Here is a 69,137-nt window from a genome sequence, read left to right on the forward strand (position 1 = left end):
AACAGTTAGAGTGGGGCCCCAGCCCTGGCACCCCACCGGAGAGCCAAAGGGCGCGTCAGCAGAGGAGTTGTGGCCAAGCCAGCTGGCAACCAGCGCTCAGGCATCCACGAGCGTCAGCCCATCGTGCAGGGCACGCTTCCACATGTAGTAGGTGGAACGGGCCGTGAGCGGGAAGCGGGCACTGAACTCCTTGTAGGTGGGGAAGGTCTTCGACTCAAAGCGCTGCTGCAGGAACAGCTTGGCCTGTGCCTTGAACTGGGCAGTGGCGATCACATCCATCACGAACATCCGGCTGTTGGCTCTCTCCGACATGGCATAGCTAGAAATGGTGGTGTTGTATGGCATGGCTGGCACTGGTTTATCTAGGCGCTTGGTGGCTACCTCCATGTGGCACTGGGGCTTGAGGCCTGGCTCTGCTCTCGGAGGCGCCAGGGAAGCCACCCGGTTCAATGGTCGGCCAGAGCCAGTCCAGGGCAGGCGATGCTGCCCGAGGGCCCGGCCACTGCCCTTCCAAAACCAGTAGGCTGTGGAGGAGAGAGATGGGTAGCGCAGGCGGTACTTGCAGAAAGGCAGCTGCCATCGCTGGACTTGCCTCCTGGCCACATCTCGCAGCTGCTTTCTCCAGCACAGAGAGGGCTTGAGCTGCAGGAGACTCCTGGGTGCTGGCCGGTCTCCGTTCAGCCTCTTCCTAACAGGCACACTGCTTGGCTTCAACTGCAGGAACGGCTTTCCTATCACTAGAGGTTTCTGGTTACCCAAGGGAGACTGGGGGGGTTTGAAGTTGGGGTTATCCTTGATTGCCTTTCTTCGCCAGTTGTAGTAAGTGGACCTGGAGATGCCAGGGAAGCTGCGCTTGAAGCACCTGTAAGGCACCAGAGTGTTCATGGAAATGCATTTCTCCAGGTAGGATTTGGCTCCTTGCATGAAGATTCCTGCTTGGATGGGGTCTAGGGAAGGACTTGGGGATCTTAAGCTCCCCCCTGAATTTGCTGGCTCATCCACATCAGCCTTTTTTGGGACATCCCTGTGAAGCTCCTGCAACCCATGGGCCTCAGCCAGAGTAGAGGCATCACCATTGACCATGCTCTGCATCTCATGCTTCCAGGCATAGTATGTGGATCGGGAAATTTCTGGAAACATTTGTCGGAAGTGCTGGAGGGGGATTATATTGCCCTCCTGAAAGCAGGACTGGAGGAAGTGTTTAGCTGCAAACCTGGCAGCTGCTTTCTGCCGGTGTTCACGAGACTGGCGCTTCCAGCGGTAGAAGGTACTCTTGGTAATGCTGTACCGGTCACGCAGGTTGGAGTAGGTCAGCTGCGGGTCACTGTTCAGCAGCTCAAGGGTCTTCATGGGCTGGACAGGAGGCTCTGGTGAAGGCATTGTGGGTTCTAGCTCCTCCAGGCCAACCACGGCCACAAAGTACTGTGCTTTGAAGACTTGCCGGGAGAGCTGCTGCCCTGACCACATGATGTGGAGCGTGGAGGTTCGCGGGCCGCACTTCCTAGGCCGGATGAGCCGGTTGAAATAGGGCCGGATCTTCAAGTTGCTCATGGGGTAGATGGAGTAGATATTACACTGCAGTACTGAGGCAAGAGCATAGACGTGCCACATGTTGGCAAAGGTGCCAGGAAAACAGGTAGCTTTGATATCAGCATCAAAGATGGCCTCCAGGATAGCCATGGGGAGGCTGGTCATCTCCGGGGTCTCCTCAGTGCAGAGGGAGTAGCGGGCAGCCTGAAGCATCACCTTGGAGTCGATCATGCCATTCAAGTAGTATTGCTTGTGCAGCAGCATCTCCACCACCGTACGTACCTGCAGCTCCAGGCTGAGGCTGGGGTTGCCCCAGAGCAGCACGCTGGCGGCCTCAAAGAGGCGGTTCCCCTCACCTTTGCAAACCAGAGGCAGCATGTTACTTGGGGCATCCTCAGGATAGAGGCTCCTGGCTACCCGGTCAACCTCCAGCTCCTCTTGGAACTGCCTCCCACAATAGCCAGGCAGGGAGAAAGATGACAGGGTCCTCTCTGCCTCCAGCGCGGCACTGGTGAGGCCCTCCAGACCAAAGCATTCGGTGGCTTCCTGCAGCTCCTGCAGCACAGACTGCACCAGCTGGTGCCGCTGGATCATCCTGAAGGATGGCAAAAAGAAAAAAAGTCACCAGAGATGAAGGTAGCACACGCTCCAGACTGCCAGGGACCTGGCCTCCAGGTCCAGCTCTTCCCCAAAGGACAAGACAGGGGAAGAGGGTAGAGGAAAGGCCACTGCTCACCCCTCCACCCACACTCCCAAGGACAAAGGAGGAAGCCTGTGTCCCCACAGGCAGACCTGGGACAGGGACATGGGCTCGGCTTGCTCTCCAGTGACCTCCTGTGGGCAGCACACATGGCACACAGCCTCCAGAGACGCTTGTCTAGGCAAAACTAAGGAGTGACTGCATCCATCGGGGTGGGAAGCCAGGTCACCTCCGACCCCTGCATGCCTGGCTTTGCACCCAGCCTCACCCCTACACCCGTTTTTCCCACCAGCAGCTCCATTCCTTTCATTTTACTACCCCGCTACCAGTGCTCAGAGAGAAGAGAGCATCAAAGGGGAAACGTTTGTCACCTCTGCAGGAAGGGACCTGTGACAGAGCAACACCACGTGGGGGTGTGGAGGGACCTAGCTCAAGGTGTTCAAGTCCAACAGAAGAAGGGACAAGGAGCTTGCCCACTCCTTCAGAGCAGGGCACTGCAGCCGCACCCATTGCATGCACCAAGAACTGCTGTCACAGAACCTGGGATGGGAGGAAGAGCCGGGGCCAGCCCAAGCCACGGTTACTGCTGCCTGAGCTGACGCTAGGTGTCACTTGCTGCTCAGCAGATACACACCACCAGCCAGGGACAAGCTGCAAAAGGAGGGCTTCTCCTAGACCAGCTACCAGGCAGGATGCAACCCAGAAGCGCAGACAGAGCATGAGCGCTGGGTGGGTAGTTCAGAGGCTGTATGGAGCACCCTTCCCTGCCTGAGCCTGTCCAGTCCTGTCCTCCCTCCCTCCACATGCCAGTTCCACTCAGGCAATCCAAACGGTCAAACCTGCATTCCCCTCTGTCAGCTTTTTGACACCTACGTGGCTCTGCCCCCACCACTCCAGGAGCTTTCACGATGACTGCACAGTCCTTAGCCCGTGATCCAGCTCCATCAGTGCAATCCTCTTCAACACCTTTTCCCACCAGCCAGCCCAGTCTCTCCCCCTTGAACCATTTTTTCCCCAGGGACCACACTACTTCACTCAACTAGGGAACCCGATCTCCTCCATTTTCTCCCAAGGCTCATTCACATGCAACCCCCAACATGTAGGGCATCACTCTGTAGTCTGCTTGGTTCACATCCCAGCCAGACACACTTCTCACAACACTTCACAAGTATCACTACACGCTTGCAGAGCCAGGCAGGAAAAGCAGCAGCTCTGCAGTAAAGCAGATGTCCTGCCTGACCTCTCCCAATTCTAAGCCCTGCGCCCTGCTGCAGATAAGGTTATTATTGCCGTAGCATCTACAGCCCCTGGCCATGACCAAACAGCAAACGAAATGAGGTGCCACAGAATCACACGGCCGCATCCTGGCTACTGCACCACAGGGAGCCTCCACATTGCTGCTGCCCCTTGCCTTTAATCAGGCCACAGCTAGTCAGCAGGCCCTTCCCCTGCTCCAAGCTCCTCCAGGGTCTCCTACATGTTGGAGGCCAGGGCCCTCTTACAGCTGTTCCCACAGCTGTGGGGCATCAGGTATCACAGACAATGCAGGAAAACACTCACAGCTGTGAAGCAGGGGAGATGAACTTGTACTAAAACCCTGGTCTGAACAAGCATGGGGTTGTCACTTCAGGTCAGGTCTGTATTTTTGTTCTCCTGGAGGTTCATAGAAAGTTATTCTGCAGAGCAGTGTTTTGACTAAGCCTGTGGTGAACAACATGTGCTCAAGGAGCTGAAGCAGAGGTGTCCCTCAGGAGAGTCCCAGGGCTGGCAGAGCCCAAGTTCTTCTTCTCCATGGCCTGCCAAACCCTTTCAGGGCCTGCCACCTCCCCCTGCAGCAGCCACCGCCTGCCCTCTCAGCCCCTGCAGCCTGGCTGAGCACTCACCTGCCAGCAGAGCCAGGAAAGGCAAGACAAGCTTTGCCCCTGGAGGGGTGAGGAGCTGACACAGGCTAGGGAGCATCAGCAACAACCCTGGTCTTTATGGCCTGGTGGGCATTTCCCACCCCCTTATAGCTTGGGGGGGGGGGGAGGGGGGATAGAAGGAGAGCTGGAGGCACAGGAGTTAATCCTTTTCTTCAGCGATAACCCCACAACCTCAATGTCACTGCCAGCTCCTGCTGCCCAGAGCAACAAGGCCTTGAAAGCAATCCTAAAGCAAAATCCGCTGCCGAAACAGCAGAGATGAGCTCCTGGGGCAGGGTGGAAAGGGGCCAGGTAAGCCAGAAACAGAAGTCAGCCATGCTGGGGGCTTGGGTTCATCACTGGATAAAACCCAGGAGCTCTCAACGCAGAGGAGCTGCTGCAAAGGGAACATTTTTCCCCACGCAGCCCCAGCAAAGCCAGCTGAACACGACAGACAAGTGCTCCCTAAACCGCCTCAGCACCAAGAGGTAACCAAGGGAGCTTTTCGCCGCTGATAAAGGAGGTTTTACCTAACCTGGCCGCTTTTGCATTGTAACAGATAAGCAAGCACTTGCAGATCACGTTCCCTCACCTAAACTGATGGGCTGATGGCATCCAGTAGTGCAAGTTCCCCCAGCCAGCCCCAAAAATGCTCCCGCCAGCAGGAATCCAGGAGACCTCAGCCCCTGCCGCCCTGGCTGCCCAGGACCGGCAGTGCCTTGCAGGGGTGTCCATGCACCCCAGCCCCAGCTGCAGGCTCAGGCCACCCCAGCAGTAAAGGCACTCATTTGAGAGGAGGTTTGAACCACCGTAACCACACGACGGAAGCAGTAGTCTCCAGAAGCTGCCTAGGCTAGAAATATCACCATCCCAGGGGATTCTGGTGGGTAAGCAGCACTGGCAGCCCAGGCAGCAGGAGAAGCCTGCTCCATCTGCCGGCACCCGCATCTCCACCGACACCCCGAAACGGGGCGACACTTTCCCGGAGAGAGAAAAGCCACGGACCCGCCTTAACCTAGGCCAAGCGCCGCAGCTGAGCCCGGTTTCAGCCGTCTCTCGGGCGGGGGCACCGACTGCTCGAGTGCAGCTGGCGCCTGACAGCCGCCGCCAGCCCCGGCCCCGCCAGCGCGCACCCGCGCAGCCCCCGCGGCCGCTCACGCCTCTCCCGAAGGCGGCGGAGGCGGCTCCGTGCGGCCGCCCCCGGGACGGGGACGGCCCCGCGCCCCCGGTGGGAGCACGGGCGGCCGCTCCCCTCGCCCGGGAGACAAAGGGACGAACAGCCCCGGGGCGGGGGAGAGGTCGCCGGTGCCCGGGCAGCCGCCGAGCAGGGACCGAGGGCAGGGCGGGACGGGGCGCCCGCCCGCCGGGGGAAGGTGCCCGCCGCGGCGGGGCAGCCCGCGGGGTCAGGGTGAGGGAGGGACGGACGGCGGGGAGCCGCGGCCCCGACGGCGCCCGGCCCGGCTCCGCACTCACCTGGCTCCACGGGTCGGGTCGCGCCCCGCCCGGCCCCTCGGCCGCCCCGCACCTTTAAGGGCGGCGGCAGGAAGCGGCGCGGACCCGCCGCCGCCGCCGCCCCGGTGCCAGCCCCGCGGGGACCCTCGGGAGCGGGCGGCCGCGTGCGGCGCCGGGCCGGGCCGAGCCGAGCCGAGCCGGGCCGGGCCGGGCCGCCCCTCCCCGCCTGCCCCCTCCCTCCCCTCCCCCGCCAGGAAGCGGGCCATCCCCGCGGCCCCGGCCCAGATGAAAGCGGAGCGGGCCGGGGGTCACTTCCAAAGCTAAAGTGATAATGGCCATTGTCCCGCCGCCGCCGCGCTTAAAGGGCCCGCCGCCTCCCGCCGCCCTGCCCCGCTGCGCCCCGCTGCTCGCCGGCACCCCGCCGCCCCACGGCATCCTCCTGCCCCATAGCCCTCCCGGGACTGCAGCCCCGTGGCGGGCGACGGAGCCCGCTGGGGCTGCGGGGTGGGAGCTGGGTGCCAGCATGGGGCACCCCTCTTGTCCCACGGGGCGCAGACAGGCCCCGAGTGGGTGTCACTGCAGCCGCGGGACCGTGGGGCTGGCACAGCCCATGTGCGTGGCTGCCCCCTCTTCCCGCTCGCTCCTGCCGAGGCCGTGGTCCTTCCTCCGGGCTGCTAGCTAGAGGGTAGTTACCCTGTCCTCTCCCCTCCCTACGTGGTGCCTGTCCTCCCCCCGGCAAGGCAACGCTGGTGGGACCCCCGGGCTCGTAGGGCTGATGAAGCTCAGCTGCGCTGCCCTTCAAAACCTTCTCGTGTGTCTGCGGGAGGCACTCAATGACAGCAGCCTTTTCCCTGCCCTCGGATCTGGGCAGCCTCCTGCACGGGCTTGTGTCCACCCGCCCGTGCCTGGGCCCTCGGCGGAGCAGCCTTCCTCCCCGCTATCTCTGCCCCGCTGCCTCCCCAGCCTAATCTCGGGGCTGAGGTCCCCCTCCTTAACTCCCGCTCGCACAATGGGTTCATCTCGTCCATCGGCATCACGTGAGGCTGTGCAAACAGCCCGCGCGCCAGGCACCTCGCTCCGGCATCGCTGTGCCGCCAACGCCAGCTCCACCCCACGTCCTCTGCACAAGCCCAGAACCCCTAGAGCTTCCTCCAGGACCTGCCTCATCCCAAGCTACACCACCCCAGAAGGGGTCCACGAGGAGACCGTCTGCTCTTGGGTGTGAGGGCTGGGTGCGTTTTAACGAGGGGGGGCACAGCTTGGACAACAGGGAAGAGTCGGGCTCTTCACCAGCTGGTCCTGGTGCTTCATGTCCTGTGGTTTGCGTAGCTCCAGTTGCAGGCAGCATCTGGTTTGCACTCCCCAGCCTACCCCCAGGGACCACCCTGGGCGCCACCACAACCCCCTCACACAGTGAGGGACACGAAATAACTCCCGATGCCAGACATGGCAAGGGCTTCCTTCCCTGCGTGACACCACCTGCAGGGAACCTCGTGGTGGTCACTCATTTCTGCTGCAGCGTTTGGCAATGAGAGGGCAGGAGGGCTCGTGGAGACACCACATATGGGATTCTTGTGCAATTTGGGCAGAAAATTAAACATGGACCTTTCCAACAGGGGAAATGTGCCCAGCTCCCTCTCCTGCTGCCTTCCCTTCCATGGTAGTCCGGGAGCAAGCATCACAGCACACATCAAAGGCACACCTTCACTGCCCTGCATCCTACTGCCCCCAGAAGCGCATACCCCAGAGCATTTTTTCCCACTTGTCTCACATCTGAGCCCAGGAGCACAGGGGGAGGCTGGGCGTGGAGGGTTTGACAGGCGGAACAGGCTCCCTGGAAGCTGTGGACTAGCTGCTTGTGAGTCCTCCCAGCCTCAGCTAGGAGCCACCACCCCAGCTGGCACCGGACCCCAGCCTTCAGTGCTCACAAGGGTCACTCTCACTGGACAGAGAAGAGCTACAGCGCAAGGAAGAGAGACCTAAACCATCCCCTGGTGAGCTTTTTTCCCCCTCAGGCAATCTTCGTATCTCCAAAGCCAGCTCCACTCTCGCTTATCAACCTGGCCAGTCCCGGATCTTTTCCCCCAGCAGGCTGGTGTTCATATCCACAGCTGCTGAGCTCCCCTTCTCATCCTTCATCCTTTCAAGTTCTTTGGTTGCAAATGCAAAGCAGTGCTCACAGGGCGGTGAGACACTGGTAAATGCCTGAGTCAGCAGGATCAGTGATTAACATAGGAGCTGGAAAACACACAAAGAGACAGCCTGGGCAGTTCTGTTATGCAGATGACTGCACACACTGGCTTCCAGCATATAAACAAGTAGTTAGCATTTTTCTGTTCCTTGGAGGAGTTCAGTGGGGGACCAGTGTACTCCCTGATTTGGTGCAGGATGCTTCAGCATGACAGTAGGCCGTGGGGACTTTTGCAGTTTAGCTCCGGCTGCCAGAAGCTTTTCTGCCTGTTGTGCTTTAACCTGCCTGCTGCAGCCCATCCTCTCTCAGACAAGTCCCAGAGCAAAGGTGCAGAGATGTCCAGCTGTGTGTGGGTCTCAGGGCACCATGTTTCCAGCTGCACTGGAAGGCAGGTTTTGCTGCTCCAAGTTTGGGCACGGAGTCTTCTCCCAGGTCAAGAGCAACCTCCATGTTCACTAGATAAAATTCTCATTGGTTTGAACCTGATGAGGAAGGGTGACCCACTGGGTTGGTGCCGGGTTCTTGTGCAAGGTGGGGCTTCCTCTGGGTCTGTCACTGGAATGTGACAATCCCGACATGGGGACAAGATTCAAACACTCAGTCATCCCCCACAGCAGGAAAGCTCCCCAGTCCCACCTCCACTCCCACCTAGGGGACCTCCAGGAGTGGAGGGAGTCAGAGCACCCTACCCGCTGCAGTACTGTCCATGGCTGGACCAGAGGAGACCATTCAGATACAATGGGATATGGCTGAAACAGCTGGGACAGCCCAATGCCATTCAGGGCAAGTTAGACTGTGGACCGGTTGCCAAAACCACCTCTGGAATTGGAAGTGTTTGACCTAAATGGGCTAAATTGACATGTCCATCCCCTCAAAGCCATTGCTGGTGCCCCGTCTTCTGGTTTTTCCATCTTTCTCCCTCCAGAGAACTGCAGAGTCAGAATCTTCCTTCTGGGCAGCTGGGGGAGCTGGGACTGCCGGCAGGACTGAGAGCATGGGGGCTTCCCGGAGGGTCCTAAGTGTCCGCTGTCTTGGCTGGGTTTCTCCCCTGTGCCTGGCATTGCTCCATGAGGAAAGAGCAATGAGCAGAGCTTGCAGCCTGAGATGGCAACAGAAACAGACTTGTTGCAGCTGCAGTCTGCCCACCAGTTTTAGGGGGAAGGAAGGTCAAGTGGTTCTGGTGTAACTATGCCCAACAGGGCCCTGGGAAACATGGAGTTCACCCCAATCTTAGTAGTAACTTGTTTGAACCGAATGACAGAAGTCCTGTTTTGGGGTTCACATTGTCTGGTATTTCTCATTCCCAGCCCTGAAACCATCTCTGAACCCCCTGCCTTGTGCCTGTGCTGGAGCCCTTAAAGGGATGCTCAGATAGACAGGCTGCTGGGTTCTGCGGAGAGGTCTCCTGAGGCACCTTCGTGTCTGTGTGTGCCCCGGGACGATGCTGCGCACTAGCAGACAGATGATTTTGTTCAGTTCTGCTCACATCACACCGAGAGGGAGAGTGACAAACTACAGGGAGTTCTCAGCCAGGAGCAACGGGGCTGGAGTGATTGAATTATAGGAGACGATGCAAGAAGCAAAATCTATTTAGTGGTGCTGAAGTGAGAACTGGCGGGCAGGGACAGCTGAGTGCATCAACCTCGGCAAGCAAGAGCAGTTAACAGGGGTGACTTTGGCTGTGCGACTGAGGACAGAGGGATGGGACAGAGGGACAGAATGTGGCCTGAATTTTAGGACAGCTTGGTGGCAAGGCCCAGCCAGGAGTTTCAGCTCCCCAAGGGAAGTGGGGAGCTGGCCTGGGCACTAGGTCCCACCTTAGACAAGAGACCGGAGGCCTCTGAGGCTCTCCCATACCCTGTCACCCTCTTCCTCTGCAGCGACTCAGAGCTCGGGGTCGTTTCCCTCCCTCTAGCACCCCTCAGTGCCGCCTCCTTCCCATCCTGTAGAAAACACCTGGGGCCCCCATTGCTGTTCTCCTCTCTCTGACTTAAGATCCCTCCTTGTGGGACCAGGGGACCTGAGTGCTGTCCCCTGAGAGTCACCCAGAGCACCCTGTCCCTCTGCTAATGGTGGCTGCCTCCCAGTTCATCTTCTGGGTGATGTTCAGGACTGACCAGTCTAACGCACCAGGAGCGTACAAGAGAGCCAGGTCTGCCTGTCCCTTGCCCTGGGGTAGTGGTGCCCTGACAGTAGGTCCCATCTCTAATTCTCCTTTGCTTGGCTCAGGGCTGTTTTCCCTTCTGCTTCTGTCCAGCTGGGCTCCCTCTTCCTTCCCGCTCCGTGAGATGGGAGGGAAGGTTTGAACTTGGTGCCGGTGCGGTGCCCTTGCTCCCCGAGGCTCCCAGCCAGACGGGAGGGAATTAAGCGTGAAGCACCAAGCGCAGCACCACAGCGCCGGGCGAGGACTGGGAGCCTTGGCCACATCCTGGGGTCCTGGCCATAGGTGGGAGGGGTGGGGGAGAGCCAGGGAACTGCAGGAGATTCAAAGTCAAGATCAAAGCGTTTCCCTCTGAAGCCCTAACACTCTCCTTCCCTCCCACTTGCACATAAAAGCACTCTGCCCTCAGCAGGCTCTCCACTGCGGAGGGTGAGTGGAGGAGGGGGTCGCTTTCCCCCTTGCTTTTCCTGTGTTACTAATAACTCTTCCCAGAGGTGAAATGGTGAAAATCCCTCCACCCCTCCTCCCCCATGCCTGCTTCTTGCCCAGATCCAAAGGGACTGAAGCCATTTCAATGACCGTGAGTTCATGGCAGACCTGCCCTGCTTTGGGGTGTTACCAGCTGCTGCTGGCACAGGAGAGATGCAGCCAGCAAAGCCTTTGAAGTGTACAGTAGAAAGACACTGTTAGAGGCAAAGCACAAGGAAGGAGGATTGAAAAGAAAGCAGAGCAGTTTGGCCCACAGGAGGGGGAAAGGCTAATTAAGGCACAGCGCGTGGAGGAGGAAAAGGCAGAATCATTAAGATATCACAGCAGGAGCCGGTGGTGGGGCTCCATGGAGGTTTAAGCCACACTGAGCCTGGCCTCTGCTGTTTGCTGCCCCTCAGTTCTCCATTCCAACCCATTCTGCTTTGGGGTGGCACAGGAGTGTGGGGGACTCTGTCAGTCAGTTCAGGTTGCTGATCCAGCTGAAAATGAGTTGGTTTAGTTCATACCCCAATACAGACAGAGCTGAAATTCAGGATGGGAGTGTCCATTAGTGTTTCCTTACTAATGATCAGAGAGAGGGCTAAAGCTCTGAAAAAGCTGTAAGCTCCGGTGAGGATAGGCACATCCAAAGAGGCTGGAGACTGGAAACATGGGCAGGAAACGGCAGATTCAATTTTGGAAAGTCCGGGAAGGCGATATTCTTCTGGCAGTGCTTCATTACGCAACATCGCACAAACCCGGCAGCATTAAGAAAGACCTGGGATGGGAAACGCAAGGGAAAGCAAGCTGCAGAGTCAAGGCTGCAGTTTTGCATTTCTTTCGGTGGTCACAGCAGCTGCTGCTTGCTTCAGAGAGCGCCCGGGGCCACTTACCCTCCAAAGGCACTGAAAGCTGGGTTTGTCAGGCTGCTCCCTACACCCCAGCTACAGGCCAGCCGGCAGAGAGGGACCAGAGGGAAGCGGCAGCGCAGGGGGCAGCAGGGACCGTGGGGAGGCAGGGGCTGGGAGGCCGGGGGTGCCGGAGGATGTGGATGGGGGCTTCCCCCACCGGTCCCGGGCAGGGGGAAGATGCATCGGACAGAAGGCAGGGGAGGACGGGGGATGGGATGTTTCACACCTAGCAAGCAGAAGCAGATGGGGCTGGGGTTAAACACCACAAGGACTTAACTTGCACTGCCGCAAGGAGCCCGGGACTTAGCAAGCCGTGCCCGGCTCTCCCTTCCCTGGGTCCACGGCAGACTGTTTAGTGACGGGTTAGCAATGCGGAGGGGGTTTCTCTTGGGTCTGTAGCTAGTCAGGGAGCTGAGATATGGCCCTGCAGTGTAAACACAGCCATACAACCCTGCTCAAGTTGTGAGCCCCCAGTCCTTTCCCAAGCCCTGCCCCCAGGCATGCTCTGAAATAGCCATGCTGTTTGCTGGGGGAGAAACGTGAGAAGTAGAGCCGGAGTGCTGTAAAAGATGTAAATGTTTCTGTGCTGAGAGCCGCTCTGAGTGTCTAGGGCAGAGCCTCGGCAGGGGGATGGAGAGGCACCGAGAAGGCACTTCTCTGTTGTTCTTGATCTTGGCTGCCTTAGGAGGGGTCCCAGGAAAAATCCTGGAGCTGATTCACTAAAGGGAGCTCACGGCATGTGCTTTATCAGGTGGTGGTCGTGGGGTGACAGGGACAGGACAAAGGGCAGGGAGGAGGAGGAGGTAGGAGGAAGGGTTTGGGATAGACAGTTGTGGCCATCTCATCTCTGTGTCAGATCCCCTGGCTCCCTTGGTGCTGGGAAGCCATTTCATCAGCAGGGGAGGGAAGGGGAGGAATATCCCCTTGCCATAAGGTGGGCGAGGGAGCAAAGGAGTCAGTTCAGTCCCAGTAACCACTGACACAGTGACACACGCAATTGCCACAGCTGCAATACTGCACCGTGAGAGGATGTGACTGCCTAGGAGCAACCATCAGCCAGGTCTGATGCAACAGCTGAGAAAAAAAACCCGATCCTTTTAACATAAAAATTAGTCACCGCTGAGGTCAGGTTTTCAGAGAACTGATCTCTGCCCTCTGGAGCTTAACCTTTAGGTATGACTGATAGCATTGTGAATTCCAGCAGTAAAAGAGTTGAGAGAAGGGAGATGAGGGCAAGGAGAAAGGGACACCACTGAGGAAACAGGCTGATGTGCCTTCTTTGCTCCCTGAGTGTATATACTCCGATTTTGTGTTCTGAAGTGCCTGGACCCATGAGCAGATAGCAGCAGAGCAAAGATGAGGGAGACAAGGCTGAGGGAGAAGAAAGAGAGGGCTGGGAGGTGGGGAGCTGCCAGAAGAACGATGCTACTTGGCGTACGGGAAGAGGGACCTAGGGGGTATGTGCAGAAGCCCAAAGCCTCTGCAGGAGCAGCAGCATAAACAGGATGGTAGGTGTGAGAGGTTCTTGAGGAAGCAAAGGACTCCAGCTCGTAGGATCCCTCATCTCTTATCATCAGACTTGTCCAGAAATTGACTTGTGCAGAAACATTTCATAACCCAGAGTTCAGGTGACTATCCAAACCTGGAAAAAGAAAATAGTTGGTTTCTGTATTAAACCCGGCATCGCTGAGAAGCCAGAGAGGGTCAATTCACTGCCACAGCCCACTGCTGCTTTCTTCAAGTCCCCCTCCACCCTCCGGCCAGGTTTTCGCTCTGCCCTGCTCCCTTTCGGGCCGGCGAGCGGGGCGCGCACACGGCCCCTGCCTCACGCTGGGGACCGCTGCCGCGCCCCGAGGTCCCCGCCTGAGAAATCCCCCGCAGGCAGCGCCCACCGCAAGCTTCCACCTCCTTTCGAAGCCACCCGAAACTTCACCGCCTGCCCCAAATCGGCCCCGCTCCTCCCTTCCCGTGTCCCCCGGGGCAAGGGGGCAGGGCCCGCTCCCCACGGGGGCCGCCCCTCAGCCTCTGCGGCCCCCGGAGGGAGCAGCTCCCGCTTGCCCGGCTCCGTCCTCAGGAGCAGAGGCGGCAGCGCCCTGTTTCTCCCGTCCCGCTGCCGGTGGCGGCCAGGACGCGGCTCGACCCCGGAGCCTGCCCGGCAGCCGTGGCCCGGCCGAGCCACGGCCTCCGGGCCTCTGTCCCTGCGCAGGCGGCCGGGACAGCGCAGCTCCGCCGGCGGCCGGCCGTGTGAGCAGGCAGGCGGTGAGGAGGCGACGAGGGACGCGGGCGAACTCCGCGGCCCCGGGGGCGACCGCCGGCTCCGACCGCTCCCCCTCCCTCCCGGCGCCGCCAGGGGGCGCTGTGTCCCGCGGGCAGAGCGGCGCCGCGCCAGGGGGCGCTCCCGCTCGGTCGCCTGCGGGGAGAGGCGGTGCCGGCGGGCGGGGTCTCGATGGTGACGCCGCACCCGGAAGCGCTGGGCGGCGGCGGGCGGCGCGGGGCTCATGCGGGGCGAGGAGCGGTGATGAATATTCATGTCGTAGCGCCCGGGGGGGCGGGGCTTCGCCCGGGCGGGTCCGGCCGCGCGCTGATGGCGGGAGGCAGCGCCGGAGCGGGGGGCGGCGGGGCCGGCGGCCGGTGAGGAGCGGCCGGGCCGGGCCGGGCCGGGCCGGGGCTGCGCGAGGGGCGGGCCCGGGGGTGCCCCCGCGGCCGGGGTCCCGGCGGGGCGGGGGGGAGGTGGGCACCCCCGGGAGCTCACTGGCGGCCCCCGCGTCTTCCTCCGTTGCAGGCCTGCCCCCCGGCTGGACGGGCTGTTCCTGCGGCGCTTCCTGCGGCTGCAGGCTGTCCTCTTCCCCGGCTGGCCCTCCCCGGGCGCCCTGATGTTCCTGACGCTGCTCTGCGTCGCCTTGCTGGGTGAGCCTGGGCGGTGGGGATGGGGGGCTGCTCCCCGTTCCCCCCTGCCCCCCCCGCCCCTCGCCGTGCCGCCGCTGTCCCTCATGGCCTTCCCGTGCTCGCCTCTCCTCCAGAGCAGCTGGTTATCTACCAGGTCGGCGTCATCCCCAGCCACTACTACGAGGTCCTAGGGAACAAGGACTTCTCCGGGTTCCAAACGCTGACCGCCGTTGCCCTGACTCTGATCGTGGTGAACTCCACGGTAAGACAGGCCCCAGGCTCCCCTGTCTGGGGAGGGGAGGGGAAGGCTGCCCGTGGCTCCTGGCGTGATCCTGGTGACGAAGGATCTAGGTCTGCCCTTGCCCTGGTCGGTCGCTACGCGTGGGGCGGATCACTGGACCAGACTGTTAGCTTTTATTTTGTTTTGGGAAATGCTTGTTCGTTTCACTCATCTCTTCCTGTCTGTCTCCTTGCCCTCATTCCAGCTAAAAAGCTTCGACCAGTTTATCTGCAACATGATGTACGTGAGCTGGAGGAAATCTCTCACCGAATACCTCCACAGCTGCTATTTCCACGGCCAGGTCTACTACAGCCTGCATGTGCTGCGCGAGGACATCGATAACCCGTAGGCTGCCTGCGACTTCTCTCAGCCTCTTGCTTGGCTTCTCGTGGGCTGCTCCCTGCCTTTTCCTGACTTCTCTGTGTCTCTGGGTAGGGACTTGAGCCCTGGAAGCTTTTGCCATCTAGGCACAAATACCCTCGCCTGCCCTGGGTGGGAGGTGGTACCTGTTTCTGGGAACTCCTGTGACTGCTGGTCGTGATGGTTTTAGGGCAGGATGTTTCTGTTGCGAGGAAAATGGAGGCCTAGAACAGGGATCTAGTGCTGCTATAAAACATGCTGTCTGCAAACTCAACCCTTGATACGCAGTGTGATGTTGTAAATGGCCTGGCTGGATTCAGAGAGCACTGCCACTCCTTGGCCTTCAGGCAGCCAGTGCGTTAGGACGGTCCCTGTTGTTCTGTTTGAACTTCAGCCCGCAGAGTCTCCAGCGGAACACAGTTTTGTTTAGTTGGGTTTTTAGTGTTTTTGATAACCCACGGGAGCCATGTCCAGGCAGGGCTTTGTTTTGCACTGTATGAGGGCTGCATTTCCTCTTTCCTGTTCCTAGGAAGGAAATGTCAGGGGTGACTTGAAATATGAGAGCAGGAGGAGCATTATCCCAGCCCTCCTTGAGATCCCCTTCCAGTTTGCTTCATGCACTGTCCTGTTTACTGCAGAGCTGCTGATCTACCTGGGCTGTGCAGCAAAGGTTGAATGCCTCCCTTCCTCAAAACTGCCTGCTGACCCTGGCCTTCCAGCCTGTTCTTGCACACAGGACACTGCTGTCATAGTTATGTACTTCGAAGAGCTAAAGATCCTACATTAGATATCATGTGAGAGGTAGAGGCTTTTTTTCCCCTCCAGAGTTTAAAGAAGTTATTAAATACTTGCTGAAAAACTAGACACCATGGGATAACTTTTTCCAAATTTTGTGGCTTTATACAGTTGTTTTGAGACTGCAAGCTCTCCTCCGCTGGAAGGGGCACCCCTGGTCTAGTCATTGCACTGGTGCCATCTGCCACGTTGGTGGCACCAGAGGAGCCCAAGCCTGGGGTTCCCGTGGGAAGTGGCTGTCTTGCAGGGACTCCTAACTGTTGCTAATAGTGGTGACCTCAAGGAGCTGAAGCAGGCTCTGTGCTTCTGCTGCCCGGTGCTCCTGGCTGCCTGTCCTTGCCTCTGTTGCACAGTGCGGTGGTCTGTGTGGCTGCACAGTGAAATCATGCTGGGTATCTCAGATGTTTTTTGTCTGTATCGTTTTTCAGCCAGACCTGTTCCCTGGCTGCTAGGAGACAGCTCGAGTAATAGCAACCGGCTGTGCGCAGGGGGAGCAGCAAGCAAGGAGAGGGCTTAGCTTGGGTCAAACAGCCCTACTGCCACACATGAAATCACAGCTTCATGATGCTGATGCACTTTCTGGCCGCTGTCGGGTTTACTCCCACCCTTGTTAAATGTTCATTTCTGATAGTGTTTTGCAGTGGTATGGAGTTGCAAGGAGAGGTTAAAAAGCCATGCCTGTCACCAAGGCATGCAGCGCTTCCCAGGCAGTGTAGCACATTGGCCATGGCCAGAAGCCCCTGCATACCTGTCTTTTCCTTTGATGGGGAGGGGGGGAAGCAGAGGACAGAGGCCCCTCATCACGTGACTATCCTGCTCAGGTTTATTTTTAACCAGGGAACGTGTTCACATTGTGCAGTGAAATGCAAGAGATAACTGGGTCGGTCTGCTCCGCAGCAATACAGCCAGCTCTCCTGACCTCAGGAGACCAAACATGTGGGATGGCTCCAGAGTATTTTTCATTACCACCTTGCTTCTGCTCAAACATCCAACCTTATTGTTTAGTGGCTTTTTTGGTGCTGCTACAAAAATTCTCTTTATCTTGCAATTCCTTGATGAAAATTTTTTCCCTGCACCAAGTACTTAGCGAATGAACTAGAGCGACGAAGTGACCTCCTGCTATGCAGTGCAAACCAAACTGAGTGTTAGATGCACAGTGTCATCCACCTAGAAGAAATGAAGAGTGAGTTCTGAGCGGCATACAAACACCTGCGGCTCCTAGCAGGGCATTTGAGTTGATGTTTATGTGTTATCATTACACGTTGCTTAATAGCTCGTAAAAAGCAATATCCTGCCATGAGTCTATAGCACAACTTAAATTATAACTTTATGGGAACAATTACAGTCTGAGGAAAAGGAAAAATGATAACTGTAAGGTCAGTCAGGGTGAGAGCTGCCTCAAAATTAAATCCATTGCTGTTCCAGGACTGCAAAAGAGTCGAGAGATGAATGTCCTTGTGGTTGTGCCTGCACTGATGACTGAGCCGGAGTCCAGCCTTGCTCTTCATTCTGGACTCCAGCATTTGCAGTCATGGCCTTTCCACCTGTGCTTAGCGCATCAGACTGAAGCTCTCGTCCATGTGCTCTGGACAGATGAGGTGCTGAGGGAGTAAATAGGCTGAAATCCTTTCTAGTTACCCCAAGTGCAACTCCTGCTCAGCAGTGGGACGGATGGGACTTGTGGGTCTGTCACCCATGTGCCCGCTGCCGAGGGAGCGAGGAGGCTTGGTGCGCTGCTGCCTGCTCTTGTGGGCTGGGGGTCGGTGGAAGCCCTTTCTTCCTTGCAGCAAAGGGACCAGAGGGCATTCCATGCAGAGCGAAGGGACCGGCTCCTGTGGAAGGGTGGCTTTGATGGAAGCATTTGCGAATATCCAATGGCTGGTAGCTCTGGTGCCTGAGATGCAGCACCAGTACTGAAGGTTTAGGGGAGAGTCAGTAGTTTTTGGTAGTACAGGGGTTGGTCCAGGGGAGGAATAAAGGACAAGGATGCAGGGACCTTTAGCACAGAACTGGACAACATTGTTGAAAGTGGAACAAGGGGTTAATACAAGCAACAGGGTGAAAGTAACAGCAGGAGCTGTTCTTTTGGGGTGCCAGGAAGGCCCTTGGGTGGGTCCTGCTGGCCATGGAAACTGTCTCATGTGGGGTAACGGGAGTCACAGCTGCAGGTCCCTCCCAGGCAGGGTTGTTCACTTGCACCCTGTCCTAAGTTCAGGCAATGAAACAGCCTGGCTTGTGCCCTGTTAGGGAGTTAGTACTGGTTCTTGCTCCTGAGCTTTAACAGTGTCAATGGTTCTTTCTTTGTGTTGAACAGGGACCAGCGCATCAGCCAGGATGTGGAGAGGTTCTGCAGGCAGCTCAGCTCCATGGCCAGCAAGCTCATCATCTCGCCCTTCACGCTGGCCTACTACACGTACCAGTGCTTCCACAGGTAAGGACGCATCCTAGCCCTGCTTTCACACCTCTTTCCTAGGCTCTTTTTTAGAGCCTGGCACCCATGTTACAATTCCCCAGACGGATGCTTGTACGTGTGGGTGGGTGGTCTCTGCACTCCAAAGGGAATTCTGCCTTGGGGATGCTGGGGTGTGCAGTGCTGGCCCCTAAACCTCTGTGAAAGCCAAGAGAAGTGACCGTTGAGGGCTCTGACTGCTTGAGCCCAATGGTGCTAGGGTGTCCTTTTGCTTGGATTATTAGCTGACCTCTCTTTCTCCTCCTCTGTAGCACAGGCTGGCTAGGCCCTGTCAGCATCTTTGGGTATTTCATCATCGGGACGATTGTCAACAAGGTATTGATGAGCCCAATTGTGTCTAAACTTGTGCAGCAGGAAAAACTGGAGGGAGATTTCAGGTGAGTCCCAGCAGAACAGCATTTTCGCTGCCTCTTGGCAGCTCCTGCGAAAGCTGTGTTTTTGTCCCCATTCAGCGCTATGTACGCAGCTACTTCTCTTGTCCGTGACTTTCCCCCCACTCGGAGAAAAACTGCCTGCGCAATGCTGCCCCAAAGTCCATGTATGGAGCCCCCGCCACGCTTTTCTCTGCCCTGTGTCATGGCAGGCAGTGCCCTTGGTTCAGTCTCCTGGTTCAGTCTCTGGGCTGCTTGCCTGGTCATTGCTGTTACTGGTGCCTCTGCTAGAGCATTAGATGTGTGGAAGAAAACTGCACATGGAGCTTCCTTGGGTGCAGATGCAAGTTCAATGAACTGCATCTACTGACAGGAATCATGTTTCTGCTTCACCACCAACTTCATGTAGTGCCCAAAACAGCACAGTCTTTCTATATGCTCTGTTACTCATCTCGTGCCCTACCCCTGCAGGGTTGGCTGGGTGTGTGGCAGGGGCTATGCAGCTTTCCCTGGGGCTCAGGGCATCCAGGGACAGCAGCAGAAGCTGGTGTGGCACAGGGAGCCCAGACCAGGGCAGTTGGTTGTGGTGATTCTGTATGGTGGAGATGCTGGGCTGGCAAATGGGAGGGGCCAGGGGCTCAGCCCAGGGGCTGAGAAGATGGGCACAGAGAGCGGGATACCAAACAAATGTGCCACTGAGCTGGCCCAGAATGATGTTTCCTTGTGGTAAGCCTTGGTCTCTGGTGCCTTTTTGACCCTATTGAGTATTTCTGTCACGAGATGCCTCAGGTCACTGCTCTGACAGGTGCAAGACGAGTTTTCTCTAGCAAGGATGCTAGCTACATAATTCACTGGGCATTTGTGCACAATCCTGATGATGTTTTTCTTGGGTTGTCCAGGTTCAAGCACATGCAGATTCGTGTCAATGCAGAACCAGCTGCTTTCTACAGGTTAGTAGTGTTCATTTCTTTACGTCCTCGTAAGGATCATCCCAGCTCGGGCATCCTTGTTGTATTCGTGTATCCCAGAGGAGTCCAAGTATCCCAAGCTGGAGCTTTCTGTCCCCTCCATCCCGCTGCAGCATCATACAGTCCTGATGCTCTGTTCTCCTTTGCATTCTGTGCATCGTCTGCAGAAATACTCCACAGCAGCTGGAGACAACTATCTTTTTCTCTGCCTCCCGTCTAACATCCCCAGAGGCCTGATACAGATTCGGTGCTGGCTTAGATACCATTGCTGATGTTTGCCAGGTCCTTACCTGGAAGATTGCTCAAGGTCTCATTGCATCTTGTCAGGATGTTCCTGTGGGGACTTGTTGCAGGTTGCTTCTGGCCCCATCCTGCTGCTGCTAACCTGTGTGTCTTCTGTGGGTATGCTAGCTGTTGCCTGGCCTCCTTACCTCTGCTTGCTCCTCTGGGTCAGTCTGTGCCCTGACCCTCCCAACACCGTACTGCTACTCCAAATTTGCTCAGTGCCATTTACCCCAGAGCTGAGCACACAGTTGGGAGCCTGGCAGCACCTCCCTGCTTAGTGATGCCCTGAAGTCTGTTGAGCAGCAAGCAGCCTTTAAGGTGTTTCACAGAAATGGCTAGAACCCGGGAAAAGGGCTACGATTTTACCGTAGCTTGTGTTGAGGTGCCTGGTTGGTGGCAGGAGGTTGTTGCTCCTCTCTTGTCAAGTGTCTGCCTTTGCCCTGCGCATTGTGAAATTGCACTTGTGGGAATTTAAGCAAGCAGCAGCTTGCTTCTGTTCTTCCCTGCCTGTGATCTGCATTTGGCTCCTTCATGCTGTAATGACTGAGCATTTCAAGTGGTGTGGTGCTGTCCCCAAAGTGGTTTGATTCAAAATCACCAATTTCATGAAGATTTATATTGACAGGCATGAAACTTTGATTTAAATAACTGAAATCAATCTTGGTTTGCATTGGCAAGTTTGAGTTATTTCTTTGTGGACTGGTTGATTCTTATTGGTTGATGATAATTTTTCTTAATGGAGAAGATACTCTAATTACAGGCCCTTATTTAAGCTGCAGTACTTTTCCTCACAATTTTGCACTTTTTTATTCTATTACTAAGTAGAAAATGGAAAGTGAATTATTATACCAGAAAACGGAATGTCTTAGTTCAGTACAGTTCATTAGTAGAAAAGTTTCACTTGGTGAGAAACTAGAATTTATTGAATTGTACAAAACCAGGCATTTTCATTGTATGAATCTTAATTAAAAATAAAGGAATTTTGTAAAAGGTTGCATTCCTAGAATCGTGCAAGAGGAGGAGCACGTCGCGAGCGGCTGGTTTTGATTGCCGGACTTCTCTAGCTTGTAGAAGCTGTTAGGTCTTGTCCTCTTGCAGCTGCCTAACCATTGTTTTGGCAAAGGAAGAAACAAAACCTGAGCACTGTCACCTTTTTACTTCTTTGGTTTCTAAGCCTTTGGCAAACTTGTTTTAAAAGCTAACCGAATGGGAGGAAAAGCTGAAACCAATACAGCAATGTCTTCTCATCTGCAAAAGAAATAATAGCTCTGGTCCCCGGTGCCTTCCTTGCCTTTAATTCCTTGTGTCCAAGGCTTTATCCTTTCCGAATACTCAGCAGCAAAGATTGCAGCTCAGTAGTTACCTGCAATGGGTTGTAGGGCAGTAATGCCAAATTGAATTCTAACCGGATGTATTTTTAAGAAAGAAGATGTATTTTTCCTAAGAACCGAGAATCTTTAGGACTGAGACTCTTCAAAAATCTTAATTTGTATTTTTTTGTGCAGCTCTTGGCCCTATCTGCTCAGGCCCTAGTGACTCCCGCGTTGCGTAAACTGTGGTGGGAGCGTGGGTGTGTGCTGGGCACAAGCGTGTGTTGGGTGGCAGGGGCAATACATGCCACTGCAGGTGGGAGTCTGGAGCCAGACTTGGAGCTCTCTCTGCATTTTGCCACCTGAGGGCAGCCCAGCCCTTGCGAAGGAGCAGAAGGAGCTGCCACGCTTGCTGAAGGTGGTGGTTTAGAGCCAAGATGTGCGTCCTTGCTCCTGGCTCAGCCTGGCCGTGGGAGCATCGCTGCCAGCTCGGGTGGTGGGCGGCCCCCTGATGCCAGCAGAGATACCCCTGGGAAAGGGGGGGCTGTGGGGCTGGGGTCACCCGCACTGGGGGCTGCACTGCTCGGGGCTTGTCCGTGTCCCACTCCTCCACGGTGGGGAACGGGAAGAGGCGGACTGGGGCTAGCGGCCGTGCAGGCGGTATTGGCTTGCTGTCACCTCCTGAGCTCGCCTCTGCCCTCTCCTTTCTGGCTCCAGCTGTGTAGTGGTGCTGTCCCTCTCTTCCAACCAGGCTCTGCTTGGAAAGTGTGTGTGACCTTGGGTGTGCATTGCTCCAGGCTGGGGCCTCGCTGACGGTGTCCGGCCTTGCCTCACCTCCTCCTGTATGCAACAGCAGCATCCACAGGCTCTGGGAGAGATTTGTAGGGCTGCTTGTTTCAGCCAGAGTTTCTTGGTGAAGTTCTTCAGGAAGGCGCTCTTGGCTGTTCAGTTCCTGCTCAACAAAGAGCTTGTCGCTTGGAGGCTAAGGTGCCAGACCCTTTCCAAGCCTCAGTCCTAAAGCCTGTGCTTTGACCTCATTGCAGTGCTCCCGGGATGTCTGTGGCACGTTGCAATTGTATTTTACAGGGCTGGGCGAGTGGAGCACATGCGCACAAACCGGAGGCTGCAGAGCCTGCTGCAGACCCAGAGGGAGCTGATAGGCAAGGAGCTGTGGCTATACAGTAAGTGGGGGGTTTGGGGGGGAAGTGGGGCATGTGGTAGTTCCATTGCAGTGCCTTGGGAACCCTACTGCTAGAGCAGCAGTGCGGGGTTTTCCTCTCCTACCTCTTGCTGGTGCATGAAAGCCCTGAGGGTGAACAGAGGGTGCCTCCTGCAGTCCTAAATGGGAATACTGTTGTGAAGAAGCCTTGTGGAGAGCAAAGTTGTGGAGGGCCTAGCTAAGTCAGAGAACGCAAGCCCCAAAAGGGGAATCTGCAGGGGTCTGTGCTTTTTGTGGGGCAGATGTTCAATGGCCAGGAAGAGAGGGAAGGGCTTGAGCTTTGGGGAAGAAGACTCTGTATATGTGGTTGGGAGCAGTGGAAACTTCTTTCCTGTAGAGCCTGTCCCTTGTGCATAGTTGTCCTCTGAAAATCACCCTTCTCCCACTGTCACTGGGTCCAGGTTTGGGTGTTAAATGACCACTATCAAGACAGCTCTTCCTCATCTCACCAGCATAGTGAGCTTCTGAGCAACGTAAGGGAGGGAGAGCCCTGAATGCAGGTGTCTGTGTGGGAGTTTAGGGTCTTAAGTCTTTCTGTCTGTCCTGTGCTCCAAGACAGACTTCATGGCCAACCATCTGGCCCCAGAGCTTCCTTTTGGCCCTCCCTCCTGTTTCTTGAGTCATCCAGGCCCCTGAAGAGTGGAAACAAGCAGGCAAAGTGGCTTTTGCCCCATGGTGGTTCCTGAGCTGTCTGTCTGGATGATGTTTCTCTGCTCAGGGCCCTGCCCCAAAGTGCTCTTTGCTTGGCAAAAGGATTTTTCACCCTGGTGCTTGTGCTGTCCTGTGAAATGGGTTCTTCTGCTCTGGTGCATCGTGAAGGGCTGAGGCAAGACCATGGGTCTTCCTCTAACTGAGCTCATAGGCTGCACTTGAGCCTGACTGGGACAGAGGTTCCCACCCTAACTCACTGTCTTCTCTCAATGTGCTTCTGCCCAGTTGGGATCAACACTTTTGACTACCTGGGCAGCATCCTGAGCTACGTGGTCATTGCTATTCCCATTTTTTCTGGGGTCTACAGTGACCTGAGTCCAACAGAGCTCAGTGCCCTCGTCAGCAAGGTGAGCTAAGGGTGATCTCCCAGACCCTGTTGTGGAGGGTGAGTGGGCACTGAGGATGGAGGTTTTGTGTGGGGTTGGTGTCACTGGGGCTGGATGACCTGCAGCAATTGACCTTCAGGTTAGACTGTCCCTGCCCATGGTGGCATGGAAACGGGAGCTTGGAGCCAGCTGGTGTATGATTAACCTGGGGGTGAGAGCTGTCAAGGACACATCTACGTAAGTGTTTCCTAGCTCCGACCTCTGTGTCTAAAAAAAAATGGGAGGTCAGAAAGCCTCTGGCTTTCAGTGGTATGGGTGGTGATTGGGTCCGCACAGTGCTGCAGGTCCAGGTCATGCCCTGGGCTGCTGCCCGCCATGAGCCTGGCCACCTGTGAGGCTGAGCTGGCTTGCATTCGCCTTCCTGACCTGACTCGTTCCCAGATACTCAAAACTGGCTTGTGATAGAGAATGCAGAGCTAAAAATAGCTAAGTGGGCACTGCAGGCTGAGATACCCTGCTTTGAGCCATGTATGGTGCTGGGGCAGGGCTGGCGGCATGGATCTGCACGGCTTAGACGGGGTGAGCGTGCTGGGCCCTGGGCTGGCCAGCAGGCACTCTGTAAACACCATGCCGGGGTGGCAGGAGATGTGTCCACCTGGCAAAAACTGCTGTACTGAGCAGGGAAGCCCTGCTCCATCCAAGTACGGTCATCATCTCCTTTACTCCCACTGCCCTGAGTGACTTCTCCACCCCTCCTTCATATTGCTGGGAATGCTGATGTGGCCAACTGTCTGGAGTCCTTGGCTGCCTCCTTGCAGCCATGGAGGCAGGGGCAGTGCCCCAGCTCAGTGCTGACCCTTGCTCTGGTGTGTGATTTCTCCCCAGAATGCCTTTGTTTCCATCTACCTCATCAGCTGCTTCAGCCAGCTCATAGATCTCTCCAGCACCATGACTGATATAGCTGGCTACACGCACAGGTGAGCTTCTCTGTGGGCAGGCCTCGCAGGAAAGGGAAGTGCGGGACAAGACCCTGCCCAGGTCTGTGCTAAATAAATAAGAAACAGTTGCTCGTGAGCAAGCATGGACAAGTTTGGATATTGTGAGGAGGCTGCTGGAGTTGTCCCTGGCATTCATGCAACCTCTTGTTTGTCTAGGATTGGTGAACTGCAGGAGACCTTGCTGAGCCTTGGCAGAAAAAAAAACGATAACTACTCAGAAGCCAAAGCCAGCTGGGATTTGGATGGGTGAGTCTCCTCTCAGCAACTGGCTGGCTTCTAGCTTACATGCCAGAGTGTGGGGCTGTCACAGGGTGGAGGTGACCCTCGGTGTCTCAGCCTGTTGTATGCATTTGTTTGGAGCAGGCAGTGCTCGCTGTGATTTGTCATTCCTAGAGTGCGTGGGGCAGGGCTGCTGTCACAGAGGCACAGGAGGTCTAAGGTGCCTGATCTTTGCCAATCTCAGCATGATCGCTTACCCCCGATCTCTCCTCCTTTGTCTTGGTGGTGGCCCAGCAGCCATACTGGGGAGGACCCAGTGCCAAGGGACACAGCTTTCCTTATGGAGCGAGTGACGCTCTCGGTGCCATCCTCTGGCAAGCTGCTCATCAAGGACTTGAGCCTCAGGATCTCACAAGGAAACAGCGTGATGATTGTGGGGAACACTGGCACAGGGAAGACATCTCTCCTGAGGGTCCTTGGGGGACTCTGGGAGAGCACGCAGGGTAAGGACTGCTGCTCGCTGCAGCCTTCTCTTTCTCAACCAGGGCTGCCCTGAGTTTGGAAGGTGGCAGTGTGGGGTTGTGAGGCCAGTGCCACCTTGTGATCGTGGATGTGTCACTGATGCATTGGAGCCACCCACTTCTATTGCATACTCTACACTGGCTCTCATTGCTTTGCCCCATGTTGCAAATATACCTTTTCTGGGATTTGTTGGCTACTTCATGGGGCAGGACTGCACAGGGGGTGGTGGGGAGTTGCTGGCTGGCGCTGCAGGCTTGGCATGTGTCTCTCTGCAGGGAGCATCAAGATGCTGACCTGCTTCGGCCCCCGGGGAGTGGTGTTCCTGCCTCAGCGGCCCTTCTTCACTGACGGAAGCCTGCGCGAGCAGGTGAGCCCAGGGGCTGCCTCTGCTCTGGCCCCAGCTCTGCTCTCAGCTGTGGTCATGCCCTGCGAACCTGTGTGCTGCAGAAAGGCCTGCAAGAGGGAGGATGCCTGTGGCTGCTCCTTCCCTCGTGCCTGAGTTCATGCCGCCGCTGTTGCATCTCTGATGGACTGTGTCCAGCTCCCTCTGACATGGCTTCTTTTGCTCTGTTAAACAGGTGATCTATCCCCTGAAGGACATCTATCCGGTTTCAGGTATGTGGAAATGCACTACAGCAATTAGCCAACCCTGTGGTGTCTGCTTCGTGTCCTGTACCCAGTGCAGCTTCTCCCCTACCATGCCCCATCAAGAGTGCACATCCATTTTGCTTTTGTTGCTCTCTGCTTTTCCCTGGAAGATTTACCTTAGTGTAGGTTAAGGTCAGCTCTGTCTTCCCTCCCTTTTGGGAGGGAACATATTCTCTTGATAAGAACATATTATCTTGATGCAGTGAGGACAACCTGGCCATGCTCTGCATGTTGTGCTAGACATGGGATATATGTTGAGGCACCTTGCTGTTGGGATACATCTGTCTGGTACAACCTGCCTTTGGGCAAGCCGTGTTTGCCTTCATCTCATTTTCCATCCACCTCTGTCTTTCACTGTTCCTCTTTTTCAAATTATGTCCCAGGGCCTTGCATGCTGTCGAGGTCAGACTACATGGATCCTTTCTCTCCCCTGCCCTGTTCCCAAACCAGACCATACGTGGTCTGCTGCAGCTTGCAGATGTCCAGGTTTAAGTTTCTGTCTGAGTGAAGCAGTGTACATGCTGCTTTCAAACACTTGGGAGTCACAGTCTTGCAGAGAGTAACTGCAGCCATCAGCTACTGTTGTGGCTCTTCAGCAGCTTCAGAGAGGTCCACGGCAGATGTACAGCCCTTCTGCTCAGCTTCCATAGCTGCTGACTGTACCAGCTCAAGTGCATGTTCTGCTCCACAGCTGGTTCACCCTGAGGTTTTTCCCATCCCACATTATCTTTTACTGGCTGTTACCTGAGCCCTGCTCCCATGACTCCACCACCTGCAGCATAGAGTGGGCAGGCAGCCATAAGAGAGCAGCTGGTGGGCAAGGCTTTGGCAATTGAAGCCTGAATCCTTGTGTTCTGGCTGTGTCCATCTGTGACCATGGACTGAGCCAAGTCTCAGGTGTATCTGTGGAGCCCAGCTACCTCCTGGCATGCTGCTCACAGGTGTAGTTAACACTTTTAAGGAAGGTCAGTCTTTGGGAGCTCTCTGTGTCAGAGCTCAGGACCTGATATTGTTAAGTGGTTGAGTCAGCTACATTGGACCTCAGGAGATCTTCCAATCCTTCCTTCCTTCCACTGACTCCTACTTGCAGCTGTGGCCTCAGCACACATTGCCTCTGCTTATGCTTTACTGCTTTCTCCTCTAGGGTCTGCAGATGATGAGAGAATTGTGCGATTCCTGGAGGTGGCTGGGCTGGTGAGTCCCCGGTAGTGCTGCTGCCTTCTTTCCTGGTGCTGCCAGTGAGGGAAGAAGGGATGAGGTTTTGTGGCAGCACAGTGTGACCATGTGCTGGACATATGCGGGGACACCGTCTGCAGCTGGGACAGGACTGTCCATGGGACAGGCAGAGGAGGAGGGATACAGAGCAACTTCAGCTCAAGTGGGAAAAGAGAGAGTAGCAGGAAGGGGGTGGTTATGCTCAGGGTCGTGGGCTGACAGGGTTGGGGGCTGTGTTCACAAGTCTGCTGTGCTCTCTGCAGACTGATTTGCTGGCGAGGGCTGGAGGACTGGACGAGCAGGTGGACTGGAACTGGTAAGGGAGCTTGCCGTCTGCATGAATTTGGGTGATCCCTCTGGGCGGGGAACACTTCTAAGCAGAAGCATGTTGCTGCTGGACTTGGGAATATCTGTGTCCTGCGGGAGGTGGGCAGTATGCAGGGGCAAAGCCTTCATGCCCCAAGCATTAATGCCAACAGTCACCAGCCATGCTGCTCTGCAGGCAGCTGACTGCGCGCAAGGGTGCCGAGCCAGTCCCAGTGTGGAGGGAGGGCATGGAGGACACACAGGGACAGTTGCTTGCTGGGGTCTCTGATATCAGCAAACAAGCTCTTTTTGTTGAGGGAGATTTTGAATCTTGACCCTGCTGCAGGTATGACATCCTGTCCCCAGGGGAGATGCAGAGGCTCTCGTTTGCACGGCTGTTCTACCTCCAGCCAAAATATGCAGGTGAGTTAGTGACTGCGAAAGAAAAGAGAGGGGAAAAAAATGGGCAGGGCCTTTGGTGTGAAGAGAATCTGGTACAGAGACAGCTTGTGAAATCCCTTCTTTGCTAGGAACATGCTTTGTCTTGGCCATTATTTTAGCAGTGTAGCACACAGAGGATTCAGGAGTGAAAACATTTCATTGTCTGTGTGGAGGGTGGAAAATCAAGAGGCTGTATATAAGACGACATTCTCTTCTTAGGGAACTAGTGATTAATGTTCTTGGTCCAGGTCCGAGGGCACCTGAAGAAGCCCCCTCTCAGCATGCTCACTAGTTGCAGTGTGAAGAAGTGTGCATGCTAGGGATTGTGGTATCAGCTGCCATATCTGAAGCTCGTGAACCTCTGTAGGGTTGTGGAAGCAATGTGGGAAATTCAGCTGTAATGCAGCAAAAGACAAGGAGCAGTGGGAGAAACGGTCCTGAGAGATCACAGAAGCAGCTCCAATGAGCAGATGGGGCTAATTCCTTTGTACACCTAGATTGCTAGTGACTGCTGGGGAGGGCTGTTGGAAGACTTGTCATGAGGGCCAGGGTGGGTGTGGATGAACAGAGCTGGTGTCAGTAGCAAGTAGCCGCATTTACGTACCTCTCTTCCCCTGAAGCCTACGGCATGGCTCGGTGCTGTTTGGGCAGAAGGAACCTGTGGATTGCAAACTAAAAGCTGTAGAGGTGATGTAAAACAAATTGACTTTATCTGCTCCAGATCTGTAGTATTTACCCTTAATTGAGAGGAAGGTGCCTCTGGCTGTCATGGATGCTCCAGGTGGGGTCTGGGCCAGAGGGGTGCACAGGCTGCTGCTCAGCCCAGTGCTCTGGCAGATGGTCTACCTTGAGAAGGTTGCATCTTGGCTTTCACAACGGCAGGGATGAGGCAGTGGCTGGCAGCTGTTGAGGGAGGAATGAGGTGAATGGCACTGGGTGGATGTGAGGGCTTGTGGGGAAGGGCAGCTTTCCCCGGTGACTGACACCAGCTGTGCCAGAGGAAAATCAGAGTCCTTAGGCTTCTCCTCACTTGTCTTATGCAGATGGTCTTGGTAAACTCTGGTTAATATGAAATGTTCTCGGCAGTTGCTGCTCTTTTCCCTAGGGGGAGATGATTGGTTGGGAGAGGAATTTGTGGAATTTATTACTTTTCTCTCAGTGCTAGATGAAGCCACCAGTGCCCTGACAGAAGAAGTGGAGCAGGAACTGTACCGTGTGTGCCTTCAGCTGGGCATGACGCTGATCAGTGTGGGACACAGGGCCAGCCTGGAAAAGGTGAGATGGGGAGACAGCATTCCACACCTCCCTGGTGGTGGCAAGACAGGGGAGGTAGAGAGGGTCCTTGGCAAGCAGAGGGGAGTGACTGAGGCTGGAGAGCCTCAATGTGAGAGGACATGCCCTCATAGAGACATCCCTCAGTCATTGTGTTATTGAATTGCAGTTCCACAGCTGGATTTTGAAACTTCATGGGGAGGGAAGATGGGAGCTCACTCGATGCGAGAAGATAAAGCGGCTCCCAGCTGGGGAAGGATGCTGAAAAACATGCCTTTGTCTGGCCAGCCGCAGAACCTGCACACGCGTGGGAAAGCTCCAAATAGCAGACACAGAACTGCCGAGTCAGCAGCTGTCAACAAGGGATTCATCCAGTGCAAGACCAGTTCTGGATTTTGGTGATGGACACAGAGCCAAGTCTGAACTTATGGTGTGGGGTTCTGCCAGGAGCAGACACATTTATGCCATCCTTCTCCCACCCCCCTTCTCCTGCCTCCCTGCCTCTCATGGGGAAAAAGGCTGAACTGCTAGGCTGCCCGATGAGAAGATGCTGCCTCATGGGGCTTGTAGAAGCAATGGCCAGAGGAACCTCCACTTGTCCAGGATGCAGTGGTGCAAGGCTAGGATGCAGCCTCCTGTTCTGCCCTCTCTGGGACCTCTGTCTCTTTGATACACAGCTCTGCAGAACAGACTTGTGTACCTGTGGCTCTGTTGAGGGTTGTGCTCCCCAGCATGAGCCAAGGGATGCACTGTTAAGGGGGAGAGAATGCTGGCACAGAGAAGGGGCATGTCTCTGCTCTCCTTATGACACAGGATTACAGGTCAAAGGAACATTTTTGTATTAAAGTCTGGGGCCTGTTTTCCAATGATGTTTATGGAGAAGAGTCAGTATTTGTTAACCAGACTGCTGCATCTTTTCCTTCTGGGGTTTGCTTTGGAGGAGATGCTTGTATATTGGCAATGGTCCTGGACTAGACTATTGCTGAAGAGCAGAGCAGGGGTAGTAGTAATATACCTATCCAGGGCTGGGCATCCTGCCCTGCTGCTACCTCTACAGCTACTGCAAGGCACAAGGAACGCCAAGGAGGGCTTTTGGCCCTCTGCTTTTAGGGAAGGAAATGGAGCTCGCCTCCCCTTACTGTTCTGCCTATGGTGAGTTGTGTTCTTTCCCCTGCCTCCCATGGGTGTGTGGAGACAGAGGTTTTGAGGGTCTCTGTGTTGCAGAGAAGTCACTCAGACTGCAGTGGAGGTTCGGTCTCTGAGCACTTACGGGTCACCAGTTGCTTAGTGACATTTCTGGATGTGGCCCTGGTTCTGCAGTGGAAGAGCAGGAGGTGTCTGCTGGCAGAGCCAAGCTAGCAGCTCTTCTGCCCCTCCACCAGGCGCTTGCGTCCCTCTATGATCTGCTGCACAGCTTCGTGGTCGTCCAGGGTGGTTAGGTCCCCCAGCTCACTGGCCTTGTCCTCCACGATTTTCCTTAGTACCCGACGCATAATCTTCCCCGAGCGTGTCTTGGGCAGCCGGTGTGTGACCTGTGATGGGGAGAGGCAGAGCTAAGGCTGAGGGAAAGGGGTTGGCCAGGCTGCCGGGGTGGGCGTTGGACCAGCCTGCACATGTTACCTGAACGTACTCTGGAGCTGCATACTTAGCAATCTTCTTTGAGATCAGCTCCCGTAGCTCAGCAGCGAGAGTCTCCTGCGTGTAGCCACTGTCCTTCTTCAGCACAACAAATGCATAGGCTCCTGGCAGAAGGACCACCAGGTTACTGCCCCGTGCGCAGCATGTTCCTGAGAGCCTGCCTGGACCTAGCACCAGGAGAGGTCCCTCTCTGCTGGTAGCCTCAGGGGATGTGCTGTAGCCTGAGCTTTAAGTGCTTTTGGCCATGGTGGTGCTGCTGCCACCTTATGCGAAGCCCAGCTGGTCTCATCCCGAGATCCCCACTAACATGCTGTACAGCGTTGGCACAGCATTGCTACCAGGGTTGGTGTGACAGTGCCACTGCTCACTGCAGTGCAATAGCCCAGGGAGAGATGTTTCAGGGGCAGGAAAGCAAGCATCTTACCTTCTCCCTTGATCTCATGTGGGTAGCCGATGACAGCAGACTCTGCCACTGCCACGTGGTGATTCTGGAAGAGAACAGGGCAGGGGTTTGGCTCAGTGCTTTCGGCCGGCTGGCTGACACCTGGGAACCGTCCTGACCTGGCTTGGCTACTGCAGCCCACGGTAATGCAGAGAGATAAGGGAGGGCCTCGGATGGCCTCTGCCCTTTTTCCTTCTTGCATCAGCAGGTCTGTCTGCAAACAAGACTTCTTCCCCCACCCCTGTCTGCTTTAGGCTTGCACCTCCTAGACCCTGTTTTGTGCTTCCTGGTTGTTCCTCCATGTTGTTCCACCAGGTCCCACAATCTTTACTGGCCCATGGATGCTCCTCCTTAACATGCCCAGCTGCCTGCTGCTTTAGGATTCACCCATTTACAGCATCAACCTTATCAGGCTTTGTCCCTCCCTTGCTGCAGAGAGCCAGAATGGGAGGGGAGAGGGTGGGAAGCTGTTCCTACAGGCAGGCTGTGGGTCAGACATTGTTCCCTGCTGCTACAGCAGCAGCATGTTTCTGTCCAGGTACTTCAAAGAGGCTTCCCAGAGCCCCACCAGTGTGCCTTTGCTGTCCCCTCAGATGGATTTACCTCCCACCCACACCTCTTACCACAACATCCTCCACCTCTGCAGTGCCCAGCCGGTGTCCACTGATGTTAATGATGTCATCCAGCCGTCCTGTGAGCTGGTAGTAGCCCTCACTGGTACGATACACACCATCCCCAGTGAAGAAAAACCCTGCAGTGGCCAGAACCGTGCCATGGTCACTTGCTGCAGTGAGCATGTGAGCTGCTCACCAGCTGCACTGTCACCTCGCCCCCGTCTCCTCTCTGCTGGCGCCAGGGCTCATGTACTCTGCTCTTTCCTCAGCTGCTCAGGGTGAAGGTGCCCACCTTCCTTGTTAGTCTTCTGCCTCTCGCTACCTGCCTCCATCATCAGGCTCCTTCCCTCATTCTGCAGTGCGTTGGATGATGCCCAGCCTGCCTCATCACCACAAGCTGGGAGCACTTTGGTCCAGTGCAGGTGCCTGTGGTCCTGCTGCTTCTCCCCTTTGCTTCGTGTCAAGACACACACATGCTCTTGGGCTTGCTCAGTGCCTCTGGATGAGTGACAGAAGCTGACAAGGTTTGCAAGAGGTGCAGCAAGATGCCTCTCTGTGCTTGAGGGGACTGGGGGCAGAAGGACAAATCCACTGCCCTAAAACCACATCTGATCCAATGGGGAAGGTTGGTGAGAGACACACATTCCCAGGGCAGTGCTGAGGTATCGGGCCTGGGGAGATGAAGGGCCTCAACACTGGGAGGGGGGGGTGTGTCTGTGGAAGAACGAAGCAGCAGAACCAGCTCTCCTGAGTCCTACCCCCATGCAGAAAACCAGCAGGCAGACCCAATCTTACCCAACCAAACACCTCTGCAATGACCTGCCACGCATTGTCCTTACCTGGATAAGGAGTCAGATAGGTTTCCAGAAATCTCTTGTGGTCGTTGTAAATGGTTCGTGCCATACCTGGCCAGGCTTGCGAAATGCAAAGGGCTCCAGAGATGTTGTTTTCCAGAAGGACATTTCCCTGTAAAACAGTTACTTTTTAGTAACCATGGCTGAGGGTAGTTGGGATGTTTAGTCATTGCCTGTTTAGCAACCCTGTAATGGAAATGTCGGGCAGTGAGGAGAGTCCTGTGCCCCCGACTCCAACGGGACAGGCTCAGTCTCTCCCGGCAGATGTCTGCAACCAGCTGCCTACCATGGTGGGACACAGGGCCCCTCCAGGGAGGCTGCCTGTCCCTGCCCAGCTCCCTCACCTTGGGAAGACACGTGCCAGGGAGCCCAAGCGCAGCCCATCTTGTCAGGACAGAGCAAACTAGAAACCAACTTCTGCACTAGTTGGAAGAACAGCTTCACTGTTAGTCCCTTTCCAGTAAAGAAGGTTGCTGTCTAGCAGAGGTGAGCAGGAAAGATGTGCTTACAGATCTCTGCTCCTGTCAGCAAGTACACGCTGCAAGCACCTGGGGGAAAGTGGGCTGAGCCAGTGGCTGGGCTGCAGGTTATAAATGTACCTTGTCGTCCAGGAGGGAGGGGCTGATCCCAAAAAAGGGTCTCATAGCCATGCCTGGAAGGATTTCAGCTCCAGGATTAGAAGGACGGGGTGAGATACAGATGCCTCCGGTTTCTGAAGCAAAAGAAAACTGTAATGCTCATCAAAGTCAGGGACAAGAGGAAAGCCAGATAGCACTGCTTGGCCAACAGCCTTTGCCCTGGCCCTCACTGCACCCTGCTGGACCACAGGCTGGGGCTGGGTTTGCCAGAGAGCTGGGGAAGGCTCTTTGCAGAAGGATGATCCTGCTCATTTAGTTCAGCAGAGATCTGCTCCCTACCATCAACTGCCCTGTGTTTCTCTGGGTTAGCTTTAAAGGCCATTTCTCTCTTTCATGTTTTGGTGTCTGTGGCCCCTTACAGCATTGCTCATACAAGAGCGTCAGTAACAACCGTTCCCACTTGGCCAGCAAAGCAGCAGGTCACTCCTAAAGCTGGAATGAGGGGTCATACACATCTCACCAGTTTGCCACCACGTGTCCACTACTGGGCACCGTGTCTCGCCGACCACGCAGAAGTACCACTCCCACGCCTCCTTGTTGATGGGTTCCCCCACTACAAGGGGAAAGACAAGGGGACGGAGCTGAAAGATCAGGTCAAAGACACAGCTTCCCAGGGCCTGCTTGCAGAGTCACCCCCAAATAGCCCAGTCTCCCAACTTTCTGCTCTCATGTGCTGCTGCTCTTGGCATTTGTGGGAAGAGGCACAACCTGATGCCCAAGGATTTGCTGCTCCAGCCCACGCCACCAGCAGTTACCTGAGCCGAGCAATTTGAGAGAAGAGCGGTCGTACTTCTTCACCCATTCATCGCCATATCGCAGGAGCAGGCGGATGGCAGTGGGCGCCCCGTAGAACTGGTTAATTTTTAACCTCTCCACTGTTTCCCAGTAGCGGCCTGGAATGGAAACAGGGCCAGTAACCATCCACACAGGTCCTCCCAGCCCGAGACCAAGATAGAGGGAGAGGAGGTGAGAGCAAGGGCTCTCTAGCAGTGCCTGGACCCTCAGCCAAGCTAATCCCACACTGGGAAGGACTAAAGCATTCCAGCAGCAGCAATGGCCCCTTTTCTTCCACATCACGTAGCTCTGCTACTCTCCCTGCTGCAGGGGGGGACAGGGAGAAACAGCAGCAGCTTCCTAACCAGAGAAAAAGACTCTTGCCCTCGCAGCTCTCTGCGGGGCATAGTGGCAGCAGAACCATCACTGCCTGTGTCCTGGCATCAAGCTGCCAGCTCCCTGCCTGCTGCAGGTTTCACAGGGTGGCTGTGGCATGTCCCAGCTCCCCTGAGACACCTTCTCACTCACCAGGGTTAGGATGGACGGGAGTGCTCTCAAAAAGGACTGTGGTGCCGCCATTGCAGAGGGGGCCGTAGACCACATAGGTGTGCCCTGTGATCCAGCCGATGTCTGCCACGCAGCCGAAGATGTCCCTGTCCTGGTAGTCGAACACGTACTGCACAAGAGAGGAGAGGCAGTGAGGGGTACAGCCTGGGCCTGCCCTCCCAGCAAGGGGGGCAACCGGGGGCAGTGTACTCCCTCTCAGCCCTACTGTTATTGCATCCTTCCATCTTCCCACCACCCCTGCAGGGATACCTTCTTCCTGCAGAGAGTTTTTTAAAACATTGTCAGAAAAAAAAAAAGAAAAGTCAGGTGCTCTATGTAGGTGCAGGAGGAGAGAGACAAAAAAAAACCCAACCAACCAAACAAACAAAAAAACCTAACAAACAGACAAATTTGCTGTTTTCCAAAGGAGACAGCTACACCCTTTCCTTCCTTCTGCTGGTGTCTAGACAAGGCTGATCCAAGTATCCTGTAGCATCAAAATGGGAAAACTTTCAGGGTGAGGATGGTCCCTCCACACCTGCATGACCACATGGAAGGAGAGGAGTTGTAGGCAAGGGTGATGTGGTGGAGGACTCCATGAGCCACCCCCAGGCACTGCTGGGCTCCAAATGCACAGTAAACCCTCAGGAAAACCCTGAGCCCAGCAAGAAGCCCAGCGTAGGAGCGCTGAGGCAGCAAGCAGAGGGACGGTGAGATGCCTCAGCCCAGAGCTGCCCCAGCTTGCCCACAGGAGTTGACACCCCTCTGCTTCAGCTGGGTGAACACAGCCCTGTGCCTGCAGGCAGGCAGAAAGCAGGACAAGCTCTTCTTCCCACTGCCCCATTTATTCCTCAGGAGCCCCTTGGCTGCAAGGCTGGAGTATGAGGGAACGATGCCTGCCCTGTGCAGGGCAGAACTGGGTCCTGTCAGACTGGCAGCAACACATCCAGCTTCCTCAAGCACCCTCCTTCATTTCCTTTACTCAGCGCCAGGAAAGGTCCCCCGGGGCTGGTCTCCTACTAGCCCATCACTTCTCACCTTCTGCTCTGGCATCTGCTGTTTCGGTCCTTCCCATCTCTTCCTGCAGCTCCCTGTCTGCAGGCTGCCAGCTGGGGACTCCAGGGCCTCAAGTGCTCCAGGGTGCTCGTAATGGAAACTTCCCCTGCTTGCTCTGTCTCTTTTTAACTGAGCGGTGAATTATGGTAGCAGCAGTCTGCCCCGTCCAACTGAGAGATCTGAGCGTGCCAGCCCTGTATCATGATTTCCAGCACTCCTGAGTGCTAACATGGCCACGTGCTGCTCTCTCCCTGCATTGCCATTCTGGGATGGCAACCCAACTCTGATGGTCTCCAGAGGGTCATGTATCATGCTGATCACAGCTATACAGACAGCTTAGCTCACAGGAAAACTAAGGGCTTCCACACACCCCAGGAGGTCTGGCCTCCAGCACTCATGGCTGACAGAGAAGACCCAGCCAGCCCCAAGCTTGCTGTCTCCTAGGGTGCATGGTCTGAGGCACTACTGGAACTTCAGTCACGCACAGGGAGAGCCAGACCCAAAGCTAAGGGACTGTTCAGAGAGGAACTCCCTCTTCCAGAGGACTCCATATAGTGTCTTAGGAAATGTCCCTCGCAACCATTCCTGCAGCCAAGTGCAGCTCCATGCTGTGCTCGGTGCCCTTTTATCTAGCTGTCAGAGTTTGCTTTGGGCATGCTAGGGGTTAAAGGCGTTCTTCTTCCCAAAGATGACCCACACTCTTCAGGTGTAGACCCTTTGTCTTGAGGGCACTCACCAGCTTTACAGATATCCTCAAATGTGCCCCTCCCAGAAGCACTGCCTTCAACCTCCTGCCTGAGTTGGGGTAGTAACACTTAGGGAAAGCAAGACAGTGGTTTTAGGAGAAAATTGGCTTCTTCCTCCTCACTCAATAATATAAAATTATACTTGCAAGGCTGCACATCCCACCCAATGATTCAGTCTAGGATAGGGCAGTGAAAGAAAGAAGAATGCCAAGAAGGTAGCTCAGAGGAGTATGTGTTTGGGAGGCCCTGCTCCAGAGCATGTGTTGCTCTTCCCCACCACCTGCAGGCAGATGCACTCTACTGGGCTGATGCCCTAGGAGGGCTTCCCAGAGACTTTGCTCTGGGTAAAGATAAGCTCATGGTGCAACAAGGCAGCACATCTATTCCCTGCACTGCCTATGAACTGCTAGCTCATGAGCACTCTGTGCCTGGGATCCATTACCTTGTGCGTGAGAGCAGCAAACAGCAAGTAACCAGCCTGGGAATGAACCAGACCCTTGGGTTTGCCAGTACTGCCTGATGTGTAGAGAAGGAACAACATGTCTTCACTGTCCATGGCAGCAGGCTCACAGCACGCATCCTCCTTCATCATCTCCTGCAGGAGAGAGCACAGCAGTTCTCTCTTGGGGTCTCACAGGCTTCCCTGTCTTGTCCCGACACCCGCTTGCACACCTCTCCCCCAAGCCTCCCTCTGAGCACCTGCACCACCCTCTCCCCCCATACCATCCTCCCCGCCTCTGCACCTCCGCTCCCCTTGTTCGCCAGCCTGAACTCTCTTTCGCCTTGCTGAGCTGGCAAATGCTCTCCTCAGCCAGAGCAGACCTGCTGAGTAAGAGGCAGCTATTTTTATACTGCTGCTGCTCTGACCAGCACAGAATTCTTCCAGGAAGCCTTTCTAGCACTAATTGCTTGCAGATGGGATGAGCAGAGGTAGGGAGACCTCTGTGCAGCTCCAGGGAGCTAACAGAAATGCACGGCAGGGGCTCACCACTTCAGAAACAGTGCTCCGTGCTGGCAGCCTGGCCATCCTGTGTGCCACAAATAACGGGGACATGAGCAACCTCGCTGCCTGCTTCCTCGGACACAAGCTGCCAGCAGCGCTCACAGAGGGTGCCAGGTTCGCCAGCAGGGCAGTGTGTGACAGTGCAGTGGCAGTCCAAGGCTGGGCTCACAACGTGTCAGCCTGTGTCTGGGGTGTTTCTAGCCCCGGTCCACCCTGCTACGATCCCTGGTTTGCACTGCCTGCCCCTGACAGTACAGGGCTGGTGCTGTGGGAAGACCCACCAGTTACCCATCCTGATGGCTCCTGGGACTGTCCTGAACTCGTGTGCAGCTCCAGCTGCCGCTGCTGCTGCAGGACAGTGTCTCCACATCATGTCAATGCCAGAAAAACTGTCGTGGCCAGCCAGGACCCTCTCTCCACCCCCTGTCCCTGCTCCCAGAGCGGGCACATTGCTCAGGGGAAGCGGCAGTAGCACCAGGCAGCCTCTCACCTCCTCCAGCAGCACGTCCAGGGCTGTCATGGGAACCTTGCTGTCAGTCCTCATGGAAACCAGAACCCGTTTCACTCCTGGGCACTGCTTCACAGCCTGGTCCACTGTCTTCTTAAGCTCAATAACCTTGCCTCCTCTCAGCCCCTGGTTCACTGTGATCACTGTCTCTGACTGGGCTGCAGAAGGCAGAAGAGCCACATAAGCAGCTCTGCCCCCCTCCGTCAGTCACACAGCTGTTCAGCTCTACCATGATCCTGCACCTCTCCCTCTCTCTCCCAGCCCCTGTTACTCATGTCCTCCATTCAGCAAAAAGAGCAGCTTTGCATCTTTGTTTCCCATTCATTCCTGCCTGTGTTGCATCCCCTCAGAGGAGACGCTGTATCCCAGCCCTTCAGTCCCTTGGATGAAGGAGAGAACCAGTCCATCCCGTGGGCTGGAAGATATTTAGTGAGACTGCGCCATTTCCTGCTAATCCCTGCTCCATGGCCATATATCATGGCAGGACACTCTCAGTTAGCCCAGGGAGTCTTACTCAGAAAATCTTTGCCATCAGCACAACCCTGAGCCCCGCAGCTGCCGAACCAACAAGCTGAGCACTGTCCCCGAAGGGAAACACCTGTCCCTGTTACCCACTGGCTCTTACCGTCCCGGATCCTGTCTGCTAGGGACTCTGCACTGAACCCGGCGAACACCACAGCGTGCACAGCCCCGATGCGGGCACAGGCCAGCATGCTAGCCACCGCCAGTGGGCACGGGGGCATGTAGATTGTCACCCTGTCACCCCGTTTCACCCCTTGCCGTTTCAAGGTGTTTCCCAGGCGGCACGTCAGCTCCAGCAGTTCCCTGCCCAAAGAAGCAATGGCACAGTTAGACTTTCTTGCAGATCTTACCTGTGTGCAGAAAAGATGGGGGGCCTCAGAGTCACAGGTACTCAGCTTACATCCCTACGCACCCTAACCCCCCATGCTGGAAGTCCATGGGAGAGCTGTAAAATGTCCATGGGAAGGAAAGGAGAAGACAGTCACTAACATGGGCCATTATTTATGGAAAAGAAATAAATCAGAATGGCCTCTGTACAGAGCCTGATACTCTCACTGGCCAGGTTGAGGAGCAAGCCATAGGGCCAGCAATGGCCACTGGCAATTACTCTGGCTCAGCAAGCCCACAACACCTCCACTGACTTTCCCAATGGCAGCCTGCACATTTCTTATCAGGCCGTACAACTGGAGCGACACACTACCTTGCAAGGCTGGAGGCTACATGTGAGGAGTTAGATATCTTCCCCCATGAAAACAGGGCCCTGTGCTTTGCTAAAGCTGGGAAGGTCAAGTCCTCCAGAGCTTGTGCCCACCAGTGAGAACAACAGCTGTAGGAAAGCAGTGAGCAAAACGATGCTGCTCTCCCGAGAAGCGTCCCTCGCAGAAACCACAGCTTGTTTGTCAGTGACTCATTTCATGGAAGGGCTCTCCATGCAGGGAGATTGGCAGGGGTGGGTGGTCATGTTTGTCGCGTGAGGTCTGGAGCCAGAGAGGACAGAGGGATTTGTTCTGTGTGCAGAGGGATTTAAGTGGATTCTGCAGCAGAGACTCAGAGAGCAGGCAAATCGAGCTGGAAGGTGGGGGGCCCCAGACCAACCTAGCAGGGCTGGACAGGCAGTCCCCCCCAGAGAGCCAAACCCAGCAGCGCTGCTGATGTGTGAATGAGCATGGGACTTCCCAACACCCATGCAGCTGCGATTCTGTCCTCTCTTACAGACCATTTACCTGCAAGTTTAGACACCTTGCTGGTAAGGCACAGGGGTGACTTTCCCATGTGGTCTTACACGCAAGCATTGCAGTGCTGCCACGAGGGGCTTACATCTGCCTCCGCAGCTGGGTAGGGACCCCTCAGGGCCCCAAGGGTTAATCAGAAGGTAGCCTGAAGTCTCTAATCAGCACAGACAAGCCAACAGCCACCATACTGTTGATCTATCTATGTGAAGGAATGCTGCATCCCCTTACATGACGCACATCAGCAGATCAGTGTTCATGCACACTGCAATAGGTCTCTTGTATGCTCAGAGGTAAATACTGACCTGTACGTGACCCGCACCTCCTCTCCTGGTTCATCCTTCTCCCAGATTAAGGCCACTTTGTCTGGGGCTACATGGACATGTCGGTCCAGACAATTCACTGGAAAAGACGACACAGTCTCATTGCCAGAGCAACCCTCAGTACCTTTTAACTCCCATAAAGCCAGCACTGGCAGTCCCATTTTCAGATCAGAGTCAGAGCTGTGTGTGAGTCTTCTCAGCATTAACCTTGTGCATCCGCTGAACCAACCTTTGTGGATCACAAGCACTGTCCCAAGCCCATTACACTCCTCACCACTCCAATACCTACCGATGCCCACTGTCAGCTTCCCCCTTAATTGCAACCTAACGCAGTCCAGAGCGGAAACTGCTGAAGTCCCTTTGGAGGTCACATCCCCAATGCCCTCAGAGGGCCTGGCAAACATTAACTCAGCCATCGCTCCACCCAGCACTGCCTTGCAGCTGCCTCTAGGGTGGACTAAGGCAGTTTTTTAGTGGTGGTGCTCCTAAATAACAAACGTAGGACAAAGCAAAGCTCTGCGCAGGAAGGCTGCAGGGTGCATTTCTCCAAGATGGAAGAGAGCCACGGCCAGGAGTGCACAGCCCCTGGCTTTCCAGGGACATGGTAGGCTGAGGCTTTGGCTGTAATTCTTCTGGGAAGTTTCCTGCATGGCTGGCAGCTGCAGTTTCCTCAGAAGCCTTGTTCCACTCTGGGTTTTCCTTAAACCTGCTACTGAGGTCATGGGATGATGCAGCAGCCCCAATTTGCTTACAAAAATGCCTTTTTCTCCTGACCATTTGTAGTTTTCCAGGAGAGAAACACACACATGCGAAAGGGGGAACAGTAAGATCTCAAATTCCAAAGGCAAATAACTCCTGCTCTCCTGCCCAAATGGCCTGTGTAAGACCTGATTTCCGAGAGGTCTGTCTTGTCTTTTGAACACTGGGACCAACAGCGCTGTGAGCAGGACACAGTGCCACCAGCCCCTGTGTCTTCCCCGGCAGCCCCCCTAAGGCAGTAGCCCCAGCCCACAGAAGAAGAGCCGCCCACAGCTGTGGGGACTTCCAGTACCGCTCATTTCTCCTGTATTTTGCTTTCTGCAGATACATACTGCCTTCTCTGGGCAGGGATAACCTGGTGCAATGCTGCCTGCTGAAGGCACAGGGTTCGGTGCTGCTGCCTGTGGTCCTGCAGAACAGAGCCGCTGTGCTGCTGTGGGATCCACAGAGGCTGAGGGAGAGCAGCCTGGCTCCCAGCACACCCCGATCCAGCTGCAGCCCCTCCAGTGAGACCCAGTTGCTCCCTTAGGACCAGCCACATCCTTATACTACAGCCACTGCAGGACCAAGTGGACCTTTTGGGGACCCCCCCTCACTCCAACCCTTTAACTCTGTGCTCCTCCAATCTGCTCCCAGGGCTGAAGCCCTTCACAGAGAGGCAGCTGCAGGCACTTGGTGGGCTCCCATGTCCATCTCCCTCCTTACCTGCCACGTTCAGCTGCCCGCCCAGGAACCAGGAGACCCTGCCCTGCCGCAGGTCACAGTCCTGGACAGAGTGGAAGGGGGTGATCCAGGTGAGACGGCTCCTCCCCAGAGCTCCCCAGAAGGCATCCCCCTGCTCCACTGACACCTTGTACAAGTCTTGGTGGTCCTTGGGTCTGGGGAAGGCAACAGCTTCGGGCATGTAGGCGGTGAGGGGCCCATGGCTCCAGGCTCGGGCAGCGGCCAACCCAGGCAGGAATCTGGGAGCCTGAGGAAGAGCTTTGGGGCAGCAAGCCCTGGCCAGCAGCCTGGCCATCATTGCAGGGCGCCTGCCTCTCACCGAGGAGATGGGTGCCTGGAGCCCTCACAGCCGCTCAGGACACCCAGCCCGGGCAAGACGGGCCGCTGTGGGAGCTGAGGCTACGTTGCCCTGGGCTGACTGGACACAAAGCAGCTCTCTGCCGCAGGGAGCCCACGCACCCCTTCTCCCCTGCCTCGTTCCTCTCCTCCTCTCTTCTAGAGCACTATGGGGAAAAAGAAATTCAATCCCTTTAAGGGAGGGGAAAGGGGTGGGCTGTAGAAATATTTGACTGAAAATAACCTTCATGCTAATCTGAGTCCTGACAGCCGCTCTTGAACAGGAGCCAGGTTCAGCGGGTGCCTGGGCTCCCCACGGGGGCTGAGGTGCCCAAGCCAGGCTCTACCAGCCCGCTCATGCTCCCCCTCTCCCAGGGCTGCGCTGCACCCCCAGACCCCGCTGCTTTGCCCCCACTTGCCTCCCTCCCATCTCCCTCTACTTATCCCCATCCCTATCCCCCATCCTTATCTACAGCCCCCCCAGCTGCAGCCTCCCAATCCTCCACTGGCCACCAGGGCAGGCTGGGGCAGCTCACCTGTAAAAGTTAGGGTCCCCTCCATGCTAGCCGTGGGTGATGGGACCATCCCCTTCTGAGAATTAAGGCCCATCCCCTGCAGAGCATTAGGCTGTGCTGTCTCTGGTGAGCCAAGGAAAGTTTTTCTCCTGCAGCTGTCTGCTGCAGGTGAAGGATATTTGTATCCCATCCCACCTCACAGCTGGGCATCAATCAGAGCTGTCCCCTCTGGCAAGCTGGGCTGAGCTCTCTGCCTCCTCCCAAGCACTTCAGACTGGTCTGTACCACACGGTGGACTGGGAGCACTCAACAAGGACATGGTGGAGGAGAGGGTGGTGGTTTGGCACGAAACACTGCAGCCCGTCTCCTCACATGGAGACCTCCCACCACCCGCTGTAGCAGAGCTAAGCTACCTCCCTGCCTCCAAACAGATTTTTTTTTTCTGCCTTCAGGCCCTATATAGGTAGTTTTTTTTAAGGCAGAGCTTGGAGGTTTCCTTATTTTCATTGACCAGGTTCCCTCTCTCAGAGGGCACAAGAAAAGAGCAGAAAAAGACACTCCCTGCAAGCAGGGCTGTTCTCAGCCAGGCACACCAGCGGGATCAACAGCAGAGATGAGAGGGTTAGTAGGTCTCCTCTATGCTCTTCATACTGCGACACCACTCACAGTCTGCAGAGCTGGTATGTTTGGTTAACAGGCTGGACACCAATATGGGGGACAGACGCTATTTGATGGCAGGTGCACTCATCTCAGACCACACACCTGGTTTGTATCAGAGCTGCCCCCAGAGCTAGGTGAGGACCTACGAGGGCTTTGTCCCCCCAAGGAAACGCAGTCTTGCGGCCTTACAGCCCCTCCACAAAGTCAAGCCCGAGCAGCCTTGTCGTTCCACAGGCAAAGTCCCTCATTTTCTATGCACATCTGTTCTGCCTCAGCCTTTTTCCCCTGTAAGAAAGACATCAGTTTTTTCCATCAGACCATCCCCAGATGCCCTTAGCAGGGTGGGCAAATGTCAGCTCCTTCTCTGATAACTCAGTATGGGCTCCTGCTGCTCTCATATCAGAGCTCGCCTTGCTAGAAATCCCTGTCGGTGCCCTTCCCTCTCAACAAGCTCCCCTGCGCTTGCAGCATCTGGCTGCTGCCTCCACTCCTCAGGCAAGCTGGGCCCTGCAGCCTGCTCGTGGCAGAGAGGCTGAGCCTGCCCGAAGGTCTGCCCAGCTCTGTAACGCCAGGGCAGGTGTGGTACGGGGTGACCCAAAGCACCAGGGCTGTTCTGGATGCTGAAGTGACTTATTCTCTGACCAGTTGTATGCCATGATGCCTAACTTCTGCCCCAGGTACAAGCACACCCCTTTCAGCTTTGTCTTTTGCTGGAAAGGGGGAGCAGCACCCAAGCCCCGTCCTCTCTATGCCTGGGTGGGGAGGAAGGTGCAGAAGTCTCTCTGTGCCACTTTGGAGCTCCCACCTCTCTCTGGCTACAGCCTGACGTCCAACCCCCTCTCAGCTTTGGCTGAATTCACCCTCCTTGAACATAGGTGACCAGACTCATACACAGTATTCCTGTTTAGTTTTATTCTTGTTCATATCTTTACAGAAAATGGCACATAAATCACAGATGCTGGATGACTAGAAGTTGTTACAGCTCCATATCTCAAACACCTCAACACTGAATTCTTTTCTCACTGTATATACATTATTTACACACCATGGGCTATCATCTAACACGTCAAACAACCGGGGGACAAAGACAAACAGGGGCTGGATGGAGGGGCTTAACCTTTGACAGAAGAGAAACAGTAGCTCTGGGGAAAGGGTGCTCACAGCTGAAAGCAGGACAGAAAGGGTTGCCTGGAAGTCACTGTCCTACGGCTTTCGGGGGAGAACAGTGCCTTACCGGGATGGGAAGGTGATGGTACCACAGAGCGGGTTTGGCTGCGTGGGTCTGCATGTGCTTGTGTGGGGCCGGCTGGGAGATGTATGTACACGTTACGGGGTGTATGGGGGCGGATGTGCATGGCTGTCATTCCCTTTAACACTCAGAGGGCGAGGTGGACAAATTTAATTCAATAAATACATCGGGCAGATGTTGTCTCGCCTGGAATAATGTATTCAGTAAATAAATTCACCATTCGGCTCTTCCGCAGGGATGCAGGGCTTTGGCGTTTGGGGCTGAGTCAGACCCGGCTGTGGTGGCCAGCCCTGCGGGAGCCAGCAACGTGGGCTGGGGTCACCTTGAGGTGCCAGGTGGGACCAGGGTGTTGTGCCCATGGGCTAAACCTGCCTCTCCCTGCCAAACGGAGGAAAAACCCAACGGCTCTAAAGCTGGAGCCCCTTTCTGGCAGACCCCAGTGCCAGGTGCGAAGAGATGGGTGGAAGGTGCAAATCACCCTGGACGGAGAGTTGCCATTTCATGCAAACACTGCCATGGGCTTGTCCCGCTGCAGCCTGGGCCAGAGGCAGAGGTGATGGCCAGGGGAAGGTGGCGGGTCTGCCTGGGGCACAGCAGGATGGGCCACCAGGGGAAGAGGCCCGGGCAGCACTGGGGAGAGATGTGCACCAAGCAGGGGCATGGCGGCAGGGGACAGGCTTGCTCCAAGATGGCAGATAGGGTCTGGGACTGGAGCAGGAGGAGAGAGCCCCAGAGCTGGTCACGAAACCGGAGGGACCCAGAGCCTCGGTGTCCTCTCAGGTGGCAATGATGATGGGACACTTCCCAGTCCCCCAAAAGGAAAGGGGGGAGTTGTGGGGAAGGCCCGGCAGGGCAGAGGAGCGAGGGGCAGGGGTACGCTCGAGGGGAGCAGGCGGGAGGCACCCCTGCCAGGCAGCCCCAAACACAGAGACCGGGGCCCCGCTCCCCGGGCAGGGGCGGCCGAGGGGGCCTGGCAATCCAAGGGGGAACGCGGTCCCCGGAGGACAGTGTCTGTTGGGGCTGGCTTCTGCTGCCTCTTCCCCCCCTAGATCAGCTTCTCCTCCTTCTGCGACGAGTTCAACTTCTCTGTCTGTCTCTCATCCTCCACCACTGCCGCCTCCTCCCCTGTCTCCGGCTTCCTGCCCGGGGCTGGGGTGTCCCCGGCGATGGTCCCCAGGACTTTGGTGCTGTGCTCCTGAGCTTTGGCCCTGAGGGCGGCAATGCTGTTTTCTCTCAGTTCCTCCTGGGAAATGGTGGGTTTGGGATCCGGGCCCCTCTCTTCCTTGTCACCCTTGTCAAGCTTGGGCAGGGCCTGGCGCTCCACCTCCGTCTTCCTCCCCGCCTCAGCCGCTGCCTCCAGAGACTTTTTGTGCATCCCTAAAAAGAATTGTTGGTATTCGGGTTTAGAAAAGCGCCTGGGCATGGGAAAGCCATCTTGAACTGAAAACAGCAAAGATAAAGAGAGGCCAGAATTAAGGAAAAGCAGAAACCCTCGCTTCACGCAGCAGTCACGGCAAGCTGCTCGCTCTGGCCCCTGTGCGAGGGCAGCCCAGGCAAGGCAGCTGCCTGCTGGGGCAGCCCAGCCCCGGCATCCATGGCCTCGGGGCTGCCCCCAAAGGTCTATAATTACTCTCCCCTTCATTTCACTCTGTGAACCTAGGGCTGACTTGTCCCCACATGGGGACGAGGGTCTCAGACAGCAGCACAGTTGCCTGAGTTTCACCGAGGCTGGGAAGGAGCTCCCCCATTGCCTATTCCTGTATCAACCTGCTCCTCACACGACCCACCCCTCTGCCTCTCTCAGTTTCACACAGATAGAAGGACAGGACAGCCTGTCATCAAGATGCTAGACACTGGGCGGAACCAGCCTGAAAGGTCAGAAAGCGGGAAGCAAACAGCAGGAGCATGGCAGGGTAGCTGCTACCTCCGTGTCTGCACAGAAAACCAAGCAAAACCAGGCAGAAATGCAGCTCCCCTAGATGCCGAGAGCAGGAGGAGGCAGCAGCCTGTTCCCCCTGGGACTTGGGGCAAGGAGAGCACATTTGGGGGTCCCGGCACCCCACACAGCATCACAGGGCTGGGGGAGTCAGACCAGGATGACCTCCTACCTTGGGCACAAGGGATGCTTGCGCCACGGGAATCAAAGGCTAAGACCAGCCTGAGCATGGGGGGCAAATTCCTGCCCTGGCCAGATCCTGCAGGTCAGGATCCAAGGACCAGCAGGGATTTGGGATGAGCAGTCAGACCCTATTGACGAGGGCTATTGGGGGACGGAGGGGTAGAGGGCGTCGGGGCGACGTCCCCTCCAACCGTGCTTTTGACACGGCTCCGGTTTCTTCCTTATATCCTCCCGCTTCATCTCAACCCACTTGCCATCCCCCACGAAGGCGGCTGCTCTCTTACCTAGGAGCCAAGGGGCGCAGGACTCCATGATGCCATCCTTGGCAGACTTGAGGATGGATTCAGGCAGCGGGATGGAGTGACGCACCATGGCACCGTACAGCCCGTACTCAGCCATCACGCTGCTCCTGCCCCAGCACTTCTCCCTCTTCCGCCATTTGGCCCGGCGGTTCTGGAACCAAACCTGGGGTGGGCAACAAGGAGGGACATGGTTTTTTTGGGGGGAGAAGGTGTGTCAGTCCCCTTCTTGCATGGGAACACGTGTGCTTGTGCAGTGGGATGAAGGCAGACTCGTGGATGCTCATCCCGAAAGCACTGCCACCTCTTCCCCCATGCAGCAGCCGCCGGGTATCTCTCACTCCCTCCCTTGCAGGAGCAGCAAGGGCCAAGCATGAGAACAGGTCCCATCCCTCTCTGCAGGATGTAATTAATTTGCCATCGTAGCATCTTTTTCTAGTGGCTTTTGGCTCTCGTGCCTGGGATTTTCCTTCATTATTTACTGGGTGTCTGAGCTGCAGCGTGGGGCTGCAGGCAGCGGTGCCTGCAGGGAGGGCTGGGACGGGGGCGGATGCTCGGGAGAGGCGGGAGAAGGGGGAAGCTGATCTGTGCGCTTCGCCCTGAATTCCCAGTTTGAAAAGCCCCTCATCTTCTCAGAAAATTGGCAGAATAATCTCTGAGCTGTGACCTGGGGGGCAGCCAGCAGAGAGGCGGGCGGCGATGGCGGGGGGGAATGCTCGCAGAAATCTATTAGCGCTCTCTCCAATTTCCATTCCTCTTGTCTCCCTCGCCCTCCTCCCTCCCTGGCTCCCCTCCCTTCCCTCCAAGCAGAGGCATCAGCTTTAGATGAAAAATTGCTCGAGGTCTATTCAGAAGGAGGCAAAGGAAGAGTCAGCCCCAGGGGCAGCCCAGGCCTGATTGAAAAATAAGTTAATTTCAGTTTGAATCGATGGGCCTCAGGCACTGAAATATCACGGGAAATTAAAGCAGCTGGTCCCCAGGGAACCACGCCATTGACCTGCGCTAATTAATGCCATGGAGTTACCAGGCCCCTCTCCGAAAGGCAGCCCCTCCCTCCCCGTGGACACCCCAAACACCTCCTCATTTAACTAATTAGACTCACAGAAAATTGGGTGTTAATTTGTTTAGGATTTTTTTTTTCTTTTCTATTTTTTTCCCTCCCTTTTCCGGAAAGTACACGGCAGAATGGAAATGAATGGCGGGGTCTCGCTGGCAGATGGATGCTCGGGGTCACTCCGCAATCTTCTCCGACTTGATTGCTTGATTAGGTCGTTAGCACATTAAAAAAAAAAATTGCTTGCCGTCTGGCGCTGGCCTGATGAGTGGGATGAGGCGGGAATCGCCTGGGTAATTTATCTTTTTATACTGCAAAGAATTTGATTTCAATCTGCAGATATATGGAGGTGCCTTTGACACCTGTTTAACATTACAGAGCTGACAGCTTAACCCTCTCTTGTCCCCACCACCCGTAGCCGTGGGGGAGCTCAGACTGCTGTGGGGAGCACTGGGGGCCTGGGGCAGACCCCCAGCTCTGCCATAGGGACCACGAGACTGATGCTGCGGAGTGATGTCCTGCTCTCAGCTGGCAAGGCAAGCTCGCCTCTTCTACCTGTGCAGAGGGGAACTGCCCAGCACCGAAGCCTTGCAGGGACAGAGCTGCAGCGTAGGCAGGTGGCTTGCCAGCGCTGGTGACAGCCAGCCTTGGCCATTCCTGGGAGCCTGGCCCCCCAGGGAGCTCTGCGGGGTGAGTGGGGCGGTGGTCCCAGCAGCTGTGATCCCAGCTTCTCCCAGCAGAAGACACTCTGTGCATGTCAGAGGGGATTTTACAGCCAGGCTGCTTCACCACACACACATCACCTCCTCTGCATGATAAACAGTCTGATTTACGCTTTCATACTGCCGATATGTAACCCCTGGACCATGACTGGCTGCGAATCCATCGGGGCCTGAGCAAGGACCCTTGGGAGTGCACAGCTTCCTCTCTCTGCCCGCTCCTCCATGCCTGCGTGGCACAGGGGTTTGCTCAGCCATGCAGTCAGCAGGATGCTGGCAGGGTCCCTCACTCCAGGCCACGCGCTCCTCCCACTCCCAGAGCCCGGAGCGCAGAGCTGGAGGGGACGGGTTCACTCCCTCTCCAACCTCAGCACAAACCCCTGTGGTTCCTTCTCACCCACCAGATCGGGGCGGTAGGGCAGCCACCCCCGACACCTCCATGCTGCAAGGGGGCAGCTCGACCCACCCGAGCCAGGAGAGGGATCCTGCCTGTTCTGCCCTGGATAAACTAGTACAGGTACGTCCCTCGCCGCAGAGCTCCTCTCTATCTCCTTTGGCTTCAGGGAGAAATTCCTGCAAAACCCAAGGGCCAGTGCCTGCAAATCTGCCTTGGTTTGGGGCTGCAGTGACACCTTTCCATGTACCCAGAGCGGTTTGCAGGGCTCGGCTCTGCACAGCTATTTTTATCACCAGTTGCCACACCTAGGATCTTAGCCAGGAACAGGTTTTTCCATCAAGTACCAAGTGGGCAAATTTTTAAACTCTCCTCAATCCTCCTCTATCTAGGTGCTTTTTTCCACCTCTCCCTTTCCCCTCCCTCCTGCCTTGATGCCCCAAACATCTTCCCCCATGCCTCATGCTCCCCTGCCCTTCTCCCTGGCCATGTCTCAGCTTGCCCCAGCGCCACCCGCTGCCACTAAACCTGCTGCCCTGGAGTATCCCCTTTCCCACGGCAGGGCCACGCAAATGCCGGAGCCAGCAGAAGCTTTGCCAGCTGGCAGCCCAATTCTGACTAGAGCTGGTGGAAAATTTTCAATCAAAAAATGCTGATTCAATCGCACAGGAAAAACTGCATCCGGCCAGTGGAAGTGTAATCAAAATTATCTATGGCTTTCTTCTGAATGCTGTATTTTAATCTCGGCCACCTAAGACATGCAAAAATCTATGCTTTAAAGCTAAATGGGAAAATCAAAATGACAATAACACCTCAGTAAGATCATTCTGAGATTTCCCAAACCAATTTTTGTCATTTGGTGGTAATTTCCTCTTGGTTTTGACTAGGAAAAAGGAAACTTTGAAATCCCAGAATTTCTAGCAGAACAGAAATCAGGAGCACTGACCATCTTGCTTTAATACCAGGAGCCATATCTTCATCTCAGGCATGAAGTCAAGGGAAACCAATGGTGCTCAATGCTGAATATTGCTGGGATCAGACCCCAGCCCAGCACCTCTGCCACAAGCCCGTCCCGAGGAGCACAGAAGGAAGAGCTCCAGTACGGCACTGGCAGCACCCACGCCATTTCAGATCAGCAGAATTATTGTCCGTGGCCTGTTCTCAGGATTTTGTCCTCATTCAGATGGCCCCATCAGTGGGACTTTCTTCTGTGAGAAGATCTCATTGCTTTCTTCAAATTTCCTGATGTTTTATGAAAATTTTCCTGTGCTTTGATTCTGAGCTGAATTACGCACCAGTTTTAGTAATTCTGAGGTATTTTTGGCTGTGTTGGTATATCAGCCATAACTTCCAAATAAGGAGTTACTTATTATTGGCACCTCACTTTTCCTGGAGAGTGTTTCACCCTTACACTTACATTTACTTGCAGTTTTAGTATTCCATGTCTTCTTTGGCTGCTTGTTGTCTTTGCTTGGAGATATCTACTCTACAACTTCTCCAGCTCCGTAAAATTCAGTCAGCTTCAAGCAATGTTTAGGTTCGTCCACGCTTCCCCTTGCCCCTTCCCATCATGTGGATCAGCTCAGCTTTGTGAAATGCCTTATTGACATGGCTGTGTACCACGCACCTTCCTTCTCACTTGCTTTCATCTGGTTCTCCATTGGACAGCCCAGGGTATGATGAAAAGATTGTGTTTGTGCTCCCACACTTCACGAGCAGTGGTGAAAACCCCTGATTAATTTTAGACTGAAGCACGTCAGTTGTTTGTGCAAAGCTATCACAATCTGATGCGCAGAGGTGCCTTTTGGACCAATGTGCTACATCTTAAGATGATTTACAGCTTTTTATTATCACACCAGCACCCTCTGTGAAACACGGGAAGCTTGTTCCAGGAACCCTATCCTCAAAAAATAGACAAGAGTAAAGAGGACAGGTCTGTCTTGCTATCCCCCAGACGCATTAGCATCTAAGTTCAGCCCATGCATGCACGTTTGCTGTTTAGCAGCCCAAAGCCCTCTCCTGGGCTGCTCCTGAGGCTCTGCAAGTGCTGCCCTTGATACACCGAGGGCTGGATCTGGGGTGATCATTGCCATGGCTGAGCTGGGGGCAGCAGCCAAGCATGCCTCTGAGAAGACTGCCAGAGAGCCTCCATGCACCAGGCAGCAGGGTAAGACGATGCTCACTGCACACTGCATGCTGCAAGTTGGGTTATGCCTGCACACCCTGCAGAAACTGCAGGCTCTTCTGTATCCATGGGTTTTGGTCCTCTAGGCATAGAAAAGCTGCAAGATCAAAACCCATCACCTTGCAAAACCTGGTCTCAATACGAAGCAGGCAAATAGAGGGTGGTAACGTAACACCTCACTCAGAGAGGATCCACCCATCAACTCAATCCCTGTCATTTGGTCAGAGCTGAGCATCACACACTCTCTAACCCCACTGGGCACATCACACTGACACTGTCTCCTCCAAGAGCAGCCACAGCCTATGAACCAAGACAGCAGCAAACGCCAGCACTTTCAGTGTCATCTCCTGGATCCCTGTTCCACCTGCCTGTTCTTCTGAGGTCCCCTTACTGAAATCAGCAGCATTGCAAAGCCTTATAAACAGGGATGTTTCTAACCTTAATCATCATCTAATTCTCACCATCAGTGCCCACTGCCCAAAGCAGTAAAAGTTGAGGCACTCTGTGCTCGACCGCAGGGTTGCAGCCTTTCGGAGTCAAGACTGGCAAGGTTATTCTTGCCAGTTTCCTCCTCTGAATCACAAAGGATGACTGATACTTCTTCGGATTATTGATGATGCAGCAGGGCAAATTGTAGTAGGAGGAATCTCTCATTTTGCAAAGGGATGTGAGACTCAATGTGTCCTTGTTATCCGCATTCATCATATTAGTTAGTTTGTTTACCTAATCAGCTCCTGAAACATTGTTTGCTAAAGTGAGAAATCTCCCTGAGGTTGGCCATGAGCCAAGAATCTGAATTAGCAAAGGGATATTTTAAGGGATCCAGGGTGTTACTTTCTTATTGTTTCTATTGTTTCTAGTCTATTGTTTCTAACTAGGCTGTTATTGTTTCTGTATTGTTTCAACCTAAAATTTTCACTGGTTACACTCATTTTCTTGGCTGCTACTTTCCAAGCTGGGGCACACAGACAGGAGAATTGGTAGTGGCCTTTTTTGTCTTTCTAATAAAAAAATGTTATTTTCCCTGCCCAAGCATTCTTCATCTCTTCAAGGAAAAGCCCAGGCTAGATCATGGGGAATTTTTGCTTCACTGAATCTCACATACTGCCTTTGACATAGCATTTCAACAGGGGTCTTTCAAGTAACAAGCTTTATGGAGCACAAGACGGTCCCAGCCCAAAGCAGTGCATGCTGACATGTCCACTAGATGGCCACAAGCAAATGCACGTCCACCCATGCACAGACGCACAGACACACAGACACAGACACACAGGCACACAGCACTCACATATCTTTGCCAGGCTGTGGGCAGCAGCCACACATGGCTGTTGGCAAACGAGCAAGTAAGGCAAGGGACAAAATCCCGAGTCCCCCCAGCAGCAATGCTGAGAGCATCTCCCCTGCCCATGGACTAACAGGCATATCTTCTTTGCTCTCTGACAATTCCCCTGGCATAAACCTTCAGCTTTGGGGAGCTGAACTGTGGCTCTACATAATCCCTGCAAAGAAGCCATTTCTGATACTGAGCTCTTCAAGTGAGGACACAGCAGAGAAACCCTGTCCTGCCCAGCCAGGCAGCCTGGGAGCTTTCTGGACTTCTCCTGTGACATTGCCTTGGGTTGTAATCTGCTGTCATGGTCCCACCTGATGTGATGGTGCTGATGGCTTTCTGACCCAACACACTCGTGTCCATCCAGCACCATGCTCTTCTCCCGGGGATCCAGCCATCTCAGGCTGAAGCATGCAGAAGCTGAACTTCTCATGTTCATCCACCAGATCTCTTCCCTCTGTGGCACGTACTGCTGTGGGAAACATGCAGACATCTACACCAACACCCTGTAGTTGCTTATGTCCCTTTCCCCACCACGCTGCTCTGGACTGATCCTGTCACCTCACTGTAGGCACAGCAAAGCATTGGCACAGAGAAGCTCTGTTTCTCAGTGCAAGCTTTTCATACCTCTGCCTGCATACTGGTTTCCCCTCTCTGGGACTAGAAAAACCTGGTCAGGCCCACTATGCCTCTCACAGCAAAACACTGCTCCTAAAATCATGCCCAGCGGCATATCTGTCACTTCCCCACTTGAAGCCCTTTGGTGGGTCCAGCTGCAGACCAGAGAACATCTCCAGCTCACCTCCACGCCCAGGGCCCTGCTGCCATCTCAGCACTCAGTTCCTCCTGACAGCTACACATCTCCCTGTCTACCTTCTTCCTTTCCAACCCAAGACTCTACAGTGAGAGTAGCCAAAATGAAAACCTCCTCTGAAAAAACAGCAATGTCCTCACCCTCATTATTGGACAGGGCTGGTGGCCCTGGCTGATTTCAAGCTGAGGATGTGACCACTGCAAAGAACAGCCTCATAACTTCCTTGGAGCATGTCCCCATCTGCACTCACGGGCGCTGGAGCTTTATAATGAATAGCCACAAGAGTGTAAGGTCTGACTGGGTCCTGAGGCTTCCCCAAATCCCTCCCCTGTAGCGATCACCCCAGGAAAGCTTCCTGTCCCCAGGCTGCTGGTGGAGGCTGCACCACTTGCGTAAGCCTGGAAACGGTTTATTGCTGTCTTTTCAAATGTAATATCAAAATTATTGGCACTGTTTATGGTGACATCACTTTCTATGGCTGGTGTAAAGTGGGTATGAAGTTAAATGAAAGCAGTAAAGGTGGCACATGGGCTGCATGGCTGATCACAAGACTCATCACCCCTCCTCTTACTAAACACTGGGAAAGAGCTTTCTGAGCTCACGTTAGAAAGAGCAATTCCCGTACACAGCATGGCAAAAGCCCTTCCCAGTAATAGCTGGAGTAGTGTCCAACCCACTTGACTAACAGGTCCAACCAGACGTACTGAGATGAGCTGTGAGATGGTATTCATCCCTCTCGAGCAAAGACATGATGGTTCATCCAAGCTTGCGTCTCCTCTAAGCTAAACTAGCACAGGGCACACATTGAATATGGGCTCAATACAGCAACCAGTAAAAATGTACATGCTATCACCATGCCACCAGTTCTGCAGGCCAGGCCTGCCTCTGAATCCTGCTCTTAAAAGCATTACGTGGGCCAAGTAAAGCTACTTGTTCCAATTTATCTGACTTATGCAGCCAAGGCTGTAAAATCCTTCTTGACCAGGGAACATGTCTTAAACTGTGTCCCGTTAGCAAATTTGGGGTTTTCACCTGGCCTTGCCATCTCATTTGGCAACACGTTTTCTCACTTGTTGTAATCTTCAAAAAGTGGAGAACTTCATCAGGTGCAGGGCTCCCATCCGCCCCAAAGAAAAACAAGCATGCACATGATGTGCATGGTAGGTATAGTGAGATCAGTGGTTCAGCACACACTCGATCTGCGCAACACATCTGCACAGCAAATGCATCCCTGAGACACTGGCTTCATAGAATCATAGAATCACAGAATACCAGGTTGGAAGGGACCTTGAGGATCATCTGGCCCAACCTTTCTAGCACGATCTAGACGAGATGGCCCAGCACCATGTCCAGCTGAGTCTTAAACGTGTTCAGTGTAGCGGAAACAACCACTTCCCTGGGGAGATTATTCCAATGATTTGACTGTTCTCATTGTGAAAAATTTACCTCTCGTGTCCAATCAGAATTGCCCTGGGAGTAACCTGTACCCGTTACCCCTTGTCCTCACCATGTGACTCCTTGTAAAAAGGGAGTCTCCATCTTCTTTGTAGCTCCCCTTTAAGTACTGGTACATGGTGATGAGATCACCTCTAAGCCTCCTTTTCTCAAGGCTGAAGAAGCCCAGCTCTCTCAGCCTGTCCTCATATGGCAGGCTTCCCAGACCCTTGATCATCTTGGTGGCCCTTCTCTGGACCCCCTCCAGCCTGTCCACATCTTTTTTGCATCACGGGGACCAGAACTGTACACAGTATTCCAGGTGTGGCCTGACAAGCACCGAGTAGAGAGGGATAATGACTTCTTTATCTCTGCTGGTGATGCCCTTTTTGATGCAGCCCAGCATCCTATTGGCCTTCTTGGCCGCAGCAGCACACTGTTCACTCATGTTGAGCTTCCTGTCCACCAGGACCCCCAGGTCCCTCTCCACGGAGCTGCTCTCCAGCCAGGTGCATCCCAGTCTGAGTTGCGCTCCTGGATTGTTTTCCCAGGTGCAAGACCTTAACACTTGTCCTTGTTAAACTTCCTAAGGTTCTTGTTAGCCCACTCTTCCAGCCTATCCAGATCTTCCTGCAGGATGGCTCTCCCTTCCTGAGTGTCTACTTCCACACTCAGTTTGGTGTCATCAGCAAACTTCATCAGGGTACACTTGATCCCATCATCCAGATCACTTATGAAGATATTGAATAGCGTTGGGCCCAATATCGATCCCTGGGGGACCCCACTTGTGAGGGGTTGCCAGTTTGAAAAAGAGCCATTTACCACCACCCTTTGGGTGCAGCCTGTCAGCCAATTCCTCACCCACTGCACAGACCACTTGTCCAGGCCATAATGGATCAGTTTCTCCAGGAGGAGGCCGTGAGGAACCATATCGAAAGCCTTGGAGAAGTCCAAGTAGACAACGTCGACCACTCGCCCCATGTCAACCAAGCAGGTCACTTTATCATAGAAGGTGACCAGATTTGTCAGGCTCGATCCGCCCTTGGTGAAGCCGTGTTGGCTTTTCCCAATCACGTGCTTCATTTGACTTGTGATGGCCCCCAGGAGGATCCGTTCCATAAATTTCCTGGGTATTGAAGTAAGACTGATGGGCCTATAATTACCCGGTCCTCTCTTGAGCCCTTCTTGTAGATAGGGGTAACATTTGCCTTCCTCCAGTCCTCTGGGACATCCCCCAGAAAGTGGCCCTGCAATGACATCAGCCAGCTCTCTCAACACCCTCGGGTGGATGGCGTCAGGGCCCATCGATTTGTAGGGGTCAAGCTCCTGTAATAATTCACATACTAACTCCTTCATCACTGATGGTGGGATGGCCAGCCCATGATGCCAGCTGACCAGCAGCTTAGCTGGAGCTACAGCTCCATATAGGCTGCCAGATGCTGGGACATGGCAGATAAACACCCAAATTCCTCTTTTCCTAATGTGCTGACTGAAAAACAGGAAAAACATCAGGGTCGTGGATGCATGATAATCACAGGAAAGCTGGCAAGAATGCACCCATCATCCTAGTCCACACAAACCCAGGGAGACATTTGTCATCGTCACAAAGGGTGATACCGCACATCCATCCTTTGGGTGCTCACAATGCCTGGCTCCATTAACCAAGCTGCTATCCTGCCCGTATAATTTCATTTTGCCTCCTTTTTCCCCACTAACACTGCTCTGCAGGTCCTCTGGCACAGAGGAAACTTAGCACAGGTCTTCATAAACATCCATATGCAATGCAGGGACACACCATACCATCACCTTCATGTTAGAGCAAGGCGAGCCAGGACAGTCAGAGGAGAAATGTCACATCCCCTTCATGATGACTTTCAATGGGCACTAAAATCAGAGCTGGGGACGCCAGCCTTCCTCAGAGGCTGCAGAGCACTGCCTGTGCTCTGGCGCTGCCCCTTGCATGCCAGCAGCAGCTGTATGTTGTCCTTTCCTTTATCAGTACACACAGAGCAAAGCGCAAAGGTGGGCTCTGGCCTTCTCCAGAAAAAAACATAGGAGCCAGAGGCCACGCAGCAGCAGGAGATGGTGTCTGCAGCACTACCTGGTGCCCGCCGTTTCCCAAGATAAGGCTCAAGCCCATCCCTGCGTGCATGGGGACAGCCCGCAAAGTCCCCACTGAGGGCTACAGTGTGCGCTCACCAATGCACGGAAACTCTTGGTGCATTGAAGCATTAGCTGGAAGATATCTATGGAAATGTGTTATGTATTGTAAAATGTTGTAACATGTTGCAATAAGTTTCCATGCAGCAACTTGGACTGACAACCAAAAGGAGAAAGTTCACTTAGCCACTGAAGCCTTGATCTCAGTCATGGTCTTCATATAAGCTCAGCAAGTTGATCCAATCAACTAACAAATGGTGAGGTGCTGTAGTGACAGTCATGGAGGACTCTGAGTTGGAAGGATGGCAGTGAAGCCAAGATACAAAGGGACCTAGAGATGTCAGAAACACCTGATGTACATAAACCAAGTTATCTTGGAACGGACATCACCGGCATGTCTGGCTAAGAGCAGTGAATGGCACGGATGCTCATCATGCACATTTACATGTATGGGTTGGCTAGATCCTTCCAAGGGGTTGTTTCCCAGCAAGACTCACAGTTCAGCCTCCCTCTGGGTGAGCCAAGCAGTGCCTTTAGAGAGGAAAGGGTAGCACGGATGAGAAGGTACTTCCCCCAGTGGCATACCCTGGGGACCCTGCAGCTGGAGGTGAGCCAGAGCTTCCCAGAGGCATGGGTGGGCAGCCTGGCTGCACTGCCCTGGCTGAAAAACACGGGTAGGGGCTAACCCAGCCTGGCAAAGTGCTGCTGCTTATCCACATTGCAGCAGGTCAGCTCCAACAGCCAGGCAGGAGTCAGTCAGTAGGCTACTTCGAGACCATGGAGAGGACATAATCCCCGTGTTTACAAATGTGCAACATGCATGCCATGGGCCTTTATACAAGTCACAGGAAGGTGACCAGGTATAAGCAATGCTTCACTTGCATTTCCTTGCTATGAATTTGGAGAGAAAGCCACAGCTGAAAGCTCAAGTAGCTACCAGCCGAAGTTTCAGCTCTGCCTTTGCTCAGACAGTTGGGAGCCTAACAGAAACCCACTGAAACAGAAAGTAGGGAGCAAACTGTGCTTCTCACACCAGGCAGGTCCTAAACTGAACACCTCTTGCTGCTCCCAGGGCAATGCCACTGAGTAGACAGAAGAGCACCTAATGCTTTCTCGCAGCTTCTGATGAAGGTGGTCTCGGGAAGCCACCTTTGCTGCAGGGTATTGTAGCAACAGTTTCTTCTCCAACTCCGTTCCTCTTTTCTGCTCCACAGAAGGACCTGCCAGCCTCACACATGTGGAGATCAGGGCCATCTGTATGTCTGTTGAGGGCTAGACTTCTCAACACTGCACAGGCCTGTGCAAAACCTGGCTCGCAGAACACCCTCAAAGAAGGGCAATGAAAAGGCAGAGGAGGTTCATGCTGCCAGAGAAGAATCAGAAGAACTTGTTGAGATCTATCAGGGTAAAAGATAAACACAATAGAGAAAAATAGATCCATTAAGAAATAAAGGGGAGAGTAAATTAACTGTGTCTCTAAAGTGCCTGTGTTATTGAACTGTTAAAAAAATCTCTATTCAAAGTCAGGAAAGGAGGAAAACTTTATAATAAAGGGTCATTAAAGGAAAACCTGAATACACAACCACCAGCTGGTTCCTCTGCCAGGCATCCTAAGGCTGGAGCGGAATTAACTATTGAACTTGCTGGGCTGCCCAATTATTTTTTTAAAAATCAGTTGTGAAAAACTGCAGTGGTATCAGAAGAGAGAAAAGGGAGTCCATCATTAAAAGAAGGAGTGAATGCAAATGTTCCCAGCACAGGGATTTAGGGTAGCATTTCCAGAAGAGCTTCAGTGATCAAGGAACCACAGTGCCTAAGCTAACTCGGAGAAGTGCTACCCTTAACCTACTGTTGTTAAGAAAACAGGAGGATAAATGCAGGGAAGAGTTGTCACAGCCTGGCATTAAGCCTGCAGAGCCGTTCCTCATTCTCCTGGCCGTGATGGGAAAAGTCTTTGCCAAAGCACTCCACAGCAATGGGCTACAGCATATTTTGTTGCCTGCCTGTCTTTCCTCTCGCAGGGAGCTTAAGTACCCCAACACTTGAAGGTATCTGACCCTTGCTGATGGTGTCTCCAAACCATGGAGAGAACAAGGAAGGAGCTGTCACTGCAAAGCCCCATTTCCCTCCCGATACTGTGGAGGAGCACACCGAAATCACAGTCCCTTATGCTGTGACAGCCATAAACATCTTGCAAGGAACAGAGCAGAAGGCAAGGACAGGCAAGCTTGGTTCTATTTGTTTTTCTGTCCCATTTAGAAAATTGGCCAGTAGCTGAAGCAGCTCAGGGACTGCACATAGATGGATAAAAAGGTACCCGGTATACCTCTATACCTCCATCTGCACTAAAAAACACCTTTTAAACTGCACCTACAGCCCCAGCTGTACCAGGGTAAATCCCACAAGCTGGGCAGGTAACCTGCATGGTCTAGCAACAAGCAGGAGAGTCCCCACTTCACAGTAATCTGAAGAGATCTTCCTGGCCCTCCGTTTTCCTTCCTGTCTCCTGCCACATTTTCTTCCTCTGTCCAAAGACATGCGGTGTAAGACTTTTCAGACAGTAATCCCTTTGGGAAGGCTTGCCTGGGCCCCTGCTCTTGGTCATCACCCAGCCCCTCTGTTTGCAGCTCTGGTAATTAACTTGTAAACGAAGTTCTAGCACATGGACTGAAAACAGGCCATAGATAAAGGGTAATGAAAACACTCCATTACAGAAAGGGCCAAATTAAACAACTCTTAATTGAAAAATGGAAATTAATATGAATTTAGATCAACTAAACAAGCATGTTATTGAAGAGGCAGCAAAGTGGATGAACTCCTCACATACCAATTAAAGACATGGAGGCAGAGATGCACCATACGCCACGAGAAACACTCATAATAATATTCTCACCAAGCCAGTAAGTTTGATTAGTTTTATTACTCTCACTTGTACACTTCCTACATTTCTAAAAGCATAGGGGAAGTTAATGACACTTATATGGTATCACACTGCTGTGGCTTGCCCCAGTGCTCAGGAATTATTGGCAAAGGTAGCCAGCACTAGCTGCTCAGCTCTATTTCATTATTAACTTCTCGCAGGGTTCTTAAAAAAAATTAAGATATTGAAATGGTTGGCTCACACAGCAGCAACACTTTCAGCTTCTCCATCACCTTGGTAATCTACTCCCAACCACCCTAATTGCTCTGGTAATTTCCCTCCCAGCTACGTGACCTCTGTGAACGTGCTGCATAGAGATATGGGTGGGAACCCACTGGCACTGTGCCTCGTGCTGGCCCTTCTCTCTTCTAAGTGTGAGAGTCCCCCAAAGTTATAGCAAGAACAGACAGGTCCTCACTTATTGACAGTAATAGTGACAAGCATAAGCTTAGGAAAAACCACCACCACCACCACTACTTTCTGCAGCACTAAGAAATCCCTTGGCGGCCATTCCAGGCACAGATTCAGGAAAGGTCAGCAACTGCATGGAGCAATCATCCTCCTTCCACACTTACACCGTGGGATTAGGTCTACAATTCAATGCTCTGCGGCAAGCAAAAAAAGCTGGCGGGAGGGGGAGAAGCCAGGGCTGCTAAAGCTGCATAAAGCCAATTTTTCCTTCACACTTTCTATCATGTTTCTTGAGGGGACTCTGTGGATTCACTCCTGAGCTCCCGCTCAGTGCAATACAGGTTCCTCAGGCCTTTCCAAATTACATTCACCTCTAAATACAGAACATTTTTGCAAAACTGAAACAAGGCAAGTCTCTTGTTCTGGAAAAATTCACTTGGTAGGAATGCTTCCCTCCAAATGACCCCCCTCCTGATTCCTCCATCCCCATTCAATTCCTAAAGGGGCTACACAGTGATACTGAAATATGTTAATCTGATAGCAGCTAAAACAATAAATTTTCAATTAGAGTTTTAGTTGGCTTTGTTTCGTTTTTAGCCAAAATTGACCTCTTAGCTGCCTGACAAAGCTTGCTGGATACACAGACAACCCCCACTCCTCACACATGGCACCAGCATCTCCTTGGTGTTCCCTTTGCTTACGTGAGCAATTTTATTTGTCCCAAAATTATTCATCCACGTAACTACCATGCAATTATTTAACAACAAGAACTGACAATTTTTAGCACTTTTATTCTCATTTTTAATTTATAAGTTCCCTTAAAAGGTGAATCTAGTGTCCCCACAATGGCAGGCAGGATCTTATTTCTGGGAAATACTGAACTGATTAATTGATTTGTTTGATCAGTAGGAGACATACTGTAATGACAAACACACATAGTCATTTCAATAATCCCAAATCAAACTGTTACTGAACTTTAATATTGTAGATACTGGTGTTTAAAGTTTGGAACTGTCACACATTAATAAATTCAATAGGGATAACTTATCTAAAATCTACACTTAAGGGTATCTGTTATGAGAAACACGCTGATTTAAGTCAGGTGTCAGAATACTTGTCAGCTTGAGGCCATTTTGAATACTTCAAATTGTCTATTAAGGATATACTTCCCCGCAGGAATCTACTTACCTCACCTGGATTTTACAGAATGGTCTGCATTTATTCTAATAGCGGCACTCCAACTCTTCTGAATATTCTTTCAAATACATTGATTAATGTAGTCTTTTTCAAGTATCTTGCAAAATGGCCACAGTGACATCTGGTCTGAGTTGTGCAAAGTGTCTCACCAGGAAAATTAAATTCTTTTCCCACGTTGCCCAACAGGAAGATGCTCATGTTCCTTCCAGGAGCAGCCAGCTCAATACGGGAGGAAGATGCATGCAATGTGAAAGAGTGCTGCCTTGAAAAAAAAAATGCACGTTCATCTTCTCTTTAAATGGAGGATTTGAATATTTTTTCCTGAATTCAATGTTCTCTCAAACCAATAACTTTCTTGGCCTCTGATGGCTATTTGTAGTGTTCTGCTGAAGATTTTACAGGCAAGCAGTTCCTATATATCATTCCCTCAATGGCACTCTTTGAATTTCACTTTCATATTGAATTTCATAGGTGATTTACTTTCTCTTTGACTACTACCTCCTGAGAAATAATTCCATGAATGAAAATAAGGGGTGGATATCACTCTTAGGTGTGGATCCAGTGGGAACCCACATAAAATGTTGTGAAAGTCCACAGCATGTGATGCTCACAACAATCTTAGAAAACACTTCCATTAATGACCTACAAGAGGGACAGAGGAATGTCGAAAGATGGGAGGAACTGCAAGCTACAATGAAAATGCAAAAATATAGAGCTCCCTTGAGCAGTTAGAAACTCATGCAAGGAAAAAAAATATGATGACTTGAAATTATAAATATTATGAAGAAGGGAATAAAGATTCATTGTCAGCTGTCTCTTCCAAGGGGCATTAAATGATGCTAATAGATTTACTTCACTCCACTCGTGCAGTTCTACTGCAGAACTTCTTGCTGCGAGATATTAAGATATTTACATGTGTTCAAAATCCCAGGAAGCTGTCAAAGTACTCAGTAAGTATCACTAAACAGCTGCCCTGCTCTCATACTCTTCTCTAACATCCACCTCCTGCCAGTGTCAAAGCTGGTAGGGCCGTTCAAAGTTAATAAAATGCCGTATGAAACCCAGAACACCGAAGGGAAAATCCTGAGCATAAAAAAAATCTGTCTAAAAAAACTTGAAGTGACTGAACTAGATAAATAGAAAGAAATAAATAAGGAAGCAAGTAGACCAGTGCTAATCTGAGGCTTTTTCTGTAAGGACTCTGAAGTCCAGCTGAACTGGGGTGAACACAGCCGGTGTGCAGCTGTAGGCATGTGGTCCCCTCTCTCCAGGAAGACTGACAGGCAGGATGGGCTTCACAGAAGAACAAACCATATGATTAAGAGACTAGCATGTGATTTATGAAGAATGATTTAAGAAAAGATCTTCACAGCTTGCTTAAGCAATGATGAAAACTAAAAGTGACCAGGAGAAGAAATAGCTTAGATTTATTTAAAGAGTGTGAACATCATAACAAGGGGGAAAGAATTAGGCTCATACAAAAGGGGCTAAAGTTGAAATGGAACATGAGGTGAAATATCAAGAAGCATGACCAGGGTTGGGAATCATCTTGTCATGGCTTGTGACACACAAAAAAGTATGGACAAGGAAACTTAACAGAATATGTGGTAAGGGACAATTGGGTGCTGATCCATTGGGAAGATCAGCAGTGCTCGGGACTTCTGTGTGACCCTGATGCTCACCCTGGCAGGGTGCTCATGCTCTCACACAACAGATGCCACAGAAATTCTGCTGTTCCTCATGATTTCCCCTTTCATGATGAGCAAAAGTGTTACGCACAAGCACTTTCTCCTGGAATACATGTGCCATTAGCAACACTTGATGTTCAGAACAGCCACACCACAGGGTGCTTCTGCTGTCCAAGTCTAACCTGATCTCTAGGACAGAGGGGTCACAGTAAGGAGCACTCCTAGGTTTAAAAACTCTGCAGTACAGGAAGAGTAGGCAGTTGTTCATGAGCCAGCTGCAGAATGACATGCTGGCAGCAAGTCAGTCATAGCTAAGATACATTAGCCACTGTTTCACTCCCCAGTCAGATAAAACACTGAGTCTCAGCACTAGAAGGGTGCTCCAGATGCTGAAGCAGTACCTGCAGAGTCCAGCTCTGCACTGACTGCCATAACACCTCCTTCCGCCTCACCCATAGGGAAGGCCCTCAGCTCTGGCCAGAGAAATGGTGCCTTTGCGGTTCAACATATACTGTGCCACTAGATCAACCTTGTCTTTGAAAAGGTCCTTTATGGGAAATCAAAGGATCTTCCTTCCAGCCCAGCATCAGATGGTGAGCGCAGGCAGCACTAAACTCCCAACAGGTCTCTCCCCTCTTGACTTGATGTCCTACAGCGTCACAAGTGGAGAAGTGACCCTCCATCTAGCTCACTCTCTCTAGAGGGAAAGCATCAGGGCCTGTTGCTTAGAGCAAAATCCTAATGCGGCAGGTAGGATTTCAGATGACGGGCCGTTATTTCTGAAGACCAGTGGAAATCCTGTCAGCATGCAGGCTATCTACAAGCTGCTAGGTCAGCAGGAGTCCTGCCAGCACAACAGGATAAGAAGCACAACTTGCTTTTATAAAAATGTCACTCTTGATTGAGCACAAGAATGAGGGCAGTGAGCGGGGGCTCAGGACTGAGGGAGAAAGTGCAGCACTTTTGTTTGGGAGGATCTCCCTGTCCCTGCACAGGGTCATGCCTCAGCAGCTTCCAGCATCAGCGTTATCTTCCTAAGTGCCCTCTGAGCTACCTTCCAAACCCACGAGGGAGCCGTCTCCTGGGCTGTCTCTTTAGCAAAGAAAGAGCACAGGCTGAGGGAACAGATCGGCGGGTGCTGGGCATGCATGAGGGACCGGGCAGAAGGAGGAAACCAGACCCTCCCAACACCACATAGCACTCACGCCAATGCCTCTTGTAGAAACTGCTATGCACCAGCCACAGCGGCAGCCACTGCCACTGTGCGGGACCAGGCCAGTTTAACCCCCAGCCAGCGAAGAAACATCACCTGCACCAGCAAAAATGGGCTCAAGGCTTGGCCATTACAGCCCTGTGCCTTGTGCAGCAACCTGGTGGGAGTGGGGCATGGGGAGGAGGGAGGCAGCTGGAGAGAAGCTGCTGGAAGCCACCCTTGTGAATGTCATGTTTGGTCTGTCCAAGCCCATTGTGCCTCCCACACTGTACACAGCAGCTCTAAGTCTTCTCCGTCTTTTTGGGCTGTAATGATTGCTTCCATGCTGGCTGCCATGCACGCCAAAGGCTGGTGCTGGCACTGCCCTGTGGCTCAGGCTGCTCCTGACCGCCGGAGGATTCACCACACAGCGGTGATACTCCACACAGCCTCCTTCTACCTCCTCACAGAGGCACGACAGGACTGGCATGCAATTAAACCCCAAACATCAAAAATCATTAACAAAAAAATATCCCCAGACTCTTTCAGGGAAGCTTCACTTGAGGAGGCAAATACAGTGAAAGTGCAAAGACAGTGCAAACACCTCACTGGGACTCACTCATCATTCCCACACTGTGGTCCTAGCTGCCTGCGCCATCCCTGCGCATCCTCCTGCGCCTGAAGGAGCAGAGATGAGCTCTTTCCCTCCCACGCTGCCCACCCAGACCCCGTCTCCGGGAGGCTCTCTTCTTGCCTGTACCACCGAGACCTCGAAATGCTACGGTCTTTCCTTGCACACCAGTTCCTCTTCAATGATTTAGGATTCCCTCTGTTCTACACACCCCGAATCATCAGTACAACACGCCACGTACAGCACATGCTGACATACAAACACCAAACACAAATCTGCCAAGAACAGCTGATCTGGCTACCTACTCATCAAGAGCAGGGGAGTGGACAGCCCAGGGAGGTTTATTCAGAGCAATGTCAGCCTTCCCATGCTGCTACCTTTTCTTCAGGGAGGGATGAACACGGCTGAGGGGGGCAGGATAAGGGGGTCTGAGAGATATGATTACCTGTATCCTGTCTTCTGGCAACTCTGTTTTCATGGCCAACATCTCTCTAGCATATACGTCAGGATAGTGGGCCTCATTGAAGGCCTTTTCCAGCTCCTCCAGTTGGTAGGATGTGAAGATTGTCCTGAGGGGAGTAAAACTCTTTGATCAAAAAATATAAGAAGAAGAAGCAGCAAAGATCATGAAGAGTCAGAGAAATGGACACAGAAGCTACAGAAACGTGGGTAACCTGATAACGCATAGCTTTTCTCCCCCATCTCCTGTGTTTCTGCGCACGAAAGGTCAAGTGCCAGGGTGAAAGGAGAACCAGAAAATGCCAGAAGACAGCGCTTTAAACAGTTACAAATCACCTTCCCTTTAGGGACTTCCCTCCGGAGACGCTCCCTCCCCAGCAGCGAGCACACAGCGATGGCAGCTGCTCTTACATCTCAGACCCTGCCGCCTGTTGTGAGGATCCTGCGGGTGTCCCTATCCCTCACCCCTCTCTGACAGGAGAGTGCACCCACCCCTGGCCTGGCTTAAAACCACCCCCCTCCTCCTCTTGCATCCAGAGGTTTCTTAACCCTTTGGTAGTGACGCTGAGATAAAGCGGCATCCCCTCAGCACCCCACGTGGAGAGGTGCTGAGCCCTTCCCCAGCTGCTGGTCCTTAGCGTCTTCAATCTCCACGAGCAAATAATCCTCCCCTGGAGCCCCGGTCCTCAGCTGAATCCTCCAAAGGTTTTATCCACTCTGCTCCCCACTGCTTTTCACCAGTCCTTCCCTATGAGAGCCAGGGCCAGCTCCCTTCCTCTGCCTTTACCCTGCTTGCTTCCACTCCGATATCCCATTAGCTGCTCCCTGCCAGTTTGCATTACCCCATTATCCTCTGGAAATCCTCCTGGACCGCCCTGGGCGGGCGGCAGCCCAACCTGCCTCTGCGCAGCCAGTTCTCAGCTCGGGACAACCAGATTGAAAAATCAGCAGCTGGAAAGCTGAGACGGATGAAAGACCTTCTCCAGGGGATGGATGAGAGGTCTTGGACCACTTCCACTCCCCCGAGGGTTAAAACTCCCACCCTCCAACCCCTCTCCAGTACACAAAACACAATTTTCGATAAAAACTAACAACACTCCAATGGCAAAAAAACCCCAAACAACCAAACAAAAAAACAACGAATTGCAGCCTTTGTTCAAAGTAAATGTATAAATATATTATTAATCTAAGAAACATGTAGCTCCCAGAAGGGGGAAGGAAAGAGGAAAAAAAAAGTCTTTTTCAAAAATACATCCGAATTTCAGAAAAGCCCTACAATTCCAGAGAGCATAAACAGAAAAATCTCAGAAATATCCTCCGCTATTCAGAATCGGAAGGATTCCACCAGATCAATAACATTACTAACAAAAGCAGCATGCAAATGCAAGGGACCTGCCTGCAATCAGATCCTTCTTTAAATTCACTCCTAAATCCATTCTCTTTTCAAACAGTTTTCCTTCAGCTCCGACAAATCTGTGAACTCTAGGGACAGCAGAGGCACATTAACTCGTGTATTTTCTCTCTCTGGGACCACAGGAAAAATTATTCCAATTTTGATCCAGTTTAGATTTCAAGCATTCCGCTCCACCCTCCTCTGACCAGAGCGCCGAAGCCCAGCAAGGCTCACCGGCAGGAGGGTTTTGCCTGACATTCAGCTGAAGTTTTCCCCTTTTAGCTCTCGTCCCTGGGTAGCCCCTGTCTCTTTTGCAATACACAACCCACTCTCCCTTTTGGTGTTTCTATCCTGCAGATATCTGCGAACTACTGGCCTGTCATCTCCCAGCCCGTTCCTGGTACAACTAGAGGTCTTAACCATTTAGTACAGAATATACAACTACAGCTAAATGCTGCAGGTTTGTTGCTGTTTAGAACTAAAATAAAACGAATCCGAATTTCGTTTCCTCTCTCCCACCCAGACCCTGACCTGTACACCAGCCCCTACTGTGTTTTCACCCAGCCCTGTCCAGTCCACAAAGAAAATGAACCCGTATTTACTCCAGAGCACCTGAACTGGGAGCATCTGCCTGGGGAGGGACCGCAGGTTTGGGATGAGCCCTCCAGAGCAAGCCTCCTGTTGCATGAATAGCAGGACGTCTCCTGGGATAGTCCGTCTCCTTCCACCCTGCATCCTGCTAAGCTTTCACTGGGGCATCTTTTAATCCACCCTTCCTGCATCGTGGCAGGATTGATTTAATTATTCCTAAATCACCCTCGGTGGATGGTGTCTGGCCTTCCTTTGTCCTGACTCTCCGGCCACAGCAATGCCAGAACTCAGAACGGGATTTTTCGTTTCTGTTTATAAGGCGCAGACAATCCAACTCCATTTTAACTGTGGGAGAAGTCAGGCAAAGTCTATTCCCCTGACCATTCCCGAGGGGAAACCAAACCCCCTCCAGAGCTCCCAAAGTGGATCTTCATCTCCTTAAGCAATTCTCCAGCCTTCTTCAGCTTCTCTGCAGGCTGTGTCTGACTCCCAACTATTTAATCTATTGGCAAAGCATTTATTTATAAGTATATAAAATATTTAAATCATTGATAGAAATTGTCCCTTGCTGATAGCCAATATTAAGATTGCTATATGCAGAGCAGGGAACGGTTTTGATTATTTAACTGCTTCAGTTTTGGACAGGTTGATGATTTTTTTCCCCCTGAACACTGGTGATCCGCATCCTGCCCAGATGCTCAGGGGCTGCTCGGGTTTGCGGCTCGGGATACCTGGATCCGCAGCCAGAAAAATTAAATAAAATGACACCCGTGGCCAATCCCCCCGCTCCCCCGCTCCCTATAGGCACGTCCCCAAATCCGATTTATTTTGGACGGGGAGAAAGAAAAAAGGAAAGGGCCCGGAGGAGAAGCCGCAGGGGCGGCGGGGCTCTCCGGCGGCCGGTGCCGGGGGCCGGAGCGGGGCGGGCGCGGCTCGGGGCCGCCGGGGCTCGGCGCTGCCGGTGCCCGGTGCCCTGGGGAGGGGGGCGGCGGGAGCCGGCGGGGTGGCGGCCGCTCGCTTACCTGTGCCGCCTCTTCTTTCGTTTCTTGCTCTGGTTTAGGGAGGATTTGGACATTTTCCGGTCGCTGGAGGAGACATCCTCGGAATCTGCGGAGAGACAGGCAGCGGCCGTGGGCTGGGGCTCCCTCCCGGCCGGGGACCCCCGGGCAGGGCCCGGCCCGGCGGCTCCGCTCCCTCCGGCGGCTCCGGCCGAAGGTTTCGTTGCGATCGCGCCGCGGACGGGGCCCGCCGCCGGCCGCTCCCTCCAGCCCGGCGCGGCCCCAGCGCTGCTCCCGGTCCTGGCCCCGGCCCCAGCCCCGGTCCGAGCGGCTCGGAGCGATCCACCCCCGCCAGGGAAGGCTCCGGGCCGGGACCGGGCTCTCGTTCTCCCCTCTCTCCTCCGGAATCGTTTCCTGGGGCTGCTGTTGTCGCGCTGCTAAAATGCGGAGCCCGGCAGGCTCAACAAAACCGTAGGAAAATGGGGGAGCTGCAGCCCCCTCCCCGCGGCCGGGCACCTGCGGCCGCCTGCCCCAGACCGGGGATCCCGGGCTTCCCCGCAGAAACACCGGAGCGGGGAGGAAAAAAAATAGAGGTTTATGGAGCTACCAGGGAAAAAAAAAAATCCCGGGAAGAGCTGGTGCCTGCCCGCGGCCCCCCGCTCCCCAGGGGTGCCCGGGCCGGGGGGTGCTAAGGGCGGGGCGGCGCCGCCTTCCCCCCGAAGGAGCAGCCCGGGGACGGAACCGGGACCCGCATTTCGATGCGCGCCGCTGTGCCCCGCGGCGGCCGGGGCTGGCCCCGCCACCCGGCCGCGCTCCGGCCCCGCTCCTGCCCGCGGCGCCTCGCCACCCGCCCGGCCCCGGCGCCGCGCTGCCCCGCGGGCCGTGCTGCGGGCACCGCCCGGGCCGGCACCGCGCCGCTCCGGCCGGCTCCGGCCGCTCCCGGGAGGAGGCTGGGGGTTGCCCCCGGGGCCGGGACCGGGCGCTGCTGCCTGCAGTCCCGCGGGGACCCGAGGCGGCCTGGGAGCGGGGCCTGCGGGCAGGGTTGCGGGTGGCTGCTGCCGTCTAGGACAGGGATGCCGAGCGGCCCCTAATTTCCCG

The 69,137-nt window shown here is 54.0% G+C and overlaps 4 protein-coding genes across 11 annotated transcripts in view; 1 reads left to right on the forward strand and 3 right to left on the reverse strand.

The window, feature by feature from the left end:
- Positions 1-96: 96 nt before the first annotated feature.
- On the reverse strand, positions 97-2,124 carry VRTN (vertebrae development associated; the record flags this gene model as incomplete). Its single annotated transcript, XM_082316601.1, has 1 exon — positions 97-2,124. One exon carries the CDS (start codon positions 2,122-2,124, stop codon positions 97-99), a length of 2,028 nt encoding a protein of 675 aa, XP_082172727.1.
- Positions 2,125-13,890: 11,766 nt separating this feature from the next.
- ABCD4 (ATP binding cassette subfamily D member 4) lies at positions 13,891-29,776 on the forward strand. Of its 8 annotated transcripts, none has more exons than XM_082317703.1 (19): positions 13,895-13,945; positions 14,097-14,221; positions 14,335-14,462; positions 14,686-14,825; positions 17,950-18,066; positions 18,357-18,482; positions 19,376-19,426; positions 22,126-22,220; positions 23,195-23,316; positions 24,181-24,272; positions 24,450-24,539; positions 24,807-25,015; positions 25,310-25,401; positions 25,613-25,649; positions 26,827-26,876; positions 27,161-27,213; positions 27,550-27,626; positions 28,804-28,919; positions 29,086-29,776. In XM_082317703.1, the coding sequence occupies exons 1-19, from the start codon at positions 13,899-13,901 to the stop codon at positions 29,179-29,181; spliced, it is 1,863 nt and encodes a 620-aa protein (XP_082173829.1). In that variant the 5' UTR covers positions 13,895-13,898; the 3' UTR covers positions 29,182-29,776. The 8 variants fall into 8 exon arrangements, with proteins under 8 accessions (XP_082173835.1, XP_082173829.1, XP_082173830.1 ...); XM_082317704.1 differs by having other exon boundaries at positions 24,810-25,015; XM_082317705.1 differs by having other exon boundaries at positions 29,064-29,130.
- A 495-nt stretch (positions 29,777-30,271) lies between these two features.
- LOC309593215 (acetyl-coenzyme A synthetase 2-like, mitochondrial) lies at positions 30,272-41,877 on the reverse strand (the record flags this gene model as incomplete). The annotated part of the gene is given in 15 exon segments (XM_082317400.1): positions 30,272-30,448; positions 30,537-30,658; positions 30,979-31,042; positions 31,620-31,747; positions 32,450-32,576; positions 33,064-33,176; positions 33,563-33,655; positions 33,858-33,995; positions 34,405-34,552; positions 36,667-36,819; positions 37,718-37,893; positions 38,361-38,560; positions 39,792-39,888; positions 41,274-41,634; positions 41,638-41,877. Coding segments are annotated over 15 exon segments (2,337 nt in total).
- Positions 41,878-45,096: 3,219 nt separating this feature from the next.
- VSX2 (visual system homeobox 2) overlaps positions 45,097-69,137 on the reverse strand; it is a gene marked incomplete at both ends in the record, with an annotated part of 24,776 nt that continues 735 nt past the window's right edge. The window contains 4 exons of the mRNA XM_082316602.1: positions 45,097-45,428; positions 46,455-46,635; positions 65,044-65,167; positions 68,064-68,148. Of these exons, the coding sequence (XP_082172728.1) occupies positions 45,097-45,428; positions 46,455-46,635; positions 65,044-65,167; positions 68,064-68,148 (722 nt within the window). The remainder of the gene's footprint in view (positions 45,429-46,454; positions 46,636-65,043; positions 65,168-68,063; positions 68,149-69,137) is intronic.

Source organism: Platalea leucorodia (assembly GCF_965183815.1).
Source record: "Platalea leucorodia genome assembly, chromosome: 7".
NCBI classification, from domain to species: domain Eukaryota; kingdom Metazoa; phylum Chordata; class Aves; order Pelecaniformes; family Threskiornithidae; genus Platalea; species Platalea leucorodia.

What these genes read in the sequence shown, in the direction of transcription:
- ABCD4 (XM_082317703.1), top strand. Translation starts at nt 13,899, where the DNA reads ATGGCGGGAGGCAGCGCCGGAGCGGGGGGCGGCGGGGCCGGCGGCCG. An exon ending in GGCGGCGGGGCCGGCGGCCG is followed by an intron (nt 13,946 to 14,096) that starts GTGAGGAGCGGC and finishes CCTCCGTTGCAG; the next exon opens with GCCTGCCCCCCGGCTGGACG. An exon ending in GCTCTGCGTCGCCTTGCTGG is followed by an intron (nt 14,222 to 14,334) that starts GTGAGCCTGGGC and finishes CCTCTCCTCCAG; the next exon opens with AGCAGCTGGTTATCTACCAG.